The sequence below is a fragment of the Topomyia yanbarensis genome, chromosome 1 (assembly GCF_030247195.1).
Source record: "Topomyia yanbarensis strain Yona2022 chromosome 1, ASM3024719v1, whole genome shotgun sequence".
NCBI classification, from domain to species: domain Eukaryota; kingdom Metazoa; phylum Arthropoda; class Insecta; order Diptera; family Culicidae; genus Topomyia; species Topomyia yanbarensis.
The window spans coordinates 101029851-101101939 of record NC_080670.1 but is presented as its reverse complement, the minus strand read 5'-3'; the positions used below and the strand labels follow the sequence as shown (position 1 = coordinate 101101939).

The 72089-nt window shown below is 41.0% G+C and overlaps 2 protein-coding genes across 2 annotated transcripts; both read left to right on the top strand.

Annotated features, from left to right (window-relative positions):
• Positions 1-22144: 22144 nt before the first annotated feature.
• On the top strand, positions 22145-25193 carry LOC131696424 (uncharacterized). The gene is made up of 3 exons (XM_058984966.1): positions 22145-22360; positions 22638-23272; positions 23357-25193. The coding sequence occupies exons 1-3, from the start codon at positions 22145-22147 to the stop codon at positions 25191-25193; spliced, it is 2688 nt and encodes an 895-aa protein (XP_058840949.1).
• Positions 25194-33290: 8097 nt separating this feature from the next.
• On the top strand, positions 33291-60351 carry LOC131696423 (uncharacterized). Its single transcript, XM_058984965.1, has 3 exons — positions 33291-33305; positions 33380-33434; positions 58481-60351. Exons 1-3 carry the CDS (start codon positions 33291-33293, stop codon positions 60349-60351), a joined length of 1941 nt encoding a protein of 646 aa, XP_058840948.1.
• The last annotated feature ends 11738 nt before the right edge of the window (positions 60352-72089 follow it).

Genomic DNA, 72089 nt, shown 5'->3' with positions numbered 1-72089 from the left:
TTTCCAAGCTTATCGGTATCTTGTTTTTTTACCGCAATAACCACTCGATCAAAAAAAAAATTAAAAATATTTTCAAACAACTTTTCATGTTCTAAAGTAGGTAAAATCTCCTAGAACACAATTAGCTGCATAGCAGTTCTTCTAAAAATAAGTTTGGTCGGTGAGGTACGATTTTTTTTATTTTCCGGGAAATGGTATTCCGCGAAATGGTTTTTCCGGGAAATGATACATTCCGGGAAATAGTTTTCCGGGAAATGGTACATTCCGGGAAACGATATTCCGGGATATGGTACATTCCGGGAAATAGTTTTCCGGGAAATGGAATTCCGGGGAATGGTATTCCGGGAAATGACGCACAACCGATGCAATCGATTGAGATCATCTATAGGATCTAATACACGAATATGTGTTTCTAGCTAAACCGACATATTTGATCAAATCGACTATGGATCGAGTGATGTGTTACGTCCGAGTATCGGAGACACTATCAAGTTCTTTTGAAACTCAGAAAGGACTACGGCAAAGTTGTGGAGCCTCTTATCTAATGTTTAATATCTTCTTGAAAAAATGCGGCAATGAATTGTAATAAATATGTACACGAGAGCAAGAGGCTCGAAGGAAGAAACATTACACCTTATGCTCATATGCTCGGTTCTAAACCGTGTCAATAATTATTTCAACACTCCAATAACCAGACCTCGAAAGCGAAATTTCCAACTCGCTACATCTTAGCAGTTTAGAAAATATTTCAAACTACTATTTTTTGGGCTATCTAGATTACTGTATTACTACTACTGCATTTAGATGCGACCAAAGTTCAATTTTCTGCGACTAAAAAGTCGGTGCAAGTACTACAAAACACTGAAAATTACAATTATGTGGAAGAATTTGAATCTATCGTGAATAATCATGAATGATATAACCTTAAATTATTTGTATGTGAGCGAAACATTTCTAGAAGACCGTTGATAGTTTCCCATGTAAGGAACAAAAATATCTTCACAATACAATACAGAAAATTTTTCTTCACTGGATTTATTATGAAATTAGTATATATATGAGTGAGACATTTCTAGACTATTGCTGATAGTTTTAACTCAATGAGCTTCATATATAGTTCAGAAAATTTTCTTATTTTCAATTCAGATTTGTTATTTGGCCGAGTCCCATATACCAATCGACTGTGTATGTTTTTTTGTTTTTGTTTTTAGAGGATAGCAAAAAACTTCCAAAAAAGCCATGAGACTGCAATAAAAAAAAATTACAAAACTCTAACGTCTCAGGGAACTGGTTTGTCTAGCAACCCGAATCGCCAAAAACCACTACTCTTGCCCAAAACCTGAGTCCTCCCCGGCACTACCTTACGTAATTACTTCGGGGAGGGGGTTTTTATGAGCATAACACCCACTCTAATTCCACTACTTAGCAGTTAGTTCCTTCAGTAGGGTTACAGCACTACTCCTCGACGGTGATGTGTTCTTCACCATCAACACAGACTGGCAATTTCTGCATGGTAGTCCGAAAGTTAGCAGTGGGTCGAAACTTTATGCTCTTCCCCTACGAAGACAATCTAGGCGGCAAACTTCAGAGTGTCTAATTTACCTAGCCCTTCCCTTGTGCCACTCTGCACCGAAACTTTCTTCTCGTACCATTCAGCGCCACTTACTCGTTCAGCTCCGGACTTGTTCGCAAACTACTCGGTCCAGTTGGATCTGGCCTACTCCGAAGGAGAATTCCTAGGCGAGATTCTCCCGATACCGAGCGGTAGATTTCTCCCGATGATGATGTTCGTTTCCGTGAGCCAATTAGCTCCCCACTTTGTTCCGATCTACTCGATGTAGCCCCGGCGATGGACCTAGCCTACTCTACAGACCAGCCAGTAAGTCCATCCAGCGATTCCGGGTGGAGCGCAGCTTCCGGTTCACTGGCACCCCAATGATCCATTGCTAGCTATTCGACGCGGTCTGATCCCCGGCTGTGCATCTACCCTACTCACGAGCTATCCGGTAGGGTGTTAAGGTCGGTCCGGCGATTCCGGTTAAGTCTGACGTCCGTATCACTGGCGCCCAGATGACTAGAACCCGGTTCTACGTTGCGTACTACTCAACTGGTCCCCGGCGGGGGACCTAATCTACACCAACGGAGAGTTCCCCGGTGGCGGAATATCTCTCGTATCCCAATTTGTGGTTTCACGGCGACTTTCTAGTCAAGGTCGCTACTTTGTTGGTCCATTCGCCACTTCCTCTGCATCTCGGAGAGTATACTCGTAACCACTCTGCGGACAACGTCCCAGGTATGCTCGTCGTGGCTCATCTCTTCGACGATACTGTCAACTATCACACCCTACGAAAACTTCTTCGAACCTAGACCACGTGTTCCGGTGTCTCTGCACGTTTACACACTCCGGGCAAAGGAGTGACGAAGCATGTCCAAACCGGTGCAAGTACTTCCGGAAGCATACGTGCCCGTACAAAATTTGCATCAAATGTAAGTTCACATCTCCATGTTTCCTATGCACCCAAGCTGTCACATTTGGGATTAGTCCTCAGCCATAGTGATGCATTTTCGGGATCATGCCGGCGTTACTACCTCCGACGATATTGTTCTGTAACCACTCGCGACTCGTACGGGCATCAGCCGGAATGTCCTGTTCAGCTTTTCACGGCTCCGTTTGGTTTGCAGCGCAGCACCCCAGGGAACCCCATATCGAAGTATCGATGACGAAACGGTAGATAGCAGACGTCCTGTGCTGCTTTCGGACAGCCGAAGTTTGGCATGATTCTCGCTATTGCTTTTGTTGCCCTCGCCGAATTTTCGCAAGCGTAGTCGACGTGGTTGTTGAAACTCAACCGGTCGTCGGTTATCACACCAAATTGCCACAGTGCACAGTGGTCCCAAAAAGCAAAAAAGGGGCTTTTAGATTGCATCAAAACTGTTGACTATAGTAATGAGAAAGTTTCTTGGAATGGAGCTCCCCTTCTTTATGTCGTATCGAATTGATGATTAATCCCTAGTAGTGAGTTACGAAATTTATTTTCTTCAATAATTCAGATAGATAAACACTTACTTCAGCAAACTAGTGGAGACACTCATTGCAAACATTTTACTTGAAGACTTCAACTCTCTAGCTTTTATGCTTTTTGAGATATAGGGCATTATTTGTGAAAGGCCCCTTAAAAGTAGTTTTTAAATCATAAGTTTTCTTCTAGATTTTTTCCACTATATAAATGTTCTAGAACATTGTTCAGACTGTTAAACTGCATTACTTTGCCAAAGACGGAAACTTGATATCGCTAGTATGTGAGAAGATATTCACGTTTCTTGATTGGAAACAGCTCTTTTTTCCAATGCGGATAACTTTTAAGCGGGCAACAACGAGCAAACCACTCGATAAACAAATAAAAGTGCAAGAAAAGCACAACCAATGCTGAAAAAACCAGATCTCCCCAAGGCGGCCCTTTATAGAAATACTAGAGTTGAAGTTTGTCTCATTCCGTCATCAATTACATTACTATATATTACTATTATTTCTGAAATGAAGGGTTAAAGTCGCAATAATTAGCCTTTCTTACTTTTGTTGGCACGTCTTAAGTAAATCGAAAGTTACAGTTGTTTAACAACTTAATACATACGTCTGACATTAGAAACTGACAATTCCGTTGCGCCTACTACATAACAATGGCGCAAGTGCAACAAAATGGAAAATAGGGGAACATGCATTTGATGACGGAATGAGACAAACTTCAACTCTAGTATTTCTATAAAGGGCCGCCTTGGGGAGATCTGGTTTTTTCAGCATTGGTTGTGCTTTTCTTGCACTTTTATTTGTTTATCGAGTGGTTTGCTCGTTGTTGCCCGCTTAAAAGTTATCCGCATTGGAAAAAAGAGCTGTTTCCAATCAAGAAACGTGAATATCTTCTCACATACTAGCGATATCAAGTTTCCGTCTTTGGCAAAGTAATGCAGTTTAACAGTCTGAACAATGTTCTAGAACATTTATATAGTGGAAAAAATCTAGAAGAAAACTTATGATTTAAAAACTACTTTTAAGGGGCCTTTCACAAATAATGCCCTATATCTCAAAAAGCATAAAAGCTAGAGAGTTGAAGTCTTCAGGTAAAATGTTTGCAATGAGTGTCTCCACTAGCTTGCTGAAGTAAGTGTTTATCTATCTGAATTATTGAAGAAAATAAATTTCGTAACTCACTACTAGGGATTAATCATCAATTCGATACGACATAAAGAAGGGGAGCTCCATTCCAAGAAACTTTCTCATTACTATAGTCAACAGTTTTGATGCAATCTAAAAGCCCCTTTTTTGCTTTTTGGGACCACTGTGCACTGTGGCAATTTGGTGTGATAACCGACGACCGGTTGAGTTTCAACAACCACGTCGACTACGCTTGCGAAAATTCGGCGAGGGCAACAAAAGCAATAGCGAGAATCATGCCAAACTTCGGCTGTCCGAAAGCAGCACAGGACGTCTGCTATCTACCGTTTCGTCATCGATACTTCGATATGGGGTTCCCTGGGGTGCTGCGCTGCAAACCAAACGGAGCCGTGAAAAGCTGAACAGGACAGTCCGGCTGATGCCCGTACGAGTCGCGAGTGGTTACAGAACAATATCGTCGGAGGTAGTAACGCCGGCATGATCCCGAAAATGCATCACTATGGCTAAGGACTAATCCCAAATGTGACAGCTTGGGTGCATAGGAAACATGGAGATGTGAACTTACATTTGATGCAGATTTTGTACGGGCACGTATGCTTCCGGAAGTACTTGCACCGGTTTGGACATGCTTCGTCACTCCTTTGCCCGGAGTGTGTAAACGTGCAGAGACACCGGAACACGTGGTCTAGGTTCGAAGAAGTTTTCGTAGGGTGTGATAGTTGACAGTATCGTCGAAGAGATGAGCCACGACGAGCATACCTGGGACGTTGTCCGCAGAGTGGTTACGAGTATACTCTCCGAGATGCAGAGGAAGTGGCGAATGGACCAACAAAGTAGCGACCTTGACTAGAAAGTCGCCGTGAAACCACAAATTGGGATACGAGAGATATTCCGCCACCGGGGAACTCTCCGTTGGTGTAGATTAGGTCCCCCGCCGGGGACCAGTTGAGTAGTACGCAACGTAGAACCGGGTTCTAGTCATCTGTGCGCCAGTGATACGGACGTCAGACTTAACCGGAATCGCCGGACCGACCTTTTTTTTTTTTTTTGTAAAACATTTATTGTCCAGTTTCTTATTATTAGTTACATGTTAAATAAAACTTATAATTTTCTACGTTTTTCTCGTTTGCGGGTACAGTTGTCATATAACATATCATCAATGAAAATTCTTTGAGAATTTGTTGGCGGGTCCGTCTAGATTGATGCTGAAAGGTCGGGTATATCCAGTCCTCGTGATGTATCTGTGAGAGCCGTCGATCCACAGCCAAAAAAACGCTTCGCTGATAGGTCCATATGTTCTTATTTTCGGTACATTGGAATAGGTGGTGCTCGATGCTATCCGTCTGACCAGGACAAATACTGCAGTTTGAGTCAGCTCTCCTGTTCACCCTATATAAAAATTCGTTGGTTACAACTTTTCGATGCACAACTGAAAACCATGCTGAGCGTTGGCGTGAGCTTAACAACTTGGAGTGGATGTTTTTAAAAATTCGCTTCCAGTCACGTTGTGGGTTTTCCCTGACTATTTTTGGACCTTTTAGCTGTTGTACAAAATAGTTGTAAATTATACTAGAAGTAGGTGCTCTAGCTATTTCGTCCGTCAGGAAAGCTGTCTCTTTGATTACCGTCCGGATGTGCTCGTACTTTCGTGGAACGCATGAAAGGTTTGGAGGATTTGCGTTGTGCTCCAGAAAACTCCACAAAAAGGGTAGATCTGAACCGATATGCATCATGCGGTTTGTTAGCAGGGCCTTGGCTTTGATAGAAGGTGAGTGTAGGTTTAAACCTCCTAGACGCTTTGGAAGTATAAGGGTCTCGAAAGCAATTCTGGTCCAATTCTTCCCATACCACAAAAAGGAACCGATCCGCGATATAAATTTTCCAGCATATTTATTCGGTAGAGGGATGACTGATGCTGTGTACCAAATTTTTGACGTTATGAACGTGTTCAACAAAATTATTTTTTGTATGAGATTCAGATTTCTCGAGTTGTTCATCCACATACATGTTTGTACTCCCCGTAGAACCGCAAGCCAATTTTGTTCAACAGTGCTTGAGAAGTTTTCAGCAAAATGTATCCCGAGAATTTTTACCGAAGTTTGTATTTGCAACCATCCACTTTGTGATGTTGTATTCAAAAAGCCGATCTTCAAGGCATTAGTTTTCTGCGTGTTGAGTTTTGCGCCAGAAACAGCTGTAAAGTCAGCAAAAATATTTATAATTTCAAGTAACTGACATTCGCTTTCGACGAACATAGAGATGTCGTCCGCATATGCGTTGAGTACTGAACGAGGAAATTGTCTACGCAGTTTATCAAGTAAAGGTTGTAAATAGATGACGAACAAAATCATTGAAAGTGGATCACCTTGGCGCACTGATCTTTGAATTTTTATTTCACTTCCCAATTTTCCGTTGACCAGTACTCTTGAGAAGCTGTTGTTCATGCAGAACATGAGGAGGTTAATCAGTTGCGGGTTGAAGTTCATATGCCCCATAGTTCTTGCAAGAAAGTTGTACTCCACTCTATCGAAGGCATGATCAAAGTCAAACGCTATCAACATCGAGTTTTCCTGCTGCTGTTTTAGTTCACAAATACGGTCCAGTATGCGGGCAGTAGCTTCGAAAATGTTCCGCTTTCCATTACAGCATTTTTGATTTTTAGATAATACCAGTGGTAGGAGGGGGCTTATTCTTCTTTTCAAAATCCTCGTGAATATTTTGTAGTCAGCGTTCAGCAGTGAAATCGGCCTGTACGATTTTATGCTGTCGTTACTTTTCTTCTTTTTGAATAGTACGATCACACCATCAAAAAACTCCTTGGGGGCTTGTGAGGACAAGGCTTCATTTATGATGAAAGTGAACTCTCGCTGAATCACTTGCCATGATTTTAAGTAAAATTCCTTCGGTAGGCCATCAATGCCAGGAGATTTTTTTGAGCTGCTTGCTTTAATTGCTTGTAGAACCTCTTCGGATGAAATTTCGCTCAGTATACGCTGATTGTCCTCATTCTCATTCGGGATGCATTGTGTTGGATTGAAATTGTCGTTTATTGTTGTGTGCGTGGAGGAGTACAGGTTCGCGATATATTCCTGCACGCTCCGGCGTATCTCATCTGGATCTCTTATTGTATCAGCACCATTCTGCAGCATTTTAATCGATGTTTCGGTTCGTCGAGTTTTTTGGTTGGCTACGTGGAATATGGATGTGCTTTCGCCTCCGATGTATGCTTCGTTCCAACTCCTAGTTTGTTGTGCATAGTTCCGTTGAAGTAAAAGCATTTTTCCTTTAATGTGGTTGATAGTACTGAGCTGACTGGGCTCGCCATAATAACGGTCATAGGATGAACGAAGCAGAGCATAATACAATTCCATTGTGTCGCAGAAGGAACGTCTTTTTAACGAAGCTTTCCACTTGAGGAAGGATATAAGTTTTGGTTTAACATATTTGATCCACCATTCGATCCATGTGCGAAAATTCCTTCGATTCCTAGTCCAATACACCCACTTGACGTGAAGTTCATCTATAACTGCTGGATCGTTTACTAAACTTGGGTGCATACGCCATACACCCCGACCAGGTGGGTTTCCAAGTGTGGGGAGCACAGTGCGGATAATGTATGCTTTATGATCCGAAAAAGCCGTTGCTGCAAAATGTGCTGTTCTTATCCACCCGCGTATATTGGGTGTGAGAAGGATCCGGTCTATCCTGGACGCAGAGTCGGATCTGATAAATGAGAATTCGACATGTTGACGGTGTATGAGTTCCCAGCTGTCGTCAACTCCTGAAGCAGACATGAATCTTTTTAGCATTGGACTGTGTGCATTTGATCCGGTTGCGTCTTTTTGATTCACTACAGAGTTGAAATCGCCCCCGACGATTGCAGTATTCGTAGCATTGTAAAAATAATATGGTAGTATGTTGTTGTAAAAATTTTCCCGAGCGTTTCGATTTTGTGTCCCCGACGGTGCGTAAACGTTGATGAATGTAACGTCATTTATCCGTGCGCTGATTATTCTTGAGTCCATGCTTCTATCAATGTGAGTTAGGGGGAAAAAACTTCGCGCTGCAATCGCTGTTCCTCTTCTATGCTCGTCTACATTGTACTCAATGCTAAACCCTGGGATGTTAAGGTTTGTCGTTGCCACCTCTTGCAGGAGGATTATATCTAGTTCAGCAGACCGGATGAAAGAATTCAGGACGTCGAGCTTTGTTCCATTTGTCACTGCGTTCATGTTGATTGTAGCAATCTTGTAGCTCATCATATCAGCCATTTCATCGTTGAGAAGTCGGTTCTTTGAAATGTTTGCGCCACCAGCTGAGCGTTGTCGCGATAGTGGCGGGAACACGAGGACCAAAGCAGCGGTTAGTGCAGGTGGCAGTAGTAGCGAGAGCTGAGAATGTTGAAATCTTGCTGAGGATGGCAGTATCATATGTTGCTTCGGCGGGACATATACTGTCCAGAATGCTTACCGAGGAAGCTGGAAATGCGGCTGGCATATTCGTTTTTTGTAGAGTTTCATCACAGCTGGCGGCTGCATGCAGATACAACGTAAAGTTTTCCCGGCAGGGCGGGTAGATGGGTGCTGTTGCGGTGATGCTGGGAGCTAGGAGAGATGAAAACAGGGATGCGAACATCACTACTTGCGCATCCAATTGGTTGCTGCAATGTTGAGACGGAGAGCTTCTCAGAATTTGTTTCACGCCGGTTAGTTTATGCGTGTTGAGTGCAACTGCAACGAAGTTATACTGTTTGCTGCACTTGTTTATATTTCGCCGACACGACGAAAAGCAGCAGGGCTCAGCGGCAGCGGGGAAAACTGGGAACGGTGAAAACTTGCTGAGAGTGGCAGTATCGAAAATTGCTTCGGCGTGACATATACTGTTCAAAATGCTTACCGAGGAAGCTGGAAACGCTGCTGACATATTCGTTTTCTGCATTGTTCCGTCACGGCAGGCGGGTGCTTGCAGAGACGTCGAATGGTTGCCCTGAGATGACGAAAAGTGATGAGACTCAGCGCCTACGGAGTGATGATACGCGTAGCTGGTCGAAATAGCATAATAGACGGCGGGCGCTTGAAGAAACACTAGTACGTTGGTGGATGCGAACGCCGGAGCTAAACATGGCACGGTGCAAGTATTTTTATTTTGTTGGCTGGACGAGTAGTTGCTAGACGCAACAGCGGCGGCGAAAGCCCGTGCAGAAATATTTTCTGCTTGTAGTTGTAGTTTGTTTCTACGGTGGCGGGCCGGATGGCAGGTCAACTTTTCAGCAAGGATGGTACATATTTGCAGAAATATTTTGTTGATGCGTAGACGCGGCCAGTAGTTATTAGATGAAGCAGCAGTATCATCTAATTTCATTGTGATTTTTCGTCTGTTTCGTTGACGGGGCAAGTGGATGTAGCTTGCAAACGCATCAGCGGCTGGGAATGTTTGAAATTGGTTGAGGACGGCAGTATCGTGTTTCACTTCGGCGGGACATATACTGCACAAAAAACTTACCGAGAAAAGTGGTAACGGTCCTTCCAGGTGAATTTGTTTCATGTTGTGTCGAAGCTGTAGCCTGTTGCAATCTGCTTTACTATATGTGCCAATTGCGGTAGGGTGCTGCAGTGGCTTATTGTTTTTGGAAAGACGACGTTGGGTGACCCCGGGTGCTGCAGCGGCAGTGCGAGCGGGGCTGAAAGCTAGTAAATGGTTTTTTTTTGTTGTTGCTATGACGAGACTGGTTTGGGCTGGATGGCCTGCTTATTGTTTGTTGCGTGAAGACGAACGAGTTAGATGTGGCTCTAGCCGTCTGTCAGGCCGGGACAGTCTTTTTTCGTTATTTTTACTCTCATTGTCAAGCGGAGATGCCGATCTTTTTGAGGTTACTGTGCTGATTTTATTTTTATCTATAATAGCATTGCTGTTTTCTTCTGAAAAGCCGGCAAATGGACTAGTAATGTTTTCGATTTGGGAATAATTTGCAGCTTGGAAGGTATTGATATTCTCTGTTTCTTGCTGACCTCTGTCGTCGGGTGTATTCTGAGATGACTGGACTATTATTGCGGTATCACCTCCAGCCAGGGAGATATTTGACCCGTGGTGAGGTACACCCTTTTTCAATCCAGTGGAGCTAGTGTTATTTGGTTGAGGGAAAGGTTGCTGAGCAATTGTCCGACTATCACCGTTTTTTACGATTTCGGCCAGGGTTAAGCGACCACTGACACTCGACTTCATGGATTTTGCGTATTCAGAGCACTTTTGGGCATAGTGCACTCGCCGGTTGCAATGTTTGCAAGTAGCGATTTGACCTTTGTAGGTGATGAGGGTCATGGTCGTATCCACCATCACATACGATGGTATGGGCTTCGTAAGTTTCATTCGTAATATTCTTACTCCGTTAGGAACACCCGGAAAGAAATCTTTCCATACTTCGTCACGGATTGAGAGGATTTCACCATACTCACGCATGCGGTATGCTAGCTGTCGGTTACTTGTACTCGGGCGGAGGTCGTGTACTCTAACCTCAATAGATCCATCTTCCATTGACAAAGGGATGCTGTAGGATTTTCCGTCGTATTCTAGCTGGTGTTTCATGTTATGTTCCTGTACTATGTCCTGTGCTGTTTGAGCCGAGTCAGTGCCCACAAAAACACGTCCGTTGCTGACTTGCAAGTGCTGTAACTTTGTTGCTTCGATAGCAAGATTTTTTGTAATGAATTCGGCGATTGCGGGAAGGTTCAGTTTGGTCGGTACAACTTTGAAGTTGATGACAAATGTTTTGTCCACCGTTGTTGCCATTTTGGCAGATGCTGGTTCCGAATCTCGGAATGTATCTAGTTATAGTATAACGGACTAAGTCCGCGAATTTTATTATAAAAAAAACAATCCAAATACTGTCTTGAAAAACACATGTGCTCACAACAACAGTTTGCTGTCAACTGTCTAGGTTCGAAGAAGTTTTCGTAGGGTGTGATAGTTGACAGTATCGTCGAAGAGATGAGCCACGACGAGCACTCCTGGGACGCTGTCTACAGAGTGATTACGCGTATACTCTCCGAGATGCAGAGGAAGTGGCGAATGGACCAACAAAGTAGCGCCCTTGACTAGAAAGTCGCCGTGAAACCACAAATTGGGATTCGAGAGATATTCCGCGGCCGGGGAACTCTCCGTTGGTGTAGATTAGGTCCCCCGCAGGGGACCAGTTGAGTAGTACGCAACGTAGAACCGGGTTCTAGTCATCTGGGCGCCAGTGATACGGACGTCAGACTTAACCGGAATCGCCGGACCTTAACACCCTACCGGATAGCTCGTGAGTAGGGTAGATGCACAGCCGGGGATCAGACCGCGTCGAATAGCTAGCAATGGATCATTGGGGTGCCAGTGAACCGGAAGCTGCGCTCCACCCGGAATCGCTGGATGGACTTACTGGCTGGTCTGTAGAGTAGGCTAGGTCCATCGCCGGGGCTACATCGAGTAGATCGGAACAAAGCGGGGAGCTAATTGGCTCACGGAAACGAACATCATCATCGGGAGAAATCTACCGCTCGGTATCGGGAGAATCTCGCCTAGGAATTCTCCTTCGGAGTAGGCCAGATCCAACTGGACCGAGTAGTTTGCGAACAAGTCCGGAGCTGAACGAGTAAGTGGCGCTGAATGGTACGAGAAGAAAGTTTCGGTGCAGAGTGGCACAAGGGAAGGGCTAGGTAAATTAGACACTCTGAAGTTTGCCGCCTAGATTGTCTTCGTAGGGGAAGAGCATAAAGTTTCGACCCACTGCTAACTTTCTGACTACCATGCAGAAATTGCCAGTCTGTGTTGATGGTGAAGAACACATCACCGTCGAGGAGTAGTGCTGTAACCCTACTGAAGGAACTAACTGCTAAGTAGTGGAATTAGAGTGGGTGTTATGCTCATAAAAACCCCCTCCCCGAAGTAATTACGTAAGGTAGTGCCGGGGAGGACTCAGGTTTTGGGCAAGAGTAGTGGTTTTTGGCGATTCGGGTTGCTAGACAAACCAGTTCCCTGAGACGTTAGAGTTTTGTAATTTTTTTTTATTGCAGTCTCATGGCTTTTTTGGAAGTTTTTTGCTATCCTCTAAAAACAAAAACAAAAAAACATACACAGTCGATTGGTATATGGGACTCGGCCAAATAACAAATCTGAATTGAAAATAAGAAAATTTTCTGAACTATATATGAAGCTCATTGAGTTAAAACTATCAGCAATAGTCTAGAAATGTCTCACTCATATATATACTAATTTCATAATAAATCCAGTGAAGAAAAATTTTCTGTATTGTATTGTGAAGATATTTTTGTTCCTTACATGGGAAACTATCAACGGTCTTCTAGAAATGTTTCGCTCACATACAAATAATTTAAGGTTATATCATTCATGATTATTCACGATAGATTCAAATTCTTCCACATAATTGTAATTTTCAGTGTTTTGTAGTACTTGCACCGACTTTTTAGTCGCAGAAAATTGAACTTTGGTCGCATCTAAATGCAGTAGTAGTAATACAGTAGTCTAGATAGCCCAAAAAATAGTAGTTTGAAATATTTTCTAAACTGCTAAGATGTAGCGAGTTGGAAATTTCGCTTTCGAGGTCTGGTTATTGGAGTGTTGAAATAATGATTGACACGGTTTAGAACCGAGCATATGAGCATAAGGTGTAATGTTTCTTCCTTCGAGCCTCTTGCTCTCGTGTACATATTTATTACAATTCATTGCCGCATTTTTTCAAGAAGATATTAAACATTAGATAAGAGGCTCCACAACTTTGCCGTAGTCCTTTCTGAGTTTCAAAAGAACTTGATAGTGTCTCCGATACTCGGACGTAACACATCACTCGATCCATAGTCGATTTGATCAAATATGTCGGTTTAGCTAGAAACACATATTCTTGTATTAGATCCTATAGATGATCTCAATCGATTGCATCGGTTGTGCGTCATTTCCCGGAATACCATTCCCCGGAATTCCATTTCCCGGAAAACTATTTCCCGGAATGTACCATATCCCGGAATATCGTTTCCCGGAATGTACCATTTCCCGGAAAACTATTTCCCGGAATGTATCATTTCCCGGAAAAACCATTTCGCGGAATACCATTTCCCGGAAAATAAAAAAAATCGTACCTCACCGACCAAACTTATTTTTAGAAGAACTGCTATGCAGCTAATTGTGTTCTAGGAGATTTTACCTACTTTAGAACATGAAAAGTTGTTTGAAAATATTTTTAATTTTTTTTTTGATCGAGTGGTTATTGCGGTAAAAAAACAAGATACCGATAAGCTTGGAAAACTGTCATTTTAAAGATTTAATCTTTTCGATTCCGCGATGTTAGGAAAAATTATTTTAATTAATTTAATGATTAATTAAAATAATTAATGTGAACAGCTTACGGACGGCTTTTGGTTTTGAACCAAGAAGAAACTTGGAAGGATTTAAAAAAAAAATCGTGTGGGAAATAAAAAGCACCCCAATGGATGGGATATCAATGAATTAAATTGGTACCACAATAGTAACAAATACTTTCCAATTTTCCTACCGCTGGTAGTGAAGGGGTGAATAAATTCATGACCGTCTACATCCTGACTAACAGGCCCTATATTTTGCCTGATATTTGTTCCAAATTTTGCGGATTTAGTTAAAATGGTATATTTTCAATTCTTTTACTATTATGAATCGATTCCGTCGCGTGGTAATCTTCGGTGGAAAGCATAATACACCACTGTAGAATTTTGAGAATTTGAAAATTTTGTTATTGAAATAAAATGATATAACAGAAAATGGAAGGCGAACAGAATACCTAATTGTATATATTATCAATTCTGTCCTATCGTTTTTAGGTAAACTCCAAGCGGACTAAAAACTTCAAACGCGTTTTTTTTTAAATCCACGTCAAACCACGAGCTTTGAAATATTCACAGAATATTCTAAATTAATTTCTCCAGCAACGTACGAAGGATTTTAGTTGATAAATTATGTCTGAATCGATTTTCTTTGCTATTTTCGGTAAATTTAAGACTAAGAGAAACGAAAGCAATGAAGTTGATTGTTGATTTTAATGATATTTTCAGCGTTTCGCGTAAAATTAAAATAGCGAAAGAAAATCCTACGTAAGTCACTTTCTATCGTTCTAAGGAATCGAAAAAAACTTTAGTTTTTGACACTAGGTCAGACATTACAGGAGATAGATTTCGGGCTCGGATTAAAAAAAAACGTGCTGGCGGGAAAATGCTGAACAAATTACTTAAAATTAATATTTTTTGGTGCTGCATAAGTCGTATTATGGATCCCATTTTGGGATCTTGATTCATCTCCTTATTACGCAAAGAAAAATATGCTTATACCGTACTTTATAATGGTTTAAATTCGTAGCGATCAATTTAGAACGCCTTGAATTGCAGCCATCTTTGAAATTGAAAAGGCAGTGTTTTCCACAACGTTGGCAACATTTTTATGATAACCAATCATTAGTACTCTAAAAATGCCCTGAATACGTTGATTGATTTTTATGAAGATTAGGTAAAAGGTAACGAAAAAATATAAATATTTCCTAAAATTCAGTTATAAATATTTTTGGAACCTTTGAAATTTTATAGATTGTGAATGTATCTGTCTGAGATGCTGCCTTCTTAAAAATATGCAATCTTCTTTGGATTTTTATGTTGAATGTTATTTTTATCTATATGAAGTTTCTCTGAACATACGCTTGGACTTTTATTGATTTTTATTCGCACTAATATTTGTTTACAGTAACAGTGTATTGAAAACGCCTTCAGTTATTTTAAATTTCACTTCGTATTAAAAATTTCTATGTGAATTAGCCTTCTTTGGAACAATAGTAAATCAATGGCAATAATTTTAGAATTTTATTGATTTCAATACAATAAATACATATGCCTTCTTTAAAATTTTCGTAATATATTGTTGAAATGCTATTCATTTTAAACTAAATTACGACTTTGATATCGCCTTCTTTTAGCATAAGCTATTTTCTGGACCTTCGATTGATTGATAATGATTTCAAATAAAATTACATATACATGAGAATTAGTTTTTTTTTTAAATTCCCTAACATGATCAGCGAGCAAAGACAAGGGAACCAAACAAATATTTGAGTAGCAACATAGTTCTAAATGCAAATGTTCTCAAAGTACTTCAGATTTCAATAGTATAACAAATTGCCGAGAAAAAGTACGTTCCGGGAGTTGGTACATTCCGGAAAATAGTATTCCGGGAAATGGGACATTCCGGGAAACGATATTCCGGGAAATGGGACATTCCGGGAAATTATATTCCGGGAAATAGTACATTCAGGGGAATGGTTTTCCGGGAAATAGCATTCCGGAAAATGGTTTTCCGGGAAATGGAATTCTGGGAAGCGACATACAATCGATTGTATCATATGCGGCTTTGTAATCTATAAACAGGTGGCACGTTGTAATTACAACATTTTTGAAAGACTAGTCGAATCGAGAATATTTCGTTTGTTGTGATGCATTCCCCAGTAAAACCTGCTCTGTATTTCCCATTTTTCTCTATGGGCGGCGGTGAACACTTTGTAGGCGGTTTTCAGCAATGTGATTGACCGGTACTTGCAACAATCCATACTTTATACGAAGAGTATACTGAACGAATTTCTATTCGAAATGTTCAAGCCAGCAACAATAACGAATTCATCACCCAACAAGATAAATAAGCTGCAGGGAAACATATATCTGCAAAAACAAACACGGATGTTTAAAAACTACAACCATTTTCAAAATCTCTCTCGATTTGACGACTAATGCTACATATGCATACAATGCTGAAAAATGCTTTCTAAAATGTCATTTTGTGTAAATGTTTGGGAGAAAAATTCTTCATTCAAACATAGAGTGTAGAATTCTTCTCCCAAACATTTACAGAATCACATTTTAGAGAGCATATTTCAGCAGGCAGTCTTGGATGAACATATAATGGAGAATCACTAATTTATGTACCTATAATTCTCACAAGTTGACATCATAAGCCTGATAAATATAAACATTTGAATTGTGCGTTTATTTCCCCGGCAAGCAGTTTATCCTCTATTTATTCTTCATTAGTGGGTGGGAAACCAAATTTTCACCTCTCAAGAACTTGCGATAAGCTACTGACAATGCAATATGGAAGCTCCACCTCAACGGCATTCCTTATTATTGAACGCCCAAGCAGTTTAGTAACTATAATAACACATCGGAAAGAATGAAATATTCAAATCAACAGTCAGACTATAGAAATCATCAATGGGGAAACACGTGGCTCTCCATAAACAACCATGCGGTAGCATGCGGCTAACCGTCATTTGTGTTTTTTACCTGTTTCACCATTCTGATATATAATCGGTGTAAAGTCAGACAGGACTAAGCAGCAAAATCTCAAAAGATGAGATGATGATAGAATTGTATCAAGAATTTCTTCTTCAGCTACCTTTCATTTGCACCAGATTTGAAAAATATTATCATTAGCATGAATTATGAAATGAATCCATTGCGAATAATACCGTAAAGAATGCAAAGATTCAATCTTTGTACACGTTTTTCTCTGTATCAATGTAATATCGCTTAGTCCGGTCTGGCACAAAACCGACATCATGCATGCGCGTTCGCTTTGTATTTATTTTCACTGAAGTTAGAATGGACATACGGCATTTGGTAAAAATGCGGTTGCAAATATGGGTATTTCATCAACTTTACTAAAATATGAATAACTCAAAAACGAAGCATCGTAGCTATGTAATGTAAGCGAACGAAAAATTCTACACAAAGAAAGCTACAATCCTATGCAATAATATGGAGTACTTTTGAATAAAATATCTGAGATATTTTGGTTCGAACTAGAAAATGCTAGCCGTGAGTAATCATCAAAATTTTAAAATTTTAGTTATACCAAAAAATAGCTTAATTCCTTGCGCAACTTTACACGAGAGGGATTGTTGATATCTTTTACGTAAAAGTTTTAAAAATTCGAGGAAGCGCCGCAGCCGATCCTGTAACCTTTCGGACTAGAAATAAGATTCTATATACAAGAGAGGGGGCATTTCATCAATATGTTCGTCGTATCTTATTTTTGTGGCATCCATGTGGAGTGATAAATTTAAAATTATATCGGTCTACGCATGTGTAGCATATGTCGTGATGGGCGCAACAAATACAACGAAAATAAATATGGACATGCACAAAACACAATGTTCGTTAAATTTTCAATTTTACATCCCATGTCTATACAGGAAAATTTACACGTTTAATTTTCCTTCTTATAGTGTTTGCCAAAGTAATGGAACTGGAATATTCGATGACTCAACAGGTACATGCGGAAAACTGTAACTATGATTTTGAAATAAAGATAATATCTTACCCGAACTTAGAGAACCACCAATTAACAGAATTAACAGAAGCAATAGTGATAAAAAAAACCCAACATCGATGCGATTGAACAACAGATTTTATGTAAACTTTTTTCAAAAGACACATCGTTGTTTAAAGGTAATATCACTCGGTGAAAAAAGTGAAATAAAATGCTATTGGCATAAGATTTTCCATTTTCATATATTAATGTTGTAGACTAAAAATGAATTTGGATATAACGTAGATGTATTTTGACTAACAAAAGTGTTTTTAAAGAAGTTAATTGTTAGTATCGTTAAATTATAATAATAAAAAATATATTAAACAACTATAATTTTTGTTGTGCACTTCGGTCAAAAAAATTAACGCATCTCAAAATATCCGGAAAAAAATCATCTTCGATAATCCGTTTGCCCTTTTGCGGTAATAGAGAGATGTGATTTCTTTTAGACATGCGATGCGCACTTCCCACGCGTTGCGCATTCTGACGTAGCGACGTTGCCAATATGAACGTTCTCGCGGGCTGCATCAAGGTGGGCCGTGCGTTGAAAGAGCGCACTGTTCAAAATCCTACATAACTCTCGATAGAAACAAAAATGAAAAATTATCAATACAGATTATAGAAGGTGAAAAATAGCCGCATAATTTGATACACGTTTTGAAAATTTTTAGCGTGAAGAACATAAGAAAAAATACAATTGAAAATTTTAAATAGATGCAAAGTACCGTTATTCACACAAATATAAAGTAAAAACATTTTTATAAGATAGTGTAAGTATCATTCCATAAGTATGCAAAAATTCATTGAATTATCTTCAGTACTTTTTTAAATATAAAATTTACAATTTTATGATGCAATAAAGTTTAAGGGTTAATATCTTAAAGAAAAAAAGGAATTTTAACGAAATATTTATATCAAAAGCTATTCACCATAATCCCTATACAAAAAATATACCTCATGAAGATCGGTGATTTTGCGAAAAATTCGAGGATCACTTGACATGGCTTTACTCTACTTTATCATTTTTTTTGTTTATTTTTGACACTTTACCACTGTAGCGGCATTCGTGTCAATGGGTCAAAAAGGAAAATAGAGTTGGAGGTAGAAATACATTTGCGCTTAAACGTCGAGTTTGGTTTCTTTGATGAAACGTAGTACTGCTTTCTCTTTTTGGTCGTTGTTTGCTAATATCTCGAAAATGGATCCAGTGATATTGCATTGCTGTCGTATCTGAGTATATCCTTGGCAGTCCTCTAGGATATGTTTGACAGTTGTTGGGACTCCACAGTAGCGACAGCTCGGCGGGGTTTTGTCTTGCATTAAGTAAGAGTGACTGAAACGGGTGTGTCCGATGCGTAGTCTGGTTAATGTGCGCTGCTCCGATGCACATTTTCTATCCACGGGTTTTCCTACATTCGATTTGATCTGCCGCAGTAGTGATCGCGTTCGGTTCCAGTCACCTTGCCAAATGTTCCATATTTTCTTTTTAACGAACCGAACGATATCTTGAGAAGGGATTGGAATATCCATTGGATCTCCAGTTCTTCCTTCGTTTGCAAGTCTGTCCGCTTCAACATTACCAGAAATGCCTGCGTGTCCTGGGATCCAACTAAGCGTGATTTTGCATCCTTGAAGTGCACGCTCTAGTTGCTGAATCCACGGGTGTCTCGAGTGACCTCCTCGGAGTGCGTCAAGGCAGCTAGCGGAGTCGGTGAGGATGATTACATCATCATGCTCGTTGGTCATCGTTGCAGCGGCAACTAGCGCATATGCTTCGGCTGAGAATACGCTACATGGTCCTGGTAGGGTGTAGTGATTTTTTGTCCTGTTTGTCGCCAAACCTGCACCTACCTTCTCGTCCTCTTTTGAGCCATCAGTGTAGATTTGTTCGTGCGTGGGGTACTGATTATTTATGAAGTCCTGAAATATTGGCATAGCAATCTGACCTGATGTGCCAGCTCGGATGTTTCTTTGTACTTTGTCGTCGATCTTTGGTATTGGGCTATACCACTCTCTATCAGTTAATCTTTGAAGATTGCATGGTATTGGCATGTGGTATCCGGTGATATGGTGTACAAGTTCTGCCGATCTTTTGGCCACGGGATAATCCGCTACAGCACCGTTTTTTTTCTGTGAGGCGAGTTACTAGCTACGATAGTTGTTCGCGATGATTGCCACCTCTCGAGTATACGTCTTGATTACGGCCCAGCCATATCTTTGCCACTGGCCGCAGAACCGTCAAATGTAGAATGACAGACTGAATTAAACCAACGTCAATCACAATTAAGGCGATGAGCATATCAAATTTACAACAGCGAATATATTTTTCTAAATTGTTACCTAATTTGTCAACTATCCTATACGGTGAACAGTGAATTTAAAGGTAAAATTAAGATTTCCTATGATCGATTTATTTAATTAAAGCTAAGTATTTGGCAGTATTCATACTTTGAACAGAAGCCACACTTACGTGCAATTGGCGCCACTAGTTAAATTTATCAATTAATTGTAAGTAAAACATGTTTAAATATTAATCTAAAATCACAATATAACAGATTATATAACCTAGATTCAACAAAACCACACAGATTGTTACAAAAGACGGAAATCAGGTCGAAAAAGACTAAAATTGTAAGTTAACCTAACATTTTGTAACCTAGCTTAAGAACTAATGAATTAAAATATTATAGCTTGAAGCTTACTCTGATAAACGACGAGTTTGACTAAAGATCGTCTGAAAACGATTCCGTCCGTAACAAATCTTCAAGAATTTTACGGTAATAATATGTCGCCGAAATTAAAACCAAAAAAAAACTGAGTGCTGTACGAACACTGTCGTTGGAGGAACAGTTAATCGGGGACAAATGTCCAGCTTGCCACGAATCGGATATTGCGGATAACATGATGGTTCAATGCGACCGGTGTGACCAATGGTTTCACTTCACTTGTGCTGGAGTGGACGAAGGGATAAAAGATACCAGTTTTGTATGCGTTATCTGTGTTTATCGCAGTACTCCAGCAAGCACACACTCAGGGAGATCTGAAAAGTCGAGAATCTCGATGAGAATCCAACTCGACTTACAACGACTAGAAGAAGAGAAAGCAATAAAACAGAAGTTACTTGAAGACAAATCTGAGCTAAATAAGGAATTCGTCGGGAAGAAGTATGAGCTACTGCATGCGGAGTTAATAGATGTTGAAGACAACATAAGTGAGAGGAGTCATCGTAGCAACCGAAGTATTACTAGCAAAGTCCAACAGTGGTTACAAACCCAGGAAAAGTCGACTATGAGTACCGGCATCGGTAAAGCAAAGAACCCAACTGGTCTCACAGCGAATACGGGTACAATACCCAAAAGGACCGCTGCAGTTAACAACGGTGTAAACACGAAGCCATTCACTTCCAGTCCACACAACGTTCAATCTAATCATGCTTCGGGGGATGCAAACAAGCAATACGGTACACTAAATCAGCAATTAGTACCCTACGGAAACCACAAACAATCGCTCTATTCCAGTCCTCAGCAGCCAACTTCATTGTCAACGCTGACAAATCAACAAATTTCTCCCCTCACAGAGCAACAAAAAAAATCGGCTGTGAGTAAAGATGTCGTAATCTCCCCCAACGAAAAAACTATTGTTAAGCAGCTCGAGAAACAGGTACAAGATCTGCAGCAACAATTGAACCAGTTACAGTCACCCTCGCAAGTTCAGCCAATTTTATCTAGAACTGAAAGCAGACATTTGGCACCGCCGCTCCCACAAGCGGTTAGCGTAAACAGTAAATTTCCTTACGGTGCAGGGTATTTACAACCTCGCCCGCATGTAGCCTTTCCATCTCTAGGACCCGATATGTCAATGGGAAACCCTGTAGGGAACTCTACACCAGTTACTATTCCCCAGCGACAACATTCCTTCGCACCAACGAACCAGGCAAACTCTAACACTTCACTGCTGGTGCACCCCGATAATAAGGGTTCAACGTTCTCCACTCTAACGAGCGTCCCGTGCTACACTGAATCCATTTCTTCGCCTTTGGCCTCACATACACATGCTATAAGCCCATCGGTACACATATGTGAGCCAAACGCACAACAACTTGCTGCAAGACACGTCGTCCCAAAAGACCTCCCTATTTTCTTCGGCGACCCGGTTGACTGGCCACTGTTGTACAGTAGCTACCTAAACTCAACGCAAATGTGTGGCTATTCAGAAGCAGAAAATCTTATGAGACTTCAAAGATGTTTGAAGGGTAACGCTTTAGAGGCGGTTCGCAGCTGTCTCCTTCACCCATCGTTCGTCACGCAAATCATCACGACGCTCCAAACACTATATGGACGGCCAGAATTGATTGTAAAATGTCTCCTCGACAAAGTCCGTTCTACTCCTCCACCAAGAGCCGATAAATTAGAAAGCCTCATAAATTTCGGTCTTGTAGTGCAAAATCTATGCGGTCACTTACGGTCGATGGGGATGGATGCATATTTGTCGAACCCAATTTTGTTGCAAGAGCTAGTGGATAAGCTTCCCACCGTTAATAAACTTAATTGGGCAGTGCACCAATAACAAGTTCGATCCGTGGACGTTGGCGTTTTCGGGGACTATATGGCATCACTTGTATCGGCGGTATGCCAAATAACACCCTATAACGAGACGGTTTCGAAGCAAGAGAAACCCAAGAACAAAGAGAGGGGTTTCCTCAATACTCATTCAGCAGAAAACGAATTGAGCAAGTGCGACTTCGAGCGAAACGAGAGCAATGCTGAAAAGTTTATTGACTCGCCAAAGCCTTGTCCTGTTTGTAAGAAAGATGGACACAAGGTAAAAGATTGTAGGAATTTCAAAGAGAGCAGCTTGGACAACCGGTGGAAGCTTGTAGAACAATTGTATCTTTGTCGTAGATGCTTAGTAGCTCATGGAAAATGGCCTTGCAAAGCGCCAGTTTGTGGAAAGGATGGGTGCGGTGTACGTCACAACAGTCTTTTGCATCCCGGGAAACCTGATATGTCGGCTATCATTGGAGAACATTCGAAAGGCCCTGAAACAGTGTCGGTTCATCATCAACTGCCTCGTTCAACTTTGTTTCGTGTAATCCCAGTTATATGGGAAAAAGGGCAAGTTTGAAACTTTGGCTTTTCTAGATGACGGATCTTCCTTGACACTAGTAGAAAAGCATATAGCGAATCAGTTGGGGATTGAAGGCGAGGCAGAGCCACTCTGCTTGCAATGGACGAGCAACGTAAAACGGATGGAAAAAGAATCCAAATTGATTAGCTTGGAAATCTCTGCGTCCAATGGCAACCAACGTCACATGTTAAATAATGTACGGACAGTTGAGAGCCTTGAGTTACCCAGACAGTCGCTACAATTTGATGAGTTAGCAGGAAGATTCCCATACATCAGGGATCTGCCTGTGCAGAGTTTTAAGGAGGGCGCTCCTGGTATATTGATAGGGCTGGATAACGCCAGGCTAATTGTCACACTGAAAAAACGGGAAGGGCATCTCAACGAGCCAGTTGCAGCCAAAACAAGACTGGGATGGACCATTTTCGGATCTATACAGGATGCACGGGCACAAGAAACTCCACAAAACACTAATCTTCACATTTGCGCTCGCTCACGTGACCAAGAATTGCATGATGCAGTGAACGAGTTTTTTAACGTAGAGAATCTTGGTGTTACTGGTATCCCAATGATTGAAGCAGAGGATGATCAACGAGCTCGGAAGATTCTGTAAGAGACAACTAAGCGCTTGGGTACCGGAAGGTTTGAAACGGGTTTACTATGGAAATACGACTACATTGAATTTCCTCACAGTCGGTCAATGGCAGAGCGACGTTCAAAATGTTTGGAACGAAGGCTAGAAAGGCAACCAGATCTATACGCAAACGTCAAGCAGCAGATCAACGATTATCGAAACAACGGCTATGCACATATAGTGACAAAGGAAGAATTGGCCAACTCTGACCCCAGGACAGTTTGGTATCTTCCATTAGGAATCGTTTTGAACCCAAACAAACCAGGCAAAGTTCGAGTAGTGTGGGATGCAGCAGCAAAAGTTGATGGCATTTCACTTAACTCTATGCTGTTGAAGGGGCCTGATCTCCTCGCATCGCTACCAACGGTTTTATACGGTTTCCGACAACGTCAAATTGCTATAACTGGTGATATAAAGGAGATGTTCCATCAAATAGCTATTCGTCCTCAGGGCCGACAAGCGCAACGATTTTTGTGGCGGGATAATTCAACACAACCAATACAGGAGTACGTGATGGATGTGGCAACCTTTGGTTCAACATGCTCGCCATGCTCCGCGCATTATGTCAAAAATCGGAATGCCGAAGAGTGGAAAGATATACACCCGCAAGCTGCCATGGCCATAATTGACAACCACTACGTGGACGACTATTTGGACAGTGTAGATACCGAAGAAGAAGCGATTCGCTTGGCGTTAGAAGTGAAAACCGTACACGCGAAAGGTGGATTCCATATTCGAAACTGGTTATCTAATTCGGATGCGGTCATTAAACAGATCGGGGACTGCGGTTCGGAAGCGTCAAAATGTTTTACTCTGGACAAAACGACGGGAGCTGAGAGAGTATTGGGTATGATTTGGTTACCAAATGAAGACGTATTCACGTTTGCTGTCAAGTTTCGAGACGATATCCAGCCCTTGTTGGAGGACTCCAGGAAAGTCTTACGTGTCGTAATGAGCATATTCGATCCTCTGGGTTTCGTCGCCCCCTTTGTAGTACATGGCAAGTGTCTAATTCAGGATATATGGCGATCGAAGGTAGGATGGGATGAAAAGGTTACTGATGAGATTTTCTCGCGTTGGAAAAAATGGGTTCAAGTACTTGGCAGACTTTGCGAGGTTAAGATTCCTCGCTGCTACTTTCCAGGATACAGTGCGGATAGTTTAGACACGTTAGAACTCCACGTGTTCGTGGACGCAAGCGAAAGTGCATATGCTAGCGTAGCCTATTTCCGTATCGTTGATTGCGGTCGAGTTCGTTGTGCTCTGGTGGCTTCTAAGACAAAGGTTGCTCCGCTGAAGCCAATGACGATTCCTCGTCTCGAATTACAAGCAGCGGTTCTTGGGGCACGTATGGCTAAAACTATACAAGAAAGTCACAAAATTCCAATTAGACTTCGAGTAATGTGGAGCGATTCGAGTACAGTGCTTTCGTGGATTCGTTCTGATACACGACGATATCCCAAATTCGTAGCATTCAGAGGCAGTGAGATTCTTAACGTGACGAGCTTAGATGAGTGGAGATGGCTTCCAACACGTTTAAGTGTAGCGGATGAGGCTACGAAATGGGGTACTGGACCAAGTTTCCGTAAAGAAAATCGTTGGTTCCGAGCCCCAGAATTCTTGAACGGATATGAAGTAGAATGGCCAGCAAATAATCTACCACCACCAGGCACGACTGAAGAACTGCGCCCTGTCGTTGTTCATCACAGGCAGGCATTCGAACCACCAATGGATTATAAACGATTCTCTAAATGGGAGAGACTACTTCGGTCAGCGGCCTTTGTTTACCGCTTCATCGAAAACAGTAGGAAAATGTCCCAGGGCAAAAACTCCATCAACACAGGAATTTTATCCCAAGAAGAGCTGCAGAAAGCAGAAGCATGTCTTTGGCGTTGAGTTCAAATGGAAGCATATTCTGAAGAGCTAGCTGCAATCGAAAGGAATCAACAACAGAATCCAGGTGGTATTGTGAAACCAGGATACGCCAGCAAATTAGATGGAGTTTCTGCATTTGTGGATTAGAATGGAATATTAAGGATGGAGGGGCGCATAGGTGTCGCCACGTGCGCACCGTACTCTGAAAAGTTTCCTGCATTTCTTCCTAAAAAACATCCAGTCACTGAACTTCTCGTTGATTTCTACCATCGACGTTATGGACATGGCAGTGGTGAGACGGTAGTAAACAAAATTAAGCAGCACTTCAAAATCGCACGCCTTAGGCCCGTTGTTCGGAAAATAGCAAAGCAGTGTACATGGTGTGCTGTCTATAAAGCAACTTCAGCGGTTCCCAGAATGGCGCCGCTACCGGAATCCAGGGTAACACCTTATGTTCGACCTTTCACCTTCACCGGTGTCGATTATTGTGGACCGTTCATCATTCGGATTGGTCGAAGCAACGTAAAAAGGTGGGTGATGCTCCTCACTTGCTTAACAGTACGAGCGGTGCATTTAGAAATCGCCTGCAGTTTAAGCACTGAGTCATGCAAGATGGCACTACGCAGATTCATAGCTCGCAGAGGATCTCCACAGCAGATATACAGCGATCAGGGTACTAATTTTCAAGGAGCTAGGAAAGAGCTAAAGGAAGAATTAGCAAGCATCAATCGTGATCTAGCCGGAACCTTTACGAACTGTACCACCCAATGGTATTTCAATCCACCCGCAGCCCCTCACATGGGTGGTGCGTGGGAACGCCTAGTTCGTTCGGTTAAAACTGCACTATTCAATCTTGCACCAGTCAGAAAGCCTGATGAAGAGACCTTTGGAACACTTTTAGCAGAAGTCGAAGGAATTGTCAACTCTCGACCATTGACCTATGTCCCACTAGATGCTGCCGACAACGAGGCTCTTACTCCCAACCATTTCTTGATGCTTAGTTCCAGCGGTGTAGTGCAACCACTTAAGGCGCCGGTGGACAGTAGTGCAATCCTCAGATCTAACTGGAATCAAATACAAGCTTTGCTCGATCAATTTTGGACCAGATGGATAATATTAACCAACATACAAAGTGGTTAACCGACACCAAACCACTTCAACCAGGAGATTTAGTGATAATTGTGGACGATAGAACTCGTAATAGCTGGACACGCGGTAAAGTCGTCAAAGTGATTCCAGGAAGGGATGGCAGAGTACGTCGTGCAGAAGTAATAACTTCCAGCGGAGTAGTCGAAAGGCCTGTTTCAAGACTGGCTGTACTCGATGTGCTCAGAGGTAGTGTGGCAGAAGAAAGTATCCTGCAACACGGGTCGGGGAATGTTCGCGATGATTGCCACCTCTCGAGTATACGTCTTGATTACGGCCTAGCCATATCTTTGCCACTGGCCGCAGAACCGTCAAATGTAGAATGACAGACTGAATTAAACCAACGTCAATCACAATTAAGGCGATGAGCATATCAAATTTACAACAGCGAATATATTTTTCTAAATTGTTACCTAATTTGTCAACTATCCTACACGGTGAACAGTGAATTTAAAGGTAAAATTAAGATTTCCTATGATCGATTTATTTAATTAAAGCTAAGTATTTGGCAGTATTCATACTTTGAACAGAAGCCACACTTACGTGCAATTGGCGCCACTAGTTAAATTTATCAATTAATTGTAAGTAAAACATGTTTAAATATTAATCTAAAATCACAATATAACAGATTATATAACCTAGATTCAACAAAACCACACAGATTGTTACAAAAGACGGAAATCAGGTCGAAAAAGACTAAAATTGTAAGTTAACCTAACATTTTGTAACCTAGCTTAAGAACTAATGAATTAAAATATTATAGCTTGAAGCTTACTCTGATAAACGACGAGTTTGACTAAAGATCGTCTGAAAACGATTCCGTCCGTAACAATAGTCGTTGAATCAGTAATAGTCTGAACGGCAGGCAGCCTGCTTCAGCCATAATTGACGAAACTGGACTGGACCTAAAAGCACCAGAGGCCTGACGTATCACTTCATTATATGTTGGAGCGAGGATTCGTTCCATTGCCTCATGGTTACTGCTGGTGATACAAAGTCCAAAAAATAGCTTGGAGACAACTAGCGCGAAACCGACGTTCAAAAGCGTTGCTCGACTACTTCTTTTTAGCCGGGAACCCAAAATCCGTAATATGTTAATTCTTCGGCTGCAGCTATTCTTGATGGTTGTGAAATGCTGTAAGTAGTTCAGTTTGGAGTAAACCAGAACTTCTAAGATTCGCATCTTTCTAAAAGAGGGGATGGGGGCCTTGTTTATTCGGATGGCCCGGCCGCGTTTACGATGCCTTATGTTGCAAATGTGCAGTAGCTTAGACTTTGTGGGTGCAATCTCGAAACCAAAACTAGCTGCCTAATCGACGACCGCTTTGACAGCTTTTCTTAGCTGACTTCGCATTTGCCCGGGGCTTGCTCCTCTCACTATAAGTAATACATCATCTGCTTAGAGTAAGATTTCGACATCAGTTGGAATAATTGCAAAAATCGGTTCCATTGCAACCAGAAACAAAGTAACGGATAGAATAGATCCCTGCGGGACACCGTTTTCTGCCATACGACTGCGACTGTTGCTCCGTTCGCTAATACCCGAAAGGTTCTATCAGATAGGAAACTGGATGCGATGTTGAACAGACGGCTAGAGATTTTCCAGCTCGCGAGAGTTTGAAGGATGGCTGGTCTCCAAGTTGTGTCGTAGGCTTTAGATATGTCGAGTGAAACTATCTCAGCGTGCTGATTGCCATTAAGGTCGATGAGCGATTCCATCTGGGCTAGATGGGATTCAACGCCCCTACCCGGACGAAATGCATGTTGGCGGCGATCCAGTCTTCCATTTTCTTCCAGTTCTGTGATAAGACGACGGTTAACTAGGCGTTCGAACAGTTTACCTATGCAGCTCAGGAGAGTAATTGGGCGGTAACCAGCTGGACTACAGCGGTCTCCTTCTGGTTTTGGAATCGGGATTACCAAACCTTCTTTCCACTGGTCCGGAAATGTGCTGGAGTCCCACACCTGATTAAAAAGTTCGAGTAGAGCTGCTTTAGCGGAGAAAGGAAGTCGTTGCAGTAGGGGGTATCCAACATTGTCAGGTCTTGTTGATGCTCCGCCGCCCTTGGAGAGGGCCCACATAAGCTCGTCCATGGAAAAGTCTGCATTAAAACGTTTGAAGAGATTCGGTCGTCGTGATTTAGGTAACGCCTTTATCATTCCGGCTTTCTTTTTACGAAATTTTTTGTTATGTTGGCGTTTGAGGATTTTTTCTGATATTCCTCCGCAAATGCTTCAGTGATTTCTTGTGGATTATTGGTGATACCACTTGGAAGGCTTAGGGTGACCGTGTTAGTGCGCCTTTTCCCCTGTAGTTGATTAATGCGGTTCCATATCAGTGTTGAGGGGCTGTCGGGGTTGATACTCTGCACTAGATTTTCCCAACTTTTCTGTTTAGCTTCTGAAATGACTTTGCGACAGGCCGATCGGGCTTCGTGGAAAGATTTGAGGGCAGCCTCTTTACTGGGTTCGCCGTCCGCAATGCGACGAAGGGCACGTAGTTTTTTTCGTCGGAGTTTCACTGCTTGCTCTACCTCAGGGCTCCACCAGACAACTGCCTTGGGCCCGGATTTTCCGCTACTTCTAGGAATACTGGCTTCGGCTGCGGTTAAAACGTTTTTAGTGAAGCTCTCAACTGTCATTTTCTGGTCGGAACGAATGGTACTGCTGGTGAGTTTTTCGTAGAGATCCCAGTTTGCTTTCTCGTACATCCATCTTGGTCGTCGAATTGGTTCGTCTGGTGTTCCAGGTGTATCGATCTTAATAGGGAAGTGGTCGCTGTCTGCACAATCTGGGAGTATTTTCCAGATGAATTTGGCTGATATGAATGTAGAGCAGATTGATACGTCCAACGCTTGCGTGCTTCCGGTGGAAGGATCAACTCGAGTATAGGAACCGTCGTTAAACACCACCAGACCTCTGTTGACTACAGTTTCCAGAATTGCGTTACCAATCCTACACCTTGTCTGCCGTGGGGGGAGCATGGTCCTAACAGGAGATGATAGGACTTACCTACGTAGTTGGTTGTGATATTGTGTTCTTCCGCATTTGTTTCTTGTAGGCAGACTACTGTTGGTTGATACTTGTTAAGTATGATTTGCAGTTCGTTTCGATGGGTTCGAAGGCCGTTTATATTCCATTGGATAGCAAAAGTCGTTGATGATGATATAAGGCTAGATTCTGAGTCTGATCGATTTAGTGCTAGAAGATTTTGTGTTTCTGATTCGGGGTGCTGTTTTTGTACCGGTGTTGTTCTATGTTTGGTTGTTCAGCCATTTGTGCCATTGGTCAGAGGCCTCCATAACTTCAGGTCGTTGTTTTGCGTGGAACACCCATTTTTTATAAGGAATTTTTCGGTTACGCTCAGATAGAGGGCGCAGATTGGATACAGCGATTGGCCTTCTGCCATAGCTACTTTGCTGTACCTATGCGGGGGCGAGAAAGTGTGATTTTGTTGCGGTTGGCTTTCTGCCATCGCTGCTCTGTTGTGTCTTGGCAGGATTATAGCTGCTCGGTTTGGCTTCTGCCCATGGTGGTGCATTCTGCCAGTGCTCTGGCCAGTAATGGGAACAATCAAAGATCTGTGCGAAATCCTAGAGGAATAGGCGCTTAGTCCCTTGTGCGTCTCTCTTCCGGCGATTCCTGGGCGTCGTGGGATGTCCGTCAGTTCCGGTGAGAGTGTAGCGTCCGCACTGACGGGGCCGCGGCTACCCAGGAACCTGAGCGGGTATACGGTGATCTGGTCTTCTATCTTAGCCGAAGAGTTCGTGGTTTGCGTTCTTTGAAGTCTAGTTTTTGTATACTGCAGTTGGCCTTTTGCTATAGCCGCTTTGTTGTATTTTGGCGGGGTCGTAACTTCTCGGCTTAGCTTCTGCTCGTGGTAGTGTATTCTGCCAGCGTTCTAGCCAGCGATGGGAACAATCCAAGATCTGTGCGAAATCCTAGAGGAATAGGCCCCTAGTCCCTTGTGCGTCTCTCTTCCGGCGATTCCTGGGCGTCGTGGGTTGTCCGTCAGTTCCGGTGAGAGTGTAGCGTCCGCACTGACGGGGCCGCGGCTACCCAGGAACCTGAGCGGGTATACGGTGATCTGGTCTTCTATCTTAGCCGAAGAGTTCGTGGTTTGCGTTCTTTGAAGTCTAGTTTTTGTATACTGCAGTTGGCCTTTTGCTATAGCCGCTTTGTTGTATTTTGGCGGGGTCGTAACTTCTCGGTTTAGCTTCTGCTCGTGGTAGTATATTCTGCCAGCGTTCTGGCCAGCGATGGGAACAATCCAAGATCTGTGCGAAATCCTAGAGGAATAGGCGCTTAGTCCCTTGTGCGTCTCTCTTCCGGCGATTCCTGGGCGTCGTGGGTTGTCCGTCAGTTCCGGTGAGAGTGTAGCGTCCGCACTGACGGGGCCGCGGCTACCCAGGAACCTGAGCGGGTATACGGTGATCTGGTCTTCTACCATAGCTGAAGAGATGGTGGTTTGCGTTCTTTGAAGGCTAGTTTTTGTATACTGCAGTTGGCCTTTTGCTATAGCCGTTTTGTTGTGCGTTTGCGGGAGCGAGAAAGTGTTAGTTTGCTGCGGTTGGCCTTCTGACATAGCCGCTGATGTTTTCGATGCTATGATTGGTGGGTGTGCGTGAATAGATATAAAAATTATTTGATTGAAGTTGAATAGTTATTCAGACATGTTGTGCACCTCTTGATTCTCGACGTTTATTTGGCCCGTTCCACCTTCGTTGATGCTGGAGTGGTTAATTCGAGAGGTACTTTCAATGGAGTATGTGCTGGTACTGGGTCCATCTAATTTTTGTTTCTTGAAACGAGTTCTAGTTGCCGGACCGGTTGGTGTTTTGAATTGTGGGAGCTCGTTGTTGTCCGAAGAGGTTGGTACTCGTTGCTGGCTGTTGGTTGCTGCTTCGTCCGCGCTTTCCCCGCTAGTTGCGGTGCAGGAATTTCGACCTTTTTATTTCGTTTGTTGTGTGCAGTTGTACCGGATTCGTTATTACTACTTTTTGATTCGGTTTTAGAAACTAGGCGTTCTCCTAAAAATTTTCTGTACGCGTTTTTATATTTTTCGAGTTCTTCCTTCAAGGATTCAATTATGGGGTTATTCTGTTGATTGGCAGCTGCTTGTTTGCGGAGGTTCATTACTTCATCTCGCAGAGCTTAATCTCATTATTCTGCTTCCGGGCTTTATCTAGCTCTTGGCGGAGCTCCGTTATCAGTCGATCCTTTTCGTCGTCCTGAGACTTTGTCTGATTTGCGAAGGTAGATGACGATTTTGTCTTTCTAAAATGTGCCCGAGCCTCTCCAGGTTGCCACATGGTTGGGTGTCATGAGCTGTTTCTGAGCAGTTGGGGCAGATCGGGGACTCGGTGCAGTTTTTTCTGGAATGCCCATATTTCGCACAACCATAGCACAATAGAGGCGATGGGTAGTACCTGCGTACTGGCAACTTGATAAGTCCGTAATACACGTGAGATGGGGGAATTTGTCCCTTAAAGGTGAGGACTACAAGGGGTGTGTTGCGAATCTGGGTCCCATCTTTTTTGGTGATCCTTCTAACATCATGGATGCCTTGCCATGGATTTGTTTTGAGGTCTTCTGGGTTCATATCGATGGTTTCTACATCGTACACCACTCCTTGGCTAAAGTTCATCGAAGGGTGCGGTACACGGAAAACCGATTCATCACAATTTCAACTAAAAAATTAGTTGAGTTTTTGGTTTCGTCTAGTTAATATTTGGGCGAACTAAATTTTTGTTGAAAACAATAATCGAACGTTGTTGGTTTGATGCTGTCAGTTTCAGTCTGGACATGAACGTTTCAGCCTAGCACAAAACTTAAAAAGCCTACCTGAGCTGAAGCTTGAGAAGCTTGTCTCAGCTTGTAACGCTTGTTTTAGTTCAGACTCAATGGCATATGCCGTTACACTACCTTTTCAGCCAAGACACATACGACTGGAATTCAACTAATCTCATTGTTGAATTAAACTGCTTCATCGTAAAATACAACATAGGATATTTCAAACGTTTTGTTTCACCGACCGACGGATGAAGGTATGGAATTAAATTGTTGAAATACTCCGTATGCCAGTAATTCACACGTAAATATAATGTAGAGTTATTTTTCTCATAATGTTATCTTTTTATAAACTGCACTCTTAAATGAGACGAAATAGCCAAAGCTATTTAAGGATTGTTGGTAATTGATTGATGATTTCAATTTTAGATGAAAGAAATAATTTTTATTTCTTTTCTATTTAGACAGCCAGCACTGCAAAAAATCTTCATACTTATTCCAGATCTAGTTTGGAATCTCAAAAGATGAAAAATAATTATCATATTGCATATTACATTTGTTAATAACTGAAATTTTACTATATGTATTGAAAAAAATGTCAATCAAAATCATTCCTTTATTGAAATGTTTTCTAAAGAAAAACTAGGTATAACCAAAATGAGGTCAGTTGAATTGCTGATTTTTGTGTACTGGTAGTTGCGTCCGGGCTAAAACAAGCTTTCCAAGCTGAGACAACTACCTACCTGCATAACAGTTATGCCCAGCGTGTATGAAATAGTTATTGTCGCTACCTTGATGTATTTCAGTAAGGTGTGCCTCTTGGCTACTTTGCTGTCATTTCGTATGATGTGTGTCTTGAATCAAAATCAATAATAATTTTCAATAACTATTATTTGAGAATCTCGCAAAATTAAGAGAAAATTTAGTTTCGTTTTTCATTTTTCTGTTAAAATCAACTAATTAGGAAAACAAGAATTTGTTTTGTTATTTTCTTCATCGAACGGTTTTCAGTGTATGATTTCGACTGTGGTGCCATTGATTAACTGCTTGAGGATTAACAGCTTTTGGAATGTCGACTGAGAGTTCGTGCGAAGAATATATTTTGTGCCTCTCGCTTCCTTTGAGGCATTGGCCAATAACTTTGGATCGCGACAAAGTAACTGCGGCAGCGACTTGTTGATGATGAAAGGGTTGGTGGTGAGTTTGGTTGAGGAAGGGATAGTAGCATGCTCTGAATTTTGATCTTTATCAGTGTTACTCACCGCTTGCAGGAGAAGGGTTTGGGTGACGATTCTATCCCCGTCTTGCACCATCCAATTAGGCAAGGTGGGTTGCAAAGATGGTTCCCCCCCATCGGGAGGGGGGCTATTAACCCCCATGGAATAGCTTAATTTAGGCCAGGCTGGTAAATCACTCTCACACTTTTTTTTATACTTGATATAATATAACACTTTTAGGGGGATCTATATTAGCACGCACTTGCACTGGATATCAAATCGACCGTTTATATTTTTCGATATCGGTAAGCAAATTAATAAATCTCACTATATCACCAACTGATTGACTATTCAGAGGTGGGAGTTGCGACACGCGGGGCACTTGTGACCGAGATATCACTACAGCTCTTTTGCTACTGTGCGGACTCGGCCTGCAATTGGCAAAAACAAATGATGGGTCCACTCTTTACAATATAGTGTGCAGCTCGTTCGGCTGGTGTGGACTTGTTTTCACTTGTATTCTTTATCGGTTTCACTTTGTTCTGGTTATGAGAGCCAATATCAGGCCGGTTGCCTAGGCAACCGCCGTCGTGTAAAATAAACCGCACTGGTGCACTTGGGGAAATAAGATTTTTACGCACTTTTGGAGATGATATGCGCTAACTGCATGCAGTATAAATGCAATGCACTTAAACGAAGACTTCTACCACTGATTTATACTGCGAAAGTTAAACGTTGTAGCAAATTCTGTGTGAATTGAACTGGTTCAACAGAAAAAAAAGCCCGGAGCAAACTACTACTACTACTACTTTATCATGTTTTTTACCTTTTCCATACAAAAATCAGCAAAAACATTTTTTTTAAATTTTTTTGCCCCAATTTTTGAAATTCTTGGTTTGATATTCAATTACAAGTTTTATTTTCAATTATACCTGAATATTTCAGATTTTATAAACGTGGGAGCAAAAATGTGAAGTTTTCATTATCATTTAAAGATCCCAAGCTGATATATACTCAAATAGATATGTCATAATGAACTTAATGCTTACAAAAGGATGTCATACCATTAATTAAAAAAAATACGAAAAAATCGAAAAAAATTTTTTTGCCGATTTTTATATGAAAAAAGTAAAAAAACATGATAAAGTAAGCTTACCCTATTCATAGGGTTCTAGAGTGCCACGCACCAAACCTACTTTGCTTTATTGTGCATAGTTTAGACAGTGAAAAAAGTGTCTGTTCGTGCATTTTAGTTTGCACCTTTCTTTCTTATATGTAGTTGAAGTTGGTGTAAAAAAATGTAAAAATCTTCAATAACTGTGAAACGAATGAGTATTTTTACATACAGTCTTCGACAATATGATGTAGTTTTGATACCTATACATTTGTCTTGAACATAGTTTGCACGAAAAGTCACAATAAAAAAGTTATATTAAACAAACTAGATTTAAGGGGGTTGCCATAGAAAACGCCCTATAAATCGATAACCTTTAGTCCTACAAGCTCAAGTTCTTCAACAAAATTCTTCACTATGAGTACTTCTAAAACTTTGTCGAACGCACAAACTTTCTGTCTCGTCAGTATAAAAAGTTAATTTTTTTAGTTCCATCATAGTAAGCCATGTCTAATTTCAATTATTATCAGATTGTGGGGAATATTCATACGAACAATTCTTCCAAAGACACCCTGTGAATATATTCGATGGTTTGGCCTCTAGTGAATTAAGTTCACGTTTTTGGCATTTCCGAACACTGTGCTATGGTTACTTGGGTTAAGTGCGTACCCTGGGCCAAATTGGTACACACGAATTTGTAGCAAATTGATACAGTGTATCAATTTAATCCAACATTTTGTCATCGATACGGTAATTCCAAAGATGGAATCATATTATAACTTACTGTTTAAAATTATAAATTTGGTTCCAATTTACCTGTATGGCAAATGACAACACGGAATCTTGCATTCAAACAATGGTCCGGCGGGGTAGTGCAAAATTCCTAACCAGAGTTTAATATGGTGAACACTTTTAACTCAAACAATTTGAAATTCTATTAGAGCTTCGTCTGATAAATGCATCGCATTTTACGATGCGTTGAGCTGAAGCGACAGTAGGTAGCGTAATGTAATGTAATGTTCAGATGTGCTCTTTTGAATATGGTCGGTGTACTTCTCAAATCAGTCTGTTAGGTCTGTTTGTCTGTGCTTAGACCGAGCCAAAGGATCCTACGGCGTTTACCATGGCCTGACACAGGTCATAATCATAGGTAGATTAAACAGTCGAACATTTTTGAACGTGACGTTTGCTGCTTACCAAATTGGTCGTCAAATCCACATCCGTGTATCAATAGTTTGGATAAAATTCTCGAAGTAAGTCAAAAACTATTGAACGAATTAACAAAAGTAATTATCCTTGAATCATAGAATATTTCTACATTATTCGACGTGGAATTCTTCTAGCAAATTTGTAATAAAATCTCTTGCAACAATCAATTTTATTGTCCAACAATAAATTATACAGTTAATTAACATTTCGTGTTACTGTTTCTATGAGCAATATAAGAAATGTTTGAATGCATTAAAATATCAATTTTTATATTGTTAAGTACGACCGTCTAACCCCGCCATCTCCTTTTTCACAAAATAAGTGAACTTTGAAATTTTATGGAGAAAGGTTAAAATTTATTGATTTTGTATTGTAATGTCATATTAGACTGTAGTATAAATTATTGTTAAACTACTGTTTTGGTACAGTGAAAACAATGGCTTTTAGTCAACACATTATTAGGGTAGTGCATTCACTTTCATACATTTCACTATACACCACAACACCATATTATCCCCCGAAAATATGATGAACCACCACCTGAAACTAGATGGTGATGATGTAACAGGTGTAATCTGTGTCCGTCCAAGTTCATCTTTTTTTCCAAACCAAGCGCTGCAGAGTGTGTGGCAAACCATTATCGTCGTTATCTTCCACTTACTACTGGACCTGAATTAAAGACTTTTGCACAAGAAAAATTCACGCATTGTCTTTCTTTTTGAATCTTATGGCATATTCGTTTTTGACAGTGCACTACACCGGTGTAGTCGGTGCTACACTCATTCAAACTTGGGTGTAATCAGTCTATCTCTTTCTTTGCACTACACCGGTGTAGCACCAAGAAAAAACGAAAACGCCATTACTTTCCACAGTTCCATTTGTTCGCAGCGTTTCCTCATACATTCCATGTAGATTTTTGGTTTTTTGATTTGACCCATCAATCTGATCCTGGGACATATCAAGACAGCTTGACATAATGATCCATTCCTATCTCGATTGTCCATGTATCTCTTCCCTAGCTTTCCTTGTATTCTTCCCTCCTGAAAGTAATCTACAAAATGTATTGAATTGTCGGTTCGATAATGGTTGGCAAAGGCCAAAATCATCGCCATGCGTGGGTCGGCAAAGACTGAATCTGGTGTTGCTGTTGTTGCTATTGTGTGCTGCTGTTTGCTGTGTCGGCGAAGGCCGATCCGGTTGTCGCTGCTGTTGGCGCTGTGTATACAAACTCAAAATATTTGTTCTGATTATTATTGAATTCAATTAACCTCCAGGTACATGACCACAATAGAATTGCAAATAATGATGAATGTAAATGAAATGTATGTATTAGTTTTAGTTTGGTATTCCTTTCTTTTGGCTGATCTAATTCATTCGCGATTGTCCCGTCCAATTATCGATGTTGGGTGATATTCCAGGTAGTATTGCTCGCACAAATAATGGATTTTCAAATATTCCTCGTGCCGTTATGAACGCAGCTCTAAGTAATGATCGGATCAATTTGTGTCATTTGAACATCCAAAGCTTATGTGCGCGAAATATGAGTAAGTTCGAAGAATTCAAACATTGCTTTTTTGACAGTAAGGTTGATTTAATTTGCGTGACAAAAACTTGGCTCAATGGGTCAATCTCTGATGGTGCTGTTGGTGTTGCAGGTTATAACTTATTTAGACAGGATAGAACTCACAGCCGGGGCGGAGGTATCTGTGTCTACTTTAGACCGAATATGAAATGTAGGGTTTTATCGCAATCCGAATCCGATTCAAGTATCCAGGATAACAATCGCACTGAATATTTGTTCATAGAAGTCCAGTTACACCATGGAAAGTTTTTGCTGGGTGTCTTTTACTGCCCCCCGAGGGTAGATTGTTCGGATGTGCTAGAACAGAAACTTCATGAATTCTCTCTGCTTTACTCCGACGTTATATTAATCGGCAATTTCAACACGGATTTGTATCAGAGAACCACGAAAACAATACGCTTTCGCAATGTGTTCGAAAACTTTGGTTTTAACTGCATCAAGCATGAACCTACTCATTTTCATACAGGAGGATGTCCTCATTGATCTGTTACTGACCAATAATGATAATTTTGTCGTTAACTTTAATCAAGTTGCTGTACCGGGGTTTTCAAAACATGATTTGATTTTCTCTACAATAAACATCTTGCGTACTAACTCGGATCAACAAAATTATTACAGAGACTACAGTCGTATCGAATACGATACTTTGCAGATGGCATTACATGAGGTTGACTGGTCCTTACTTTATAATATAAGTGATCCTGATTTGGCTGTCGATTTCCTAAATCTGCGTCTGGTAGAACTCTATGATACATTCGTTCCAGTTCGTGTGTCTAAACCTTTACATAACCAATTCCATTTTAACGATGTAATACGTAATGCTATGATATCGAGAGATGTGGCATACAATCAGTGGATTAACAGCCGAAGTGAACCGAATCATGCGCAATATAAACGTTTGCGAAACCGGGTTAATCATTTAATTTTCAAAGCCAAATCAGATTATGTGTGTGGAGTATTGAATTCGTGTGATTCTAGTAAGCGATTGTGGAAGAAATTAAAAGATCTTAATATCTCCAAATCCCAAGATAAGAAACTACACACGTCGAATACTGGTGATGAAATAAATTCATATTTCAGTGGGAATTTCACATCTGACCCTGAATTTAAATTTGAACCTTGTAATGAGTTAGATGTTGTAAAAGCAATACAATCGATTGAATCGAATGCTGTGGGGATGGACGGCATGTCCCTACAATTCGTAAAACTGATTTTACCGTTTGTCTTAGCTCCTATAACCTATATTATGAACACAATTATCTTGACCTCTAAATTCCCACGTTCTTGGAAAGCCTCAAAAGTCATTCCAATTCCAAAAAAAGCCAGGAACAATGACTTAAATAATTTGCGTCCTATAAGTATACTATGTTCCTTGTCAAAAGTCTTTGAAAAAATAGTTAAGCAACAAATACAAGACCATGTTCATACTTTCAATTTACTAACGCCCCATCAATCTGGTTTTAGAGCCGGTCACAGTACAACCACAGCATTGCTGAAGATAAATGATGATATCCACCAACACGTGGACAGAAAAGGTGTTGCATTCTTGCTTCTCCTCGACTTTTCAAAAGCTATCGATAGAGTTTCGCATACAAAATTGATGAAAAAATTATCTGATCAGTTTTGCTTCTCGAGAAATGCAGTTCACTTGATACAGTCGTATCTTAGTCATAGAACTCAAATGGTTGAAATGAATCATTCACTTTCAAGTCCTATCGAAATTGTATCTGGTATACCACAGGGGTCGGTTCTGGGTCCCTTACTGTTTTCCATGTACATCAATGATTTGCCATCTGTACTTCAATATTGTTTGATTCACATTTTTGCCGATGATGTCCAACTATATCTGTGCTCCCACGATAAAACTATAAATAAAATGGCGTTACTAATAAATTCTGATCTCGATAACATATATCGTTGGTCAGTACGTAATTTACTTCCAATAAATACTACTATATCTAAAGTCATGTTCATAACGAGACGTCAGCAACGATCACCGTTACCGGATATCATTTTCAATAATGAAGTTCTTGTCTACGTTGAAAAGGTTTCAAATTTGGGTGTTATTTTTCAACAAAACATGGAATATCTCGTTGGTCAGTACGTAATTTACTTCCAATAAATACTACTAAATCTAAAGTCATGTTCATAAGGAGACGTCAGCAACGATCACCGTTACCGGATATCATTTTCAATAATGAAGTTCTTGTCTACGTTGAAAAGGTTTCAAATTTGGGTGTTATTTTTCAAAAAAACATGGAATGGGATGCTCATATTAATGCACAGTGTGCAAAAATCTATGCTGGTTTACGCCATCTTAGACTTACAGCAAGTATGGTGCCTACTGCGGTCAAAATACGGCTGTTCAAATCCCTTCTACTCCCTCATCTAATTAATGGTATTGAGTTAACATCGAACGCCTCCGCCGCCGTTTTGAACAGACTGAAAATTGTGCTCAACGGATGCATTCGTTGGGTATTCCATATACCTAGATTTTCAAGTGTTTCTCATCTCCATGACCAATTGCTCGGATGTCCCTTCCATACTTTCCTCAAGGTACGATACTGTCTTACACTACACAAAATAGTACACCAAGGCCCTGATTATCTTTTAGTTAAATTAAATTCAGTCGGTAGTGCACGGACGAGGAACTTTATCTTGCCTCGTCTCAATTCAGCACACTATAGAGATTCGTTCTTTGTGCGAGCAATCAATTTATGGAATCAGCTCCCAATTTACATAAAAAATATAGATTCTCGTAAGCGGTTTCAACGGGAGTGTTTGGATTGGCTAAGAGAAAGGAATTAGTTTTAGTTTCAATTTAAATTTGAGTTGCAATAAGTTAAATGAATTAGAATTGGTAATACTTAGTGCATAGTAATGTGGTCAATTGAACTCCGATTGTAGAACCAAAGAAGGAGAAGTCCTTACTCTACAAGTATTTTCTCAAATAAATAAATAAATAAAAAATAAATAAATAATGAAACATCTTCCAGTTCAATCCATGTGCTTCGATGCACTCATTTTTACTTTCACGCAGTAAATATACAGCATGATCATAAATATATGTTATTGAATTCAAACAAACACTGTTCATTGCATCAAACGACAAAATAATTGGTGTGAATCAAGGTTTGAAAATATATTTTCATTAAAACAACAATAAACTTTTAATTTCAATAATTCTGTTGTAATTTCAGTAAACTTTAAATAAGTGTTATTTAATTCAATCATCGCGAGACCCTATTTTTTACATTTTCCTTTGCTTTGCTTCCTTTCTACGAATAGCAACGTTGGCGTCAGTTGGAAGAAGTTATCAAATATACGCACTCGCTATAAACCGAAACGATAAGTTTCCATTTCCCAACCTGTTTACGAACCGCCGCACAGTGGCTGGAGGCTGGCCAAAACCTCAAAAATTTATTTTTGAAATATTGATATATTTTTTCTAAATTTCTCATGTATTGAATGGTGTATATTCAAAATTTTGTGATCATTGGCTAAGAATACGATTTTTAAGATGAGTTTAAACGTAGCAAAGTCCGGACTTTTTAATGATTTTCATTTCCGAAACCACCATTACTCTGTTCACTTCAAATGCATGTTGCTCTTTTGATTTTGGTCCGATTTTAGCACAACTAGTTTCATTCTGTAGAGGAACGAAAAAACTTGGTTAGTGAACAAAATACATTTGGTAACTTTGCTTGGAATTATGACTTTTTAGTTTAAATATGTTTGAGGTGGTCAGATCAAAAATACTTCTTTCCCTAATGTATTGTGTAGAAATTTCGGAATCATTTCGGAACGGTCACATAGTACACATTCTATGGGAAATAACCTCTACTTTTCGAATATCATGGTCTCGTTCTGCGCCTAGGTGCGCAAAAAGGTTTAAGGAGATTTTGAAGCTTTGTTGCTGATATGGAGGCGCATGGTGTTTTGTGTAAAATAGTTAGACAATCTACAGTAAACCAACACGGTATACAATGGATTTAAAGTAGTGTTCTTCATTTTTTATGATATTGCTGACATTGGTGTACAGTAATGGAAAATCTATCATGAAAACAGGATCTTAGTTATAAGAAAGGTTCAATGACACTGTATGGAAAAATGCATTTAATATTTTTCTACTTTTGACATCAAAAATGAGCTCAGCACCTCAAAATTAGCTTAAATTGTGATTTTCAGCCAAATTAGGTAACATTTGAGGTTTTGACCGACTTTTGTTTGAAGACCCGCCACTGTGCGCCGGTGCAGTGTAGTGTTATGGTGGCGGTTGGAAAATCGCTTTTACCCACGCTCCGGTGCTGTTAGTCTAATGAAGAAAAAATAGACGATAAACTGCTTGCCGGGGAAATCAACGTGCAATTAAAATACTGCTGTTTATTTTTATCAGACTTATGATGTCAACTTGTGTGAATTATTGGTACATAAATTAGTGATTCTCCATCGTTTGCTCTTACAAGACTGCCTGCTGAAATATGTTTCCTAAAATGTGATTTTGTTTAAATCTTTGGAAGAAAAATTCTTCATTCTATGTTTGAATGAAGAAGTTTTCTCCCAAACATTTACGCAAAATCACATTTTCGAAAGCATATTTCAGCATTGTATGCATATGTATCATCAGTGGTTTGTTCGGTGTAGTAAAAGCTTTTGATAAATTGAGAAAGATTTTGAAAATGGCTTTTGGTCCATGCATAACTATGCATGCTTTGTAGTTTTTAAATATCAGTGTTTGTTTTTGCAGATATATGCATCCCTACAGATTATTTAACTTTTTAGGTGATGAATTCGTTATTGTTTCTATTGCTGGCTTGAACGTTTCGAATAGGAATTCTTTCAGTTTACTCTTCGTATATAGTAATGAAGGGGTAGTATATATGTCCCATCTATGACAAATGTGATAAGCTGGATTGCTGCAAGTACCGGTCAATCACATAGCTAAATGCCGCCTACACTGTGTTAATCGTCGCATCTCTACAAACGAAATATTCTCGATTGGACTAGTCTCTCTAAAATGTTGCGAATACAACGTATCACCTCTTTATAGATTTCAAAGCCGCATATGATTGAATCGATCGAGATCACCTATGGGATATAATTCACGAATATCCCGCCTAAACCGACATATTTGATCAAATCGACAATGGATCGAGTGATGGGATGAGGTCTCTTATCTACTGTTTAATTTCGTTTGGAACAAATGCGGTAATAAGTGGTAAATAATGCGTCAAAAACAAAATACATGAGAGCAAGATGTTTGAAGGAAGAAACATTACACCTTGTGCTCATATGCTCGGTTCGAAACTAATAGGTGTGGAATAGGGTCATATCAGTCATCATTTTAACAATCTAACAACCAGTAACGTTATTTCCATCTCGTTACATCTTGGCAGTCACTCAAAAAATTTGGAAAATATTACAAGCTACTAATTTTTAGGCAATCTAGACTATTGCTGATAGTTGTAACTCAATGAGCTATTATATGCTCGTGTATAATACAGAAAATTTTCTTATTTTAAATTCGGATTTGTTATTTACGCAATACATGTTATGAAACAAGTTTGGAGAACCTTGTTGATAGTTTTTAATTCAACGAACTACATACTATGTCTTTACAAAATTAAGCTTATAATGGAACGTTTTATATTTATATCAAAAGAAATATTTAGGATTCGCTCAAACTTTGAAAACATTTTCCGAGGACCGAGTCTCATATACTTATCGACTCAGCTCAATAAATTGGAACAATGTCTAAATGGCAGAAAAAAAACTTTCCAAAAAGCCCTGAGATTGTAGTGAAAAAATATACAAAACCTTAACTTCTCAGGGAACGGGTTTGGGCTGCCACCCGACCCGCTAAAAACCATTGCTCTTGCCCAGAACCCAGAACCTGAGTGCTCCCCGGCCGAGCCAACCAAACAGGTATCGAGGTCAGTTCGGCGATTCGGGTGGAGCAGGTCATCCGGTTTGCTGGTGCCCCGTCGACCCGCGACTGGTGATGTCTCGTCGCGGTCTGCCCAGTCTAGTCCCCAGCGGTGAATCTAGATAATGCCGATGGAGAGTTCCCCGACGAAGAAAGTTTTCCCGATACCGATTCTTCATTAGTTTTAGCACCACAACTTTTTGAGCCCTTAGGATCTCTGCCCGGTGCCTTTTAGCGCCGCAACTCATTTAAGCCCTTTGGTTCCCATCTTTTTTTTTTTGATTCATTTCGTTTATTTGATAGGCACAAATGCGTTAGCTTGGCGGTGCCAAATTATTTTGTTTTTACATTTTGGATATCTTAAAACTAGGAGGTTAAAATGTTGAAATATTTTTTTTACAAAAGAACAGAAAGTTTACAGCTTATCTTAAGACTAGAAATAAGATTCAATATACAAGAGAGGGTCAAAAGATTTTTTTATGAAAAATTTTAAAACAAGGGATTCAGTTTGATATACAAGAGGGGGAGTAATAGTATGAACGAAATATTTTACAGTTATCTTAAAACTAACAATATAGTTAAGTACACAAAAGGGGGAACAAATATTTATGAGAAATTTCATAGATATCTTGAATTGTATCTCTAGGGATACAATTCTATTTACAAGATGGAGGACAAGAATTTCAATAAAGAGTAAAAATTAGAGCTATCTTAAAACTAGGAATACAGAATACAAATTTAATTTTTTTTAACGAAGGCTTATGCTTGGTCAAGATATCCAGAGGGTAGCTTATTTTCACATCAGTGTAGCAGCAGTTGTATCAAGGACAGGGGAGAGAAGGCAAATGGTGACAGGGAAAGAAGAGCAAAACTTGCAACTTTCGCTCAAACGGGAGATCAGCGAAACAAATTTGCGCCTCAGTCTAGTAAGTCGTCGAGTACCGGATTGGCGGATAGTATTCTTCGGACCCGCGGGGAATCCTTCAAAAGTCATCGGACCTCTAGTCGCTCTCGCTTCATTTTCTTTCTATGCAGGCGTAGTGGTAAGGGCGACAGCGGTTACATAGTGGCACTCTGGAGCTGATCGATTCTTCAAGGCAGGAGGAAACTCTAAAAACGAGAAATAAAAGAGATGGGCTAAATTGGGATATTTATCGTTTTTATGAAAGTATAAATAAGGGACATATAGGGGAAATCATGAGTTGCAAGCATATCTCGGACTGGTACATTGGGTGGTCTATCTCGGGCCTGAAGGGAAACATTTAACTGAGACCAGGCGTTCAAATACCCGGCGCATACCCAGACAACGTGCTCGATGTCGTGATAGCCCTCGTCACAAGCGCCCAGACTACTTTCCGAAAGCCCAATACGCCGCAAATGCGCATCCAAGGTGTAGTGATTCGACATAAGTCTGGACATTACACGAATAAAATCCAGACCCACATCCATACCCCTGAACCAAGGCTTCGGTGATACCTTTGGGATAATCGAATATAGCCATCGTCCAAGTTCACCATTGCTCCACGAGGTTTGCCAACTGTTGAGTGTCCTCTGTCGACAAATACTAAAAAATTCGGTGAAGCAGATTGGTCTTTCGTATATGTACCCACCTAATGCGCCCACCTTTACTAATGAGTCGATCTTTTCATTGCCCGGAATAGAGCAATGAGAGGGGACCCAAACAAAAGTAATCTGATAAGATTTTTCAGATAACGTACACAAGGACTCCTGTATCTTCCCCAGAAAATATGGGAATTGCTTTTTGGGCTTCACCGCACGAACAGCCTCGATAGAGCTGAGGCTGTCCGAAATGATGAAGTAGTGATCTGTGGGCAGAGTGTCGATGATCCCAAGGGTGTACTGAATTGCAGCTAACTCTGCGACGTAAACTGAAGCGGGATCATTGAGCTTGAATGAAGCGGTCATAGTATTGTTGAAGATACCGAAGCCAGTGGATCGATCAAGATTTGATCCATCAGTGTAAAACATTTTGTCACAGTCGACTTCTCGAAATTTATTATAAAATATATTGGGGATCACTTGCGGGCGTATATGGTCCGGGATTCCACGAATCTCTTCCTTCATGGATGTGTCGAAGAATACAGTAGAATCAGAAGTATCTAGGAAACGAACACGGTTGGGAGTATATGAAGAAGGATCAATGCTCTGTGCCATGTAGTCGAAGTACAAGGACATAAATCGGGTTTGAGAATTAAGCTCGACGAGCCTCTCGAAATTTTCAATCACCAACGGGTTCAGAATGTCGCATCGGATGAGCAATCGATATGAGAGTTCCCAAAATCGATTTTTTAGCGGAAGAACACCCACCAGCACTTCGAGACTCATCGTATGGGCCGAGTGCATGCAACCCAAGGCAATGCGCATGCAACGATACTGGATTCTCTCCAGTTTGATGAAGTGTATGTTCGCAGCGGAGCGGAAACAGAAACACCCGTACTCCATCACCGACAATATCGTTGTTTGGTATAACCTGATCAGGTCTCCTGGGTGTGCATCCCACCATTTTACAGTTATTGTCCTGTTAAAAATTAATCCTTTGTTGGCATTTCTGTTTCAGATACCTAATGTGACATCCCCAGGTACCTTCAGAGTCGAACCAGACCCCGAGATATTTAAATGTGAAGGCCTGATTGATCGTTTCACCCATTAATAGAAGCTGGAGTTGCGCCGGCTCGCGCTTTCTAGCAAAAACAACCAACTTAGTTTTCTCCGTGGAGAACTCGATACCCAGCTGAAGAGCCCAAGCAGACAAATTGTCCAAGGTATCTTGTAATGATCCTTGCAAGTCGGCAGCTTTGGGCCATGTAACAGAGACCACCCCGTCGTCTGCAAGTTGCCTTAGCGTGCATGAATTGGCAAGACAATCGTCAATGTCATCCACGTAAAAATTGTAGAGCAGGGGACTTAGACATGAGCCCTGGGGAAGACCCATGTAGCTAAATCGCAATGTTGTTAACTCGCCATGCGAAAAGTGCATGTGTTTTTCAAACAACAGATTTAGCAAAAAGTTATTTAAAATTGGTGAAAGACCATGCTGATGCAGCTTCTCTGACAGAATATTTATAGCAACTGAATCAAAAGCCCCCTTAATATCTAAGAAGACTGATGCCATCTGCCCTTTGTTAGCATAGGCCATTTGGATTTCTGTAGAAAGCAACGCAAGGCAATCGTTCGTCCCTTTGCCTTTGCGGAAGCCAAATTGTGTATCTGACAGTAAGCCATTTGCAAATCAAAAGATGTGTAGGTTACACTTTCCCTCGGTGATTTGCATTCGAAAGTCATGTAAGAAAGTATTGGTTTAGTCACTCGCATCCTCACAATACGAACGCCGTTGGAAATGCCTGTGAAAAATATTTCTCCAGGTTTCATCATCCCGGGAATTCCGACTCATTTTTGGTACCGTAATACCGGTACTGAACAAAAGCCAGTACCGATATTTTCGGTACCATACAATATTTTTTATGAAAAATATGTGGACTCTTTAGGGGGACCTGTTTCAAAATATCTATTAATTACCTTCTATAAGTTAAACATTACTACCTCCCGTTGTACTGAACGGTATGTTTAAATTCCTGCTTTATTTTGACGAAATTAAATTTAAACGATTTTCTACTAAATTTCAATATATTCACATCTAGCGTAAGAGACGTAAAAATTTGCCTTGAATTTTTTATTAGCGACATTCTGATAGGTTTTATTATTCACTGCGTGGCGCGTAATAAGACTATGGTCTAAGTCATGTCTTTGGTTTGCTCTTTAACCTTTATTTATAAAATAACGAACAGCAATTTAGTAGCTAACAATTTTAGAATTGGTGAACTACTCCAAATGGAGCGCTTTGTAATTATTGGTGATCGGGAAATTCAGCAAAACTCCATAGTTTACGGGAAAGCAAGAAGCCTTGGTATGCAGGTCGAAACTAGGGTTCGCAGTACCGACCCTTTTTGGCGAGAACCGGTACTACGGTACTGAAGCCCTCAGTACCGGTAGTACCGGTAAAGTACCGGTACTCGAATATTTTTTTAAATATTCGAAATAAGCTTCAAAGTGAAATTGAATGCTCAAATTGATGACCTTATTCTCAGATGATTGATTTTTGCTGATCAAAAAAGTATGTTTGTTTTCAATTGATTCGAAATTGCATGACTCATTTCAGCAGAAATTTATTTCGAAATCTAGGCCACTTTGAAATCAATAGCTGCTAACAATTAAAACAGAGCATTCTGCACCCCCGGAGTGATGCTGAACGCTCTGCAGGTGCTACAACAGCAGGAATGAAACTTCCAACCCCCGGAGGGATTTAGAATCTCTATTCAAACAGTGAGCGGATATATCAACACCCCCGAGGGGATATTGAGATAACAGAACGACAACACCCCCGAAGAGATATTGTCATTCAAATACGGCTAAAAAACTATAGCTTTTTACCACACTGGGTTAGGAACAAAAGCATATCCTTAAATTTCAGCTCTCTGTACATAGGTTCATCTATGTATGGAGAACCAAAAATCCGGATGCGCAATTGCATTAATACATATCAAATGATATGATGTTCCGTAATCGGATTCACAAAGATCACATGAATGTAGACAACATTGTGTAACAGGGTGGTAGTAGGCTTCCCCCGCTGATATGCATGTTGCATTGCATGCAGTGGGTGCTCGCCCAAGCTACCATCCCGAATGTAGTGGTCGATTAAACGTTCCACTGATTTGAGAAGGAAGGAGGTCAGACTGATCGGTCTAAAGCTCTTTGCCTCCTCATAAGTGACGCGGCAACCTTTGGGAATGAATTTGACAGTTATTTCCCGCCACGCTAATGGAATGTATCCTGTTGCAAGACTGCAAGTAAGAATCTTTTTCAAAATATGCTTGAAGTGTTCATATCCTTTTTGTAGTAGAACTGGAATAATTCCGTCCTTTCCCGGAGACTTATACGGAGCAAAACTTTCAATCGCCCATTTGATCAATTCGGTTGTCACAATTCTACGAGCAAATGCCCAAGAATCAGAACTGCCTGAAAAGAACTCAGGGGCAGTCGTCAGTGATGGCTACGTACAACCTGGAAAGTATGTGTCAAAAAGACAGTTGAGTACTACATCTTCGTCAGACGAGTATTCACCATTAGCAGTTCTAATGGAACTGACATGAAAGTCTTTCGATTTCGAAAGTAACTTATTTAATCTACTAGTCTCGTTGAGACTTGTGACATTTGTGCAGAGGCTTTTCCAACCACTTCGCTCAGAGGATCGAAGGGCATTTCTGTATGCTTTGCGAGCCAACTTAAATGCCTCCGACCCGTCCCTGCGTCTGCGATTCCAAGCTCTCCTACATAACTTTTTGAGTCGAACAAGTTCGGTATTCCACCAAAGTGTTCCTCTAGAAGCACGCATAACTCGAAGCGGACAAGCCTCTTGGTATGCTGCTACTATGAGTGAGCTTGTTTTATCCACGACCTCATCCAAATCACTTGGAGATTCAATCGTCGGAAGATACTCATGAAACCTAATCGCCAAGCCCTCTTCGTAGAGGTCCCAGTTCGTAGATTTGGGATTACGATAGGTGACGATATCTAGCGAGACGTTTAAATGATCAAACACGATGTACTTATGATCAGATAACGACGGTTCGAGATCGTTTGGTACGAGCCAGTTTGTCAACTCATGCGTAATACTGTCAGAGCAGAGAGTTACATCTAACACCTCTTCTCTGCCAGCTCGTGCAAAAGTTGGGCGGTTTCCTGCATTAAGAATGTGCAGATTTGTACTACTTAAGTATTCCATTCATTCGATGCCTCTCAAATTGATATCAGAGCTGCCCCAAATTATGTGGTGGGAATTTGCATCACTGCCGATTATGAAAGGAAACCCATTTCTGCCACAGTATGATACAACCCTTTTGAAATCATCAGAAGGTGATGGTTCATTATGCGGCAAATATGCCGAACAATAGACGTATTTCCTGTTTATGTTGTGAACAGTCATATTTACCATGACAGTACAAATATCACGAGGTCCGATATAAGACAAGCGTCAATTGCACTATTCGCAAGTATACATGCACGAGGCATTTCACGTGGATTTGTCATGCCATTTTTGTTGAAAGCTTCGAAAACGAGGTTAAGTAGCTTTCAAAATAGAAGTTTCCTTTATGGAAATACGGTTCTTGAACCAAAGCTATGGAAGCTTTCCCTTCCTGCAAAAGGCGAGATAGATTCATAGTTGCTGTACGTTTATGCTGAAGATTAATTTGTGCTACTCTAACCATATTCGATTACAGCACTACACATTTCATCATCAGCACTTGTTGTACAGCAACTAGAAGATACCAAACACGTTGGCTTATAATCGCATATAGCGAACCCCGAAATGGGTATTAGGGGCATGAACATCATTTGAATCCCACGATTTGCGAAGAAACGAACGTCCACTGTGTCAGAGATTCGCATAACACAGCAAGGGTAAGACACCCCACGACACTCCGTGCGCGACTGGCATATTTTAGTCCTGCCAGCCATTCATTCCTCGGCACGGAGTAACACCTTGACTTGAGGACTCCTGTTTTCAGTCGCCTCCTACGACATGGGAACAAGAACCCAGTGGATCAATTCTTGGTTGACATACTTGAACCCGCCGGATGCCACACGGCCTCTAGGCTGGTTTTGTCCGGAGAAAGATAATAAAGTTATCAACCTCCTAGTGGACCACAGCCAGTCAAATACCGGTACTCGAATATTTTTTTTTAAATATTCGAAATAAGCTTCAAAGTGAAATTGAATGCTCAAATTGATGACCTTATTCTCAGATGATTGATTTGTGCTGATCAAAAAAGTATGTTAATTGTTTTCAATTGATTCAGAATTGCATGACTCATTTCAATAGAAATTTATTTCGAAATCTAGGCCACTTTGAAATCAATAACTGCTAAGCGGTGCGACATTTGTCGACTTTAACAGATGGTAAATGTAAGAAACACTATTAACAACAGTAAATCAAAGCGAGAATGGCAGTAAATCCGAACAGGTTATTCGCAGTTCCTCTCTTGATTTTCTGTAAATTGGTTTCGACCGCGCTCCATTTGGGGTAGTTCACCAATTCTAAAATTGTTAGCTACTAAATCGCTGTTCGTTATTTTATAAATAAAGGTTAAAGAGCAAACCAAAGACATGACTAAGACCATAGTCTTATTACGCGCCACGCTGTGAATAAAACCTATCAGAATGTCGCTAATAAAAAATTCAAGGTAAATTTTTACGTCCTTACGCTAGATGTGAATATATTGAAATTTAGTACAAAATCGTTTGAATTTAATTTCGACAAAATAAAGCAGGAATTTAAACATACCGTTCAGTACAACGGGAGGTAGTAATGTTTAACTTATAGAAGGTAATTAATATAATTAAAAGTCATCTTGCAGACCGATATTTTGAAACAGGTCCCCCTAGAGAGTCCACATATTTTTCATAAAAAATATTGTATGATACCGAAAATATCGGTACTGGCTTTTGTTCAAAAATGGGTCGGAATTCCCGGGATTTTCGGTACCGGTATTACCGGTACCACAACCCTAGTCGAAACCAATTTACAGAAAATCAAGAGAGGAACTTCGAATAACCTGTTCGGATTTACTGCCATTCTCGCTTAGATTTACTGTTGTTAATAGTATTTCTTACATTTACCATCTGTTGAAGTCGACAAAAGTCGCACCGCTTAGCAGTTATTGATTTCAAAGTGGCCTAGATTTCGAAATAAAAGAAGGTGCCGCATACGAAAAATATTTTCTGTTGAAATGAGTCATGCAATTCCGAATCAATTGAAAACAATAAACATACTTTTTTGATCAGCACACATCAATCATCTGAGAATAAGGTCATCAATTTGAGCATTCAATTTCACTTTGAAGCTTATTTCGAATATTTAAAATAAATATTCGAGTACCGGTACTTTACCGGTACTACCGGTACTGAGGGCTTCAGTACCGTAGTACCGGTTCTCGCCAAAAAGGGTCGGTACTGCGAACCCTAGTCTCCATTTTGTCAGCCTAAAATTCACCATGGGCTTATACTCCAGTCTTTACCCCACATTAATAGATACAACCCATTTTTCTAGAATATTTTATACAATCAGTAGCGTCTTTACGCTTGGGCACACTGGGCCAGAGCCAGGGGCCCCGGGGTTTTAGGGGCCTCCAACTTAGGATGAATATAGAATCATTCTGAAGGCTATGTTCCAAAAAATAGTAGCACTAAATTGTTTATAAGTCTTTAGCGTGTAGGTAACAATGGATCAGTTGCTCGGATTCGCACATTGAACCTTATCCCATGTGACGTTCAAAGAGCATCAGCCAATCAAGCGGAATGATGGTAGCGGTAGGCAATGAGTCACTGCATGGTCAAGTTGGTATTGAACCAATTCAAACGTCAATCCAGCATTTCGATTCAAATCTCAATTCATTTTTAGCAAAAACAATGAAATGTTTTCTACAACACGTATAGAGTTCGAAAGGCCGGTAGCAGAAGCGAACAAACAAGGTGGCAAATTTTGTACAAGGAAGCTGTGCACCAAGTGGAAGAAGAATATGTCGAAATTCGGTACACTGTCCTTGTTTGGCAAGCGATCCGCGCATGTGGCAAATTTTCAATTTTTTCATTACATCAGGGATTGTGAATGGAAATCTACATGAAAACCTCTTAAATTGACTCCTGGACTTCTTGAGGTCTCACGATACTTTCGCGGCCAGATTAGGCACTTTCCACTATGCCCTCGTAGTCTGGTACAGAACCTATTATGTTATTTTTTGTACGACACTCCGCCTTATCAAAAATATTTTATCCCGTAGGTATTCGTGAATTTGTCACGGTAACGTGCATTCGATGTGTTTCGTATTTCGACTGTTTTACATGACTGGTATTGATATTGACATGTTTTTTTAATTTGAATTTTTATTCAAATATGTTTGGGTTTACATTTTGTATGATATTGCAGTCTAGGTGATATAGCATTTGCTTTTCGTCTTTGATGAGCTTCGTTGATAGATGGTTGCATTTCTATTTGTGGCTGATTATGAATGAACTGCCAATAGTTGTGGTAGTGAATTATATAAATGAATTGTGTTGCTCATATTAATAGGTGCGAGTAATTTCGATGTATTTATTTCTTTACGTAACAACGAAGGTATTGAACATTTCTATTTTCGAAAGGTGAAAAAGGCCAATTATTGTTATTATTTATCTTTTTGCCTTTCTCATATAGAAAGGTTATGCAATTGCTCCAAAAACCGACTTTCTAACCGAGGCCCGGAGGGCCGATTGTCATATACCATTCGACTCAGTTCGCCGAGATCGGAAAATGTCTGTGTGTGTATGTATGTGTGTGTGTATGTGTGGATATATTAACAAAATGTCCACATGGTTTTCTCGAAGATGGCTGAACCGATTTTCACAAACTTAGTCGCGAATGGAAGGTAAAATTTCATTTAATTTCGACTTCCGGTTCCGGAGTTACGAGTTGAGCAGTGCGGTTATATAGAAAATCTTGTTATAATTTGTCCACATCGGTTTATCGGAATATTCTGAACCGATTATAACAAACTTAGTCTTAAATGAAAAGTACAACGTTGCCATCGGCTGCTATTGAATTTTATGTGGATTGGACTTATAGTTCCTGAACTACGGGATGATGAATACGATCACGCAGAAAATCCCGATTTCAACGGATACTGCGATTAGTGTATAAAGGTGAAATTTGTTCAAAAAGTGACCACAACTGCTTGGATTTGCAGCTCTAGGTCACTAACAGTCATTCAAAGTCTCTTTGGCCACATTGATCAGCATCGACGGATCCGGAAGCGGAAGTATCCAAGAATAATAATTACATCGGTTTCTCGAAGATGGCCAGACCGATTGGACCAAACTTAAATGAAAGCTTTTACAACCCCGTAAACTTGTTTTAAATTACATTCTGATCCGACTTACGGTTCCGATATTACGATATTACGATTCAAACGGATACCGCGATATATGCAAAAAGGTAAACATTTCGCTAAAAGATGTATGTGTATCTAGGGTTTGTCGCGGTTGCGGTAATTGCCGCAACCGCGCGGTATTTGCTCTTTCCCGCAGATGCGGTGCGGGAAAGAGATTTTACCGCGCGGTTTTACCGCAACCGCACCACAAAAAAATAATTAATAAAGTGATAATTTTGTTTATTCTAAATTGATAAACAGATTGCTATTACGAAAGAAAATCTAGCTGTGTCCGAAATATTTTGACGCTATTATATTATGCTGGGACTTGAACACAACCCAAAGAATATAATTATCTTCATCAAACCAAACAAATTTAGAGTAATTGGTAGTAAAGAACACAAATGTATGAAAATCGTCCAAAATAAGGAGGGGTCCAACTTAGGCTGATTATTCTATCATACGTTCATCAACATCATATTTCTATCTTCTTTGACTGCTGTTTAAATTCAATGTGATTTTTTCTGCAGTCAATTTTATTGGACTCTATCTCAAAAAGTATTGTAGCTTTTTTGAAGCTTTTTTTTGACAAATACCACTGTTACGAACGCTGGTCATTGCCAGTATCTGTTAATTTAACCTAAAACTAATTTGCTCTTAACTAAATTATAATCCTAAACTATAATATTCTATGAACTAAAAATCTATATATTAATTAAATGTAAACACAAATATGTTACCCTACAATTGAACACGCTACCTTAAATATCGATCTTGCTATAAATTGATCACATATTTGCTTATCATTATTAAACACAAACACACATGCAAAATTTGTTAGCAATCGGAATTCTATTGTCAAACGAAGCAGGAATAAAACAGTTGAAATTATTATTTCGAACAGTACGGTCGATTTTCTTTACGCCGTCACAGATCCGTATGTGGCATCATTCTACGTGCTACCGTGACAGACACGATTGTCTTTTTACACGTCTTTTTACGTAACCATCAAATGGTGCCGAAACCCGGTAGTTGAGAATAGCAGTCGTTTTCACGCAACGATCATCGAACTTTCTAAGATTTCCACCGGCCTCATCGAAACAATAGCAGCGTCATCTTTAGAAGCGGCACCTGCACACACCAACGGTCCATCTTTTGTTTCTTCGATTTCTGGGAGGACTTTCAGCAGCACCTGCATCGGTCGTTACCGAATTTGGAAACCTCTTCTGGAAATTCATCTCGGGCTGTGGTTACAATCTGGAACTGCCGAAACACGTTGGTAAACGGGTGAGGTTAAGTTGAAGCTGAAAGGCAGGTGGGTACGCTTTATTATAATCTAAACCACGTGGAAGTGAATCACGATAATGATGCCACGTTCAATGACCAAAAAGTCAAAGCACAATAAATTATTGTATGTTCGGCGCACCAACATACTTGGTTAGGCCAAATTAATTCAGAACTTTGATGAAAATTATACGGCGGCACAAGCTAATGAAATTCCCTTCCGTTTACAAAAACTCGATGCGCTTTAGGAGGAGTTCGAAGAAGTAGAAAATGAGATTGATTCCCCTCGAGTAGGTGAGCCGGTCTTTTCCGAGGGACGATCCGAATTTCAAAGTCTATTCTTTCAATTGAAAGGATCGTTGTCGAGTAAGATACCCCCTGCACCTTTATTTATTTATTAACAGATTAAGGCCGAAGTGGCCTGTGCCGTATACAAAAGATTCTTCCATTTCACTCGGTCCATGGCCGCGCGTCGTGAGCCACGCAGTCTGCGAAGGGTCCGCAAATCGTCTTCCACCTGGTCGATCCATCGTGCTCGCTGCGCGCCACGTCTTCTTGTACCGGTCGGATTGTAATTGAGAACCGTTTTCACCGGGCTATTGTCCGACATTCTGGCTACGTGCCCGGCCCACCGTAGTCGTCCGATTTTCGCGGTATGACATATGGGCGGCTCCCCCAACAGCTGATGCAACTCATGGTTCATTTGCCGTCTCCATGTGCCGTCTTCACTGCACTCCACCGTAGATGGTACGCAGCACTTTCCGTTCGAAGATACCAAGTGCGCGTTGGTCCTCCACGAGCATGGTCCAGGTCTCGTGCCCGTAGAGAACTACCGGTCTAATCAGCGTCTTTAAATGGTCAACTTCGTACGACGGCGAACTCTGTTCGACCGAAGTGTCTTGCGGAGGCCAAAGTAAGCACGATTTCCTGCCACGATGCGTCTACGAATCTCTCTGCTGGTATCATTGTCGGCGGTCACCAGTGAGCCCAAGTACACGAACTCTTGAACCACCTCGATTTCGTCGCCACAGATGCAAACTCGAAGCGGGCGGTTCTCATTCTCTTCTCGTGAACCTCTTCCTATCATGTACTTTGTCTTCGACGTGTTGATGGCAAGTTCGACGCGCTTGGCTTCTCTTTTCAGTCTGATGTAGGCTTCCTCCATCTTCTCAAAGTTTCGTGCAATAATATCAACGTCATCGGCGAAGCCAAGTAGCTGAACGGACTTTGTGAAAATCGTATCACTCGTGTCGATCCCTGCTCTTCTTATTACACCTGCCAACGCGATGTTGAATAACAGACACGAGAGACCATCACCTTGCCGTAACCCTCTGCGTGATTCGAAGGGACTCGAGAGCGTCCCTGAGAGACACGTACTACGCACATCACCCGATCCATCGTCGCCTTCACTAATCGCGTCAGTTTGTCCGGGAATCCGTACTCGTGCATAATCTGCCATAGCTGATCTCGATCGATAGTGTCGTATGCGGCTTTGAAGTCGATGAACAAATGATGTGTGGGCACATTGTACTCGCGGCATTTCTGCAGTACTTGACGAAGAGCGAACACCTGGTCCGTGGTAGATCGTTCGCTCATGAAACGCGCCTGGTACTGCCCCACGAACTCTCTTGCAATTGGTGATAGTCGACGGCATAGTATTTGGGAGAGTACCTTGTAGGCAACGTTCCAACTTGTCGCCCTTTTTGTAGATAGGACACACGACACCTTCCATCCACTCCTCCGGTAAAATCTCTTCCTCCCAAATCTTGGTAATCACCCAGTGTAGCGCTTTAGCCAGTGGCTCGCCACCGTGTTTTAGTAGCTCGCTTGGTATTTGGTCAACCCCAGCGGCTTTATTATTTTTGAGCCGGCTAATCTCCTCCTGGATTTCTTGGATGTAATGTCTTCCGCGCGTGCTCCCAGGTGCGTTACCGTGCCATCCTCGTCGTCTGCTGCATCGCCGTTCAGGTGTTCTTCGTAGTGCTGCCGCCACCTCTGGATCACCTCACACTGGTCCGTGAGAAGATTCCCGTTTGTATCTCTGCACATGTCGGCCTGTGGTATGTGGCCCCTGCGCGAGCGGTTCAACTTCTCGTAGAATTTCCGTGTGTCTTTAGCGCGGTACAGCTGCTCCATCGCTTCGCGATTTCGGTCTTCCTGCTGGCGCTTTTTGGTCCGTAAAACTGAGTTCTGCCTGTTCCGTGCCTGTTTATATCGCGCTTCGTTCGCCCTCGTGCGGTGTTGCAGCATTCTCGCCCATGCTGCATTCTTCTCTTCGACTAACTGCTCGCATTCGCCGTCGTACCAGTCGCTTCTTCGGTCCGGGCCCACCGTACCTAGTGCAGTGGCTGCGGTGCTACCTATGGTGGATCGGATATCTCTCCAGCCATCTTCAAGGGCAACTGCGCCTAGCTGCTCTTCCGTTGGTAGTGCCACTTCCAACTGCTGCGCGTATTCTTGAGCCACTCTGCCATCTTGTAGCCGCTCGATGTTTAGCCGCGGCGTTCGGCTTCGACGAGAGCTATGCACTGTCGAAAGTTTTGAGCGCAAGCATACTGCAACCAGGTGGTGGTCCGAATCTATATTCGCACTGCGATAAGTGCGGACGTTTGTGATGTCCGAGAAGAATCTACCGTCCATTAGAACGTGGTCGATTTGATTTTTTGTTACTTGGTCCGGTGATCTCCAGGTGACTTTGTGGATATCTTTGCGAGGGAAGAAGGTGCTTCGGATTTCCAGTCCACGGGAGGTTGCGAAGTTCACACATCGTTGGCCGTTGTCATTTGATGCGGAATGCAGGCTGTTAGGCCCGATCACCGGTCTGTACATTGCCTCCCTTCCTACCTGTGCGTTCATGTCGCCGATGACAATTTTCACGTCTCGCAGAGGGCAACCGTCATATGTCTGCTCCAGCTGCATGTAGAACGCTTCTTTCTCGTCGTCGGGTCTCCTTTCGTGTGTGGGCAGTGTACGTTGATGATGCTGTAGTTGAAGAAACGGCCTTTGATCCTCAACTTGCACATCCTTGCGTTGATCGGCTGCCACCCGATCACACGTTGGCGCATCTTGCCCAGCACTATGAAGCCGGTTCCCAGCTCGTTGGTTGTACCACAGCTCTGGTAGAAGGTAGCCGCTCGATGCCCGCTTTTCCACACCTTCAAACCCCCTGCACCTCCCAGCCCGTTAGCTTCGCCGGCACACATGCCGCCAATTTAGGCGATTGGGGTCCGCCTGCTGGAGATTAAAATTACCGAATTTAATGGAAACATTGAGGATTGGCCTAACTTCCACGATGTTTTCGACTCAATGATCCATAAGAATCCTACGTTGCCGAATATCCAGAAGCTGCATTACCTTCGCGCTTCACTTAAGGGTGATGCTGCTCGGATAATTCAATCCATTCTAACATCGGGCAACAATTACCCGATTGTATGGAAACTTATTACCGATCGCTTCGATAATACAAATCTACTTGTGAAACAACATGTGTCGACACTTTTTAACATTCCTTCTGTCCGCAAAGAAACTGCATCAGGTCTATCAGATCTTGTCGACAATTTTGAAAGGCACATATAAATTTTGGACACTCTGGAAGACGAGAAGGACCACTGGAATTCTGTGATAGTGGAACTTCTGAGCAGCCGTTTGGACCCAAGCTCTCAACGAGAATGGGAGTCCGAATGTTCGGAGGCAGAAAGGCCAAATTACAAAGATCTCGTTGATTTCATTCACAAGCGCGCTAGAATATTGCAGTCTCTTAAGCTCTCCCACCAAAACACAAATACCGCTGTGGATGTAAAGCAAACGAAAGTTCGCACCTTTTCGCATGTTACCACCTCTGAACACGTCGCCAAATGTGTAGCATGCAATCACGCTCATTTGCTGTTTCAGTGTGATGTTTTTCGTGGATTTTCTCCTCAACAACGATTCGATGTAGTAAAGAGACACGGTATCTGTATCAATAGCCTGAAAGGGCAACACTTCGCTAAAAATTGCACTGGAGGCGTCTGCAAGCATTGCAACCAAAAACACCATACACTTCTTCATCTCGGTCCAGCCCCGTCGCACCTATCAACGTCCGGGTCTGGTCATCGACAAATTCACACTGGAACTCACAAAACGGGTAGTTCCAGTCACGAGTCGGGTCAAGTCCGATCTGCTCTCTCGCAATCTTCCCCCGTTTCGTTACAATCGTTTTCGTTGAACTCGTCGTCGTCCTCGCCGCCGTCGGTTTTCGCGCCTTTCCAGGCGTCGGTGTCAGAAAATTTCGTACTATCGCCTCCTCCAACCTGCCTGACAATTGTTCCTTCTGTTCCTGCTTCCGAATCCACTGTATTTCTACCTACCGCACTCATCAAGGTACAAGATGTGCGTGGATCATTTCAATTTGCCCGTGCATTATTGGAAAGTGGATCACAACCGAATTGTATTTCGGAATCGCTTTGTCAAAAACTATGCCTAAAGCGCACCAAGATCAACCAACCTGTAAGTGGAGTAGGACAGTCTATCGTGAATGTTCGCAACAATGCTGTAGTGAATATTGTTTCTCGTTTTGGAACATTCAGCGTTCAATTAGACTGTCTCGTGCTGCCTAAGCTGACGCACGTCTTGCCAGCCAGGACAGTAGAAATCGCCCACTGGAAACTGTCGAAACACCTGCCAATTGCTGATCCACAGTTTCACGTTACCGCCGGTGTTGATATTCTGATAGGAGCCGAGCTATTTATTAAGCTCCTTCAGCCAGAGCAGATTCATCTTGGTAACGGTTGTCCTACTCTTCAGAAAACAGCACTCGGATATGTCGTAGCAGGTAAGTCCAGCTTGCGACAAATGACCCCTGTGGTGTGCAGCGTCGCCTCGGTTGATGATCAATTGCAAAGATTTTGGGAAATTGGGGGATTTGAGCATGCTTTTCCATGCTCGAATCCCTCACTAAGGAGGAACAATTGTGCGAGGACCATTTTCAATCAACACGCTCAAGAGCCTCGGATGGTCGCTACATCGTTCGATATGCAACTCGTCAAGAAAAGTTGCCACTATTGGGGGACACTATGTCAACGGCCCATCGGCGTTTCAATTCACTTGAGCGTTGTTTTCGCGCACTCCCACTTCATGAACGACTACGAGCAGCTCGGGCACATGGAGGAGGTGGAATTCCGCGCCGCGAAACCGCAGTTTATCTTGCCCCATCATGCTGTTCACAGTCCTGATAGCACGACAACAAAGATCCGAGTAGTCTTCGATGGATCATCGAAAAGCAGTTACTACATATCGCTCAATGACTTTCTATACACTGGGACTACCGTTCAGCCAACCCTCCTGTCGATTGTGCTGAATTTTCGTCTCCATCGCTACGTCGCGTCCGTTCATATTGAGAAAATGTTTCGGCAAATTCTCATCCATCCGGACGATAGATCTCTGCAGCAAATCCTTTGGAGGAACTCAGAGTCGGAACCGTTAAAATTGTACCAGCTGCGAACCGTAACATACGGTACATCTGCTGCTCCATTTCAAGCAACAAGGGTCTTGAATCAGATCGCCGAGGATGAAAATGAACGTTTTCCACTGGCCACGCCCGTAGTAAGATCAAGCTTTTATGTCGATAATCTGCTTTTTGGAGCAAACAACCTAAATTACGTCGTCGAAACCTGCAATCAAGTCATCGAAATGTTGAAGTGTGGACGATTCAATCTTCGACAATGGTGTGCAAACGATCCAAGAATTCTCGCGCACATTTCTCCTGAGCTTCGTGAACCATCAGCAGCGCTGGAACTCGATCGAAGCTCATCACAGGACCAGTTTGGATTCAAGGTACCGTCACTCCCACCCTTGAAGACGGTAACAAAACGTATTGTGCTATCTGAGACATCTCAACTCTTCGACCCACTGGGACTTGTCGGGCCGGTTGTTGCAAGCGCAAAAATATAAATACAGCAGCTTTGGAAGCGCGAACTGGCATGGGAAGAGCCACTTCCAGACGAACTAAGGGACTGGTGGTTGGCGTTCCGTTCATCTATCGATAGGTTGAAGGATTTAAAAAATACTCGATAGGTCCTGGTCTCAGCTGATTCATCATACGCACTGCACTGCTTCTGCGATGCATCAGAAAAGGGCTACGGTTGCTGCGTCTACATAATATCGACCGATGCAAATAGTAGCTCTCACAGTCGTCTGCTCATCGCTAAATCTAGCTCTGTCTCAATTCCTCGTTTGGAATTATGCGCCGCAGTCCTTGGAAGCCAGCTTGTCGACACTGTCAGCCAGTCAACGCAATTTTCGGGAAACACCACTTTCTGGACAAATTCTGCAGTTGTGTTGCACTGGATACTTTCTCCCCCCTCATCCTGGCGAGTATTTGTGTCCAACCGCGTTGCCGAGATCAATCGGCTCACAAAGGGTCATCAATGGCGCCATGTCCCAACAGATCAAAATCCAGCCGATCATATTTCGCGGGGACTTAGCACCGACCAACTCATTCAAAGCGATTTATGGTTGAATGGTCCATCATTTATCACGGACAACATCAACAGCTGGCCTCCAGCGATCGCAGGACTATCCTCTTCGGCTCAAGAATTACACAATATTGAGCGAAAACCACTCATCTCATTATCAACAATCATTCTAGATGACACTTTGATTACCTCTCGGTCTCAACTCGGTCCACTACTAAAAACTATTGCCTATTGTTACCGTTTTATAAACAATTGTCAGGTCACCGATGAGAACCGATTATTCAGGTTTATTAACCCTGTAGAATATGATCACGCTCTAAAATCAATTGTTCGGCTTGTACAACGAAAATACTTCCCGGATGAAATCGACTCACTGGAGGCTACCCAGGTAACCAACAAGCATTAGTGTATGCAGTAAAGTAGCGTAAAATTTGCATTCCGGATGCTTCTTGCAGTATGCTGGCATTCGTTATGCATAACTGTTGTTAATCAGCATTTGAAAAACTGTTTAAAAACTTCTTGCCAGTAAGCAGCATTCTGAATGCACAACAGTAGTAAAAAAGCATTTTCATAGCACAGCAGTAATGTAGCCGTATATTTTGCCAAAAGCGACTTTTAAATAGCATTTAAAACGACTTAAGTGCTTATCAAGTAGCCGTTAAGGCGCATTCAGCTTGCTTATTGGTTACCTGGGTAAGGATAGACACGTCATTTCCAATATATCCTCCAAATCATCTTTGAAGAGCTTAAATTTGATGCTGGACAGTTTCGGGTTGCTGCGCCTTAAAGGACGTTTGGAACTGCTCTCTGCACCGATCGATACCAGATTTCCTATGTTGTTACCGACAAAACACCACCTGACGAATTTAATAGCTCGATCATTCCACCTGCAAACACTTCATTCGAGCCCTCAGCTACTGTTGGCCACCATACGACAAAGGTTTTGGCCCTTACGAAGAAGAGATTTGGCCAGAAGGACGGTTCATCAATGCATCACCTGTTTTCGGTGTCGGCCACGAGAACGCAAACAATTTAGGGGTCCACTACCGAGCGTACGCATTACACCGGCCAGGGTGTTTGAAAGCACTGGGCTTGAGTACTGCGGTCCGCTTCTCGTGCGACCGCTTGTGGGAAGAGGCGCGTCGGTCAAAGTCTGCGTCGCAGTGTTTACATGTAAGGTGATAAAAGCGGTCCACCTCGACGTCGTCGTCGGTCTCTCGTCTTCGGCATGCGTAAACCTACTTAAGCGGTTCTTAAGTCGCGTCGGTAGTGTACGAACTATTCACTGCGACAACAGCACCGCGTTCGTGAGCGCGAATCGAGTAATACGGGAGATGCGAGTAGAGCTGAAGCAACAGCTCCAATCAGCAGCCGTGCAATCCGTTTTGCTACAACGAGGCGTCCAATTCCAATTCATACCACCCCGAGCAGCACATTTCGGTGGTCTTTGGGAGGCCGCGGTCAAGGCCTTCAAATATCACTTTTATCGCATCATGGGACAAACGATCTACGTTTTCGATGACTTCCGTACCGCAGTTGCACAAATCGAAAGCATATTAAATTCCCGTCCCCTCGTTCCCATTTCCAATCATCCTGAAGACCTCAATGCCCTGACTCCTGGCCACTTTCCAGTGGGCGAGTCCCAATTCTCACTGCCGGAGCTGGATCACAGCAAAACTCCAACTAATCGATTGAAACACTTCCAGGTCATGCAAAAATTGGTCCAAGATCTTTGCAAGCGGTGGTCAAAGGACTACATTGGGTTGCTTCACAACAGGCCGTCTAGATGGCGGTCAACTCCAGACAAAATTGAAACCGGTACTATGGTTCTGCTTAAACGTGACAACGTTTCTCCTTTGCTGTGGCCGTTAGGACGAGCCGACGAAGTTTTCTCTGGAAAAGATGGCATTGTGCGGGTAGTCAATGTGAGGACAGCAGCAGGTATCTTCCAGCGGGCTACAACCGAGCTGTGTATACTGCCCATTGAGAAGGATGACGTAGAAGCAAAGGACGAGACTCACGACAATGAATAGTTGAACTTTGTAGTTCAACGGGCCCCGGCCTGTTACGAACGCTGGTCATTGCCAGTATTTGTTAATTTAACCTAAAACTAATTTGCTCTTAACTAAATTGTATTCCTAAACTATAATATTCTATGAACTAAAAATCTATATATTAATTAAATGTAAAAACAAATATGTTACCCTACAATTGAACACGCTACCTAAAATATCGATCTTGCTATAAAATGATCACATATTTGCTTATCATTATTAAACACAAACACACATGCAAAATTTGTTAGCAATCGGAATTCTATTGACAAACGAAGTAGGAATAAAACAGTTGAAATTATTATCTCGAACAGTACGGTCGATTTTCTTTACGCCGTCACAGATCCGTATGTGGCATCATTCCACGTGCTACCGCGACAGACACGATTGTCTTTTTACACAGTTAATTTCTACGGCCCGTCGCATTACGTAACCATCAACCACATACCACATATTTTTTTAAATATAAAAATTTTACCGCATTACCGCGCGGTGCGGTGCGGTAAATAAAGTGCGATTGCGGTAAGCGGTGCAGTTTTATTATTTTTTACGGTTGCGGTGCGGACAATCCATTTACCGCCCACATCCGCACCGCGACGAACCCTATGTGTATCAAACAACTTACATTTGCAGTTCTAGGTCACTGGCGGTCTCGTCGACCACATCTCCCATCATAGACAATTCCGGAAGTGCCCCGGTAAAGGCACCACCTATTAAAATTAATCAAAACTCACATCAGTTTATCGGGGATGGTTGGGACGATTTTCACAAACTTAGTCCCAAATGAAAGGTATTTAATCGCCATAGATATTTATAAAATTTCATACGGATCGGTTATATGCAGTGATGTACCGCTGGGAAAAATTCCAACTCCCCTGGTTTTTATTTTTGGGCTTTAACCGGGTTTTTCCCAAATAATTTTAACTCGAGCGAAACATGGGTTTTGCCTTTCTCATCTAGAAAGGTTATGCAATCGGTCGGAACTTCGATTTTTTAAACGAGGCCCGCAGGGCCGAATCTCTTAAACCATTCGACTCACTTCGTCGAGATCGGAAAAAGTCTGTATGTGTGTATGTATGTATTTATGTATGTGTCAAATAATCTAACCGATTATTCTCAGATATGGCTGAACCGATTTACACAAACTTAGTTTCAAATGAAAGGTACAACCTTCCCATCAGCCCCAATTTTTTTTATCCGATTTCCGGTTCCGGAGTTACGGGTTGAAGAGTACGATCACACAGCAAATTCCTATATAAGCTGGTACCACCATGATGTCCAAATGAAGCAATACATATTGAATTGCAACATTACTTGGATTTGCGTGTTTAGATAATTAATGACCCATCGAAGTCGCTTTGACCACATTGGCCACCAATGACGGTTATTGATACCCCCAGGAAACTTGCCAAGTCCCTAAGTTAATCTCATACCTATTTCTTAGCGAATAATTCACCGATTTTTACAAACTTGGTCTCAAGGGTATAGCGTTCCCACTCGCTGTTATTGAATTTCTAATTGATCCGACTTCCAGTTCTGGAATTACAGGTTGATGAGTTCGAATACGCAGCAAATCCCGATTTCACGGTATATGTCGATGAATGTAAAAAGATGAAAACTTTTCCAAAATGTGTCCACAACTGCTTGAATTTCTAGTTCTAGGTCATTATTAGTCATTCAAAGTCTCTTTGGCCACATTCCGGACGGTTCCGAAAGTCCCGGCGGAAGTACCCAAATTAAAAATAACAGTTACATCGATTTCTCAGTGATGACTGGACCGATTTGACCAAATTTAATCTCAAATGAACGGTGTTGCATCCCCAAAAATTGTTATTAAATTTTATTTTGATCCGATCTCCTGTTGCGGAGTCACGGGTTGTGAAGTGTGGTCACAGAGAAAACCCCCAATCCAACCGATACCGCGATGATTTCATTTTCATTTTTTTTTTCGCTAAAATAGAAGCCAAAAATCTCGCATTTGCAGTTCTAGGTTATTGACAGCCCATCTAAATCTTGTTGGCCACATTGACCACCATAGATGGCTTTGGAAGTGCACGAAAAAATCACCAACTTTCAAAATTAAAAAACTCACATCAGTTTCACATCAGATGGTTGGGCCGATTTTCACAAACTTAGTCTCAAACGAAAGATATATTATTCTTATAGACTGCTATGAAATTTTGTACAGATCGGTTTTATGGTTACGGAAATATGGTATGAATCGTTCGGTCGCATAATAAATTCCCATATAAACAGCAGCTAAAATTTTTATTTCAATGGGGAGTCCTATAAAATTTCAGAATTCGAATTCGTATTTTTGATGCCTCTTTAAAATGCATGAAGCGACGAGATTTTATGTAAAACCGAAACCGATTCAGTTTGTCAAGAACGCCAAATACCTGTGTGTATATATGTGTGTATGCATGTGTGTGCGTTTTTTTATAGTAAGATTTAAAATGCTTCAAAAGCCCTGCATGTAGTGTATTGGTACTGTGTGGGACTCACGTTCGTGCATAAGCACTAAAAACAATCCTTACTTTTCACGCCCTTCTTCCCCACGGAACTACGTCAAGGTATTACTTCGTGGGGGGAATCATGGAATGGCTCAACCTATGAGCTTTGATTTAACTCTCGATTCTTCTCTTACTTCTTTTGTCCATCTATTACGTCGCCATTAGCTCTCGTTCCCGTGAGCCGGTTAGGTGTTGATTCCTTGAGCCATTTAGCTCAAGTTTCCGTGAGTCATTCAGCTTTCGGCCCACTCACGATCTACAATTCCCCCCGACACCGATACCCGCTTCCTTGAGCCATTTAGCTCCCAGCTTTGTCGAGATCAACTCAGATATTATCCTACTCCGACTGAGAGTTCCCCGATAACGGAATTTCTTTCGTTACCAGTGTTTGTTTCGTAAACAAATTAGCTCCCTTTTTGTCCCGAATCAATCGTTCGCAGTACCGACCCTTTTTGGCGAGAACCGGTACTACGGTACTAATGCCGTCAGTACCGGTAGTACCGGTAAAGTACCGGTACTCGAATATTTTTTTAAATATTCGAAATAAGCATCAAAGTGAAATTGAATGCTCAAATTGATGACCTTATTCTCAGATGATTGATTTGTGCTGATCAAAAAAGTATGTTTATTGTTTTCAATTGATTCGGAATTGCATGACTCATTTCAACAGAAAATATTTTTCGTATGCGGCACCTTCTTTTATTTCGAAATCTAGGCCACTTTGAAATCAATAACTGCTAAGCGGTGCGACTTTTGTCGACTTCAACAGATGGTAAATGTAAGAAACACTATTAACAACAGTAAATCAAAGCGAGAATGGCAGTAAATCCGAGCAGGTTATTCGCAGTTCCTCTCTTTATTTTCTGTAAATTGGTTTCGACCTGCATACCAAGGCTTCTTGCTTTCCTGTAAACTATGGAGTTTTGCTGAATTTCCCGATCACCATTAATTACAAATCGCTCCATTTGGAGTAGTTCACCAATTCTAAAATTGTTAGCTACTAAATCGCTGTTCGTTATTTTATAAATAAAGGTTAAAGAGCAAACCAAAGACATGACTTAGACCATAGTCTTATTACGCGCCACGCAGTGAATAATGAAACCTATCAGAATGTCGCTAATGAAAAATTCAAGGCAAATTTTTACGTCTCTTACGCTAGATGTGAATATATTGAAATTTAGTAGAAAATCGTTTAAATTTAATTTCGACAAAATAAAGCAGGAATTTAAACATACCGTTCAGTACAACGGGAACTAGTAATGTTTAACTTATAGAAGGTAATTAATATAATTAAAAGTCATCTTGCAGACCGATATTTTGAAACAGATCCCCCTAGAGAGTCCACATATTTTTCATAATAAAATTGTATGATACCGAAAATACCGGTACTGGCTTTTGTTCAGTACTGGTATTACGGTACCAAAAATGGGTCGGAATTCCCGGAATTTTCGGTACCGGTGATACCGGTACCACAACCCCAATCGGGTAGTTCACGGCGGCGAATCTACCGTACAGTGAATTTTCCGGCGGTAGATTGCTCCCGATACTGATATACGTTTCTGTGAGCCATTAAGCTTCCCGCTTCGTCTACTCGGTCCAGTCTCCGCATGTGTGTATGTATATGTGTGTCACATACGGTCACTCAATTTTCTCAGAGATGACTGAACCGATTTGCACAAACTTAGTTTCAAATGAACGGCATAACGCTCCCATAAGCTGCTATTGGAGTTTAAGTTGAACGGACTTCCAGTTTCGGAGTTACTGAATAAAAAGCACGGTCATATAGCAAATCCCTTATAAACTGATAACACCATGGTGTCCGAATAATACATAGTGAAGACCGGTTTTATCAGCATCCGATTTCATCAGCCTCCGGTTTTGTCTATCCCCGATTTTATTAGCTTCATATGAAAATTGATAGTTGGTAGTTTGATGCGCTCTAGCAGACGAACGAAGTTGAATTCGAGTAAATCGTTTCTTGAGCATGCTTTTCTTATCTTAGAGATCCGAAATTTGTAAAAACAAAAAATTATTTTTTTTAATTTGCGCCGTCAGACCCCCTTAAGGAAAATTTAAAGTAGATGATCAGAAAGGGTTGTGTGGCTATACCTAGGAACTAAAGAAAAATATTTTAAGAGCTTCGGTTTATTAAAAAGAATGAAAAATGTATGTCCCGATTTTGTCAATGTACCCGTTTTATCAGCTTTAAATTCATCAAGGGGCTGGTAAACAAGGGTCTTCACTGAAATACATATTCAAATAGGTTCAACATTAATTGGAATTGCGGTTCTAGATCACTAACGACCAACCAAAGTTGCTTGTTCCTAAGCGTATTTCACACCCCTTTTTTCCAGCGGGCTCCTAACCGATTTTCACAAACTTGATTTCAACTGAAAGATACAATACTTTCATTGCCTGCTATTAAATTTTATTCAGTACTGACTTTTGGTTCCGGAGTTACAGCGTGGTTAACGCGGTCACATAGGAATTTCTCTATAAACCGGTACAATCGTAATACCTCATAGGTTAAAAATCTATTGAAATTAACATCACATTATCTCGATTCGCTGGCCTAGATCACTGACGGCGAATCAAAGTTTCTTAGAATAAATTGTCCACTATCGATAATTCCGGAAGTCTCGGGTTCTGGACATATTCGCGATTGATGATTGAACCAATTTTCACTAACCTAGTCTCAAATGGAACGTATAATATGTAGTCTGGTGTTGCACCCTGCCCTGCCACCGCTCCCCCTCTTTCCTCCCACACCCCTCCACAACACCGTATTTCAAAATATGTTAACATGAAGACAACATTGATCTCACGCTGATTAAGCTCATTAAATATTATATATTTGTTTGCTTAAAGAGTGTCAACGTCGATATGGTGCTTATCAGGTTCGTGGCAGTCTTGCACTTATATATACTTACCAAGTGTAGTAAGAATGTAATAGATATTTCCACAATGTTATATTGAATGTAACTAGCTATTTAATCATAACTTTGTTTAATGAGAAATGCAAAATTGCACCACTAGGTGGATTAAAACAGGTTTTTTCTTCGATCTCTTTCTGCACTCTACCATCAAAACCCTAGACTTGCCACTATTATAATTTTCATACACTCACGTGAGAAGAAGCTTATCGGATGTCCAACTTTTCCAATATAAATGAGTCGTAAAATTCTCCGCCTCCACAAACAGCGTGAGAATAATTTTTCGGATAAAATTTGTCACCAGAGAAGATGATAATATTTTATTTTAGTGGAAATCACCAAAAGTGTCAAAATATACACTTCATTTCCAAGAAAAGTACCAAAGAAGTATTTGTTTTTTAGTGTTTTAGAATAGCGCTAGCAGGGCAGAGAGCGCAAAAAGGATACCGCGATAAACTCATTCGCTCATACTTCGGCGGATTTATAGTGCGGTGTATTTATCCGGAGAAGTTGTGTGAGTGCCAATAACTTTTCATGTGAAAATGTGAGTTTTTATTGTCGAAGTGGCAAATTATCTGGACGAATTTACTGAGTGATAAATGTAATGCCTGCTTGCCACTTAACACCGGAGCCGTCATTGAGATACCAATTCGTTGAATATGAAAATATTAATACTACTTGCTATCTTCGCCTCTCCGGACCGTTCACTGTAAAAGAAAGCACAAAACTTCTGTCAGAGTATATAACAAAAATCTACCTCACCAATAATTTGTGTATGAAGAGAAACTATTTCAAAGAATCGTTTTATTTCTGCAGCGATAAATGCGAATCTCTAAAATTCATGAACCTCGAGTCGCGCACTTAGTTTCGATATAATATCGATTGATTTCAATGCTTGCAATACCCAATATTGTCATCTGTAAATGTAGTTGAATTATGATTGAAAAAAATGTGGCATTTTTTAAAGCTGGCAATAGATTTTTTCCAGCTGTGACATATCAGTAACAGTAAGAAATTGAGAACAGCATTGTGCGCATCAGGGTTGTTAATACGATACATTTTTCACGATAATTTATCGGCGTTACTCGTTAACGATAATGTATCGTCATCGGAAACTCCGTTAACGATAATGTATCGTCGCCTTCATCGTCATCGTCGATAATTGTATCGTCGTTTTCATCGTCATCGTCGGTTCATCGGTTATCGCGATACATTTTGCGTTACTTTCCCATTTATTGGAGTTGAAGTTGATCCGGTTAACTTTCAATTGTTTAGAAATAAATACCTATTGAAGGACATGTTGTTGGCAGTTGAAAATCAATAGTTTTGGACATTTTCTATGCACAGCGGGGCCCAACGATGCGTCAAAATGAAATTATTTAAACTTTTCGGGAAAGTGTATTATATTGAAGGGAAAGTTGTTGGCAATTGAAAATCAATAATTTTGGACATTTCTATACGCATAAGGGTCTGACGATGTGTCAAAATTGAATTTTTCAACTTTTCGAGTGAGTTTGTGCACAGAAGAGTCCCAGGTGCACAATGTTTCCAAGCGGCAAAAAGGTGATCAAAATTGTTTTGACCATGAAAAAAACAAATTTTGAGCTATTATGTAATTAGTAATTTATAACACGCAAAATTGTAGTGTATTGAAAAAAACTTCTATTATTAGGCCATTCACAAATTACACTATACATTTTAGTGGTGTGGTGATTAACAGATTTTATTATAATTTAAGTTTTAACTAGAAAATTTCGGATTTAAAAAAGAGAATATACATACATATTTCCAATGTTTAATTACCTTTTCTAGTTAGGAAGCTTTTAGCTCTAGCCTTAAATATGTAGTGTAATTTATGAACGGCCTCATAATAGAGTTTTAGTCGTTTTTTGAATACAGTGAAGACCCGTTTTTATCACCCCTTTGGCGAATTTTAGGCTAATAAATCGATGACATTGGCAAAATCGGCACATTTTTTTTCTGGTTCCAAAGAGACGAAGTCGAAACACAAACACCTGGACTAACATATTTTTTCTTTCTTTTTAATAAATCGGAGCGGTTAAAATATTCTTTTTTAGTCCCTCGACAAAGCCTCTTAACCCGTTCTGATCATTTAGTAAAAATTTCCCTTAAGGAGGTCTTACAGTACAGTATTATTATTTTTGTATATTTTGCATCTCTAAGATAAAAAAAAATATACTAAAGAAGGAATTTACTCGAATTTGACTTGAACGTAGGCTAGAGCCCACCAAACGATTTTGATAGTGTTTGTTTTACAGATTCGTATTGGTATTCGTCTGCGGAAATTTGCGGCTTCCATACCAAAATATTGCTTTTTAGGCACTAAAACATTCGATAACTTCTAAGTTGTAAGAGATACAAATAAACTTACATTACAAAAATTCTGTATTTTCTTATGCTGAACAAAATCTTGGAACATTTTGAAATTCTACAAAATTACCAGGAAAAGTATTTTTTAAAAGCAATTTTCAGGGGTATATCAAAGAAATCTCCACAAATGTAATTTAAAATCGACAGATAGACACATAGTCTCTTCAGCGAAGTTAATACTTAAGATATTCTCAAGAACTTTGCCAAAGAAAGTTTTTTTTATTTTCATAAATGACCAAACAAAAACTTGCTGCTCAGCTTTAGAGGGATTAATCACCCAACTAATACTTTTTAAATGCAAAAAAATATAAATAAACTTTGCTGAAGACACTATAGCATTAAAAATGTTTTTCGTGGTTCAAAGAATGTCTTTCACCTTTTTGCCACTTTGGAAACACTGTGCACTGGTGGATCCTCCTGTGAATTGAAAATGTCCAAAACTATCGATTTTCAACCGCCAACAACCTGCCCTTCAATATAAAAAGTTCGCGAAAAGTTGAAAAAATTCTATTTTGACGCACCGACGGTACATTGAAAATGCCCAAAACTATTGATTTTCACTTACCAATAACTTCTTCAATATAATAAACTTTTCCCAAAAGTTGAAAAAATCCATTTTGACACATCGTCGAACCCCCTGTGTATTGAAAATGTCCAAAACTATTGATTGTCAACTGCCAATAACTTTCCTTTCAATATAAAACTCCCGAAAAGTTGACAAAAATTCCATTTTGACACATCGTCGAACCCCCCTGTGCATAGAAAATGTCCAAAACTATTGATTTTCAACTGCCAACAACATGTCCTCCAATAGTTATTTATTTCAAAACAATTGAAAGTTATCCGCATCAACTTCAACTCCAATAAACGGGAAAATAACGCAAAATGTATCGCGATAACCACCGATGAATTATCGACGATGACGATGAATCCGACGATAAATTATCGTTAACGGAGTTTCCGATGACGTTGACGGGTGGTTAACGTTATCGACGATGACGATTAATTATCGATTAACAACCCTGGTGCGCATCAATGTAACTTTTGTAAATCCCGTAGTCGTCATCTACTAACAAATTGAATTTTATTGGCATATTGCTAAATATTTTTCCGAGATTGTCATAGCGCAAGGACAATTATTGAATGAATCGTCGACATTGTAGTGTTGACGTTTAACTCGCCTTTTCCATCATTCTTCATTAGTGACGGAGGCACTTCTCCGCCTCAAACAAAGACGTACAACTATGAAGGTCAGATTATATCATGTGGAGAGGAAATAGTGCAACTGCTAAGTCCATTACACTTTACGCAGCTCACCTGAGT

What these genes read in the sequence shown, in the direction of transcription:
- LOC131696424 (XM_058984966.1), top strand. Translation starts at nt 22,145, where the DNA reads ATGGCATCACTTGTATCGGCGGTATGCCAAATAACACCCTATAACGAG. An exon ending in GTAAGAAAGATGGACACAAG is followed by an intron (nt 22,361 to 22,637) that starts GTAAAAGATTGT and finishes GTGTAATCCCAG; the next exon opens with TTATATGGGAAAAAGGGCAA. An exon ending in CAACGAGCTCGGAAGATTCT is followed by an intron (nt 23,273 to 23,356) that starts GTAAGAGACAAC and finishes ATTTCCTCACAG; the next exon opens with TCGGTCAATGGCAGAGCGAC.
- LOC131696423 (XM_058984965.1), top strand. An exon ending in GCACCATCCAATTAGGCAAG is followed by an intron (nt 33,435 to 58,480) that starts GTGGGTTGCAAA and finishes ATCTCGGTCCAG; the next exon opens with CCCCGTCGCACCTATCAACG.